Source organism: Falco punctatus (genome assembly GCF_963210335.1).
Source record: "Falco punctatus genome assembly, chromosome: 14".
In the NCBI taxonomy this organism is placed as follows: domain Eukaryota; kingdom Metazoa; phylum Chordata; class Aves; order Falconiformes; family Falconidae; genus Falco; species Falco punctatus.
Window position 1 is genome coordinate 13,214,190 of NC_137594.1, and position 60,000 is coordinate 13,274,189.

The window sequence follows — 60,000 nt, forward strand, 5'->3', positions numbered from 1 at the left end:
AAAAGCTTAAAATATAATACTAGACAGATACAGGATAGAACCATTACATACTTTTGAGGTACTGCAGATGAGAGACTTGATAGTACTTGACTGAGAAGGATTATATCGAATTATATATTATATAATGTGGCATTTTGTTTCAAGTATTTAGTATTTTAGAGTTTCCTTGCTGTTATGGAACTTGCTCTTCAGCTCTATCATAGTATTTCCTTTTATGTTTGCTGATGTCCAGTTTTATTTCATAGAAATAGCTTATTGAGTAAAGCATAATTGTGCTTTGTAAAATACTCATCTTGTATCACTTCTTTTAGAGATCAGACATTTCCTTTTCCCATAAGGTCTAAAGATCTGTAAGTTGACATAATTCTGCACAAATCACTCTGGTAGTGTAACTTAGACTGTCCAAATTCCCCTTGGACTGTGGCCTCTGTAACTGTGCCATCACTCACTTAACTTCACCTTATCTTTAAATAAGTTTAACCAGAAGGGACTTGTTCAACTCACCACCTCTTGAGTAATGTGAATTATTTATATGATCTTCATATGTGTTTGTTAAGCTATATACAGTAAGCCTAAGTGTAACTGTTTATTCTGTTCATCCATAAGTGTGCTACCCCAAGCTTTGAACTCAGGCTAACCACAATAAAAATCTCTTGATTATTTTGCTGTTCTTTGATGGAAATCGACATAATTTTTTCATGTTGTACAATGGCAGCAGTGTTGTCTCAGAAGGGCACATTACCACGGGAATGCATAAAGAAACATTTTGCGTGCTCAGTGTTGTTGTGTTGCTGCTTTCCAGACTACCTTCCCCTAGTGCTTTGCAGAGCTGAATGTACAGGAACCTGTATACTGCCGCGTCTCACAATGTAAATGTGCCACTGTGATGGCTACTGTGGAAGTGATGGTGAGAATAGTTTCTTTTTATCAGTTCACTACTTTGCTTTAGCAGTTATTAAGTGCTCTTTGCCTGTAGAGGAATGTTTAACATTGTGAAATAAGAATTTTGTAAAGCAGTCCTGTTAGCTACTTAAAAGGACCTCAGTTAAAATGGAGATAACCTAAAACACACACACTGAAATGCATTACTAAAATGGATTCTCCAAAAAAGACCAACTAGTGAAAACTGCATTGAAGGCGCCGCATATTTATAGGTGATGCTAGAGAGCTATACATGTGGTCTGTTTAGAGGCAATATTTTTGGTGGAAGACAATTGTGTCAGTACTAATCTAAAATCTTTAAAAGGGGATGGAAACAGTATTTTTTCTAACTTATACTAGTAAGCTTTGGGTTTCATTCGTACCTCTGCTTTTTATTTGAAATTTGTCCAGAATGGCAGTGTTTACACATGTCCTGTTAGAAGTAATGCCAGAGGAACCTCAAAGGCATGAGTCTTGTTCCATTCTTCTTTGGTTGATCGTCCTCAAACATACAATATTTTAACACCTCCATAGATCATAGGTTGAATACAGTCTACAGAATCAAACATTGTACCTCTTTCGGTATTAAGTGTGCTCAGCTCAGAACTTGCTTAATTCATAGCTTTGAGGCAGCCACGAAACTAGGTAGGCACATTGTTAGAACAGCTTTCATTTTTCCAAAATAAGAAAATTTTATTCTGTTGGGGGTTTTTTTTCAGAATTGAAAGATTTTTTTTTCTGTTCTCTGTTGGGGTTTTTTTGTTTGGGGTTTTTTTTTTTGGTGGTTTTGTTTTGTTTTGTTTTGTTTTTAAATTTTACCAGAACTAAGGGTTGGAGTTGTTTTTTTCTTGGGATTTTCCCTCTTGCCCTGCTTTCTCTGTAATGCTTGTACCTTCTTATGTATGGTAGGTCTCCTCCTTGGCAAAGCAGCTTTATATGTTTCATGGTTTTCTGCTCTTCTGAACTCTTCTTGTGTGCTGCGAAGGGCACATAGCTTTGGAGGATCTGCAAAAGACATGGAGTTTCATGCATCCCTCTCTGAGGTCTATTTCTGACAGTCCCTTGAAACCGATACAAAACTCTCCTTAATTATAATGGGACAGGTTTCTGTCTGCTTTCAGTCAATAAAGCTTTGTTCTGCCTCAGGGATTTTACTTGTACCTGATTATATAATGGAGGATAGAAGAAGCAGGCAATAGTAATTTTAATCCCTGACTATCTTTCATTCAAATAAAAGGTGCAGAGACTGACTGAAAGGAAGAAATGTTAATATGGTACTACTAAAGGAAACATTCTAAACTGAGAAGTTCTGTTGGGTGGGACACTGAGCTCCCCCTCTGTTTTCCCTTTTTCAGATGTTTTGGGGTCTGATATCGGACAAAAAGACAGTGTGTTTTAAATGGTAGCCCCCCTCTATTCAGAAAGCTGCAGTAACGCCTGGGGTGCCGCTCTGAGGTGGAGGCTGTCAGTTCCCACAGCGAGTACTGCTCGCACCAGCTCAGCCCTCCTGGTGCACGGACCAGGCATCCTGAAAGCTGGGAAATGTAAAGGTCAAGCAAACAGCTGTTTACTGAGCTGAGTGATATGTGGAAGTGGAGAAGGTTTGGATCAGACTGGACTTTCTACCTTTTCAGGCTCCGGAAAAGGATCGCTTTTGGTAATTCAAACACTGCCTCCGTAGTGAATGATACAGCAAATGGCTCGTGATGGGAATTCAATCAGGTGAAACAGAGGGGAGGGTATGACTGGCCCAAACTGGAAAACTGGTTAAAAAAGCCCACAAAACAAAACCACTCAATACTATATTGAAGCAAGGCTGGGTTTTGTGATCCCTATTTTTCACTTTATAGCTTTCCTGGGGTATTTAGTTCTAGACTTGGAAGCTTGAGGTTTCCTTCTCATGTACGGTAGGTCTCCTCCTTGACCTTGGCAGTGTTGAAAAGCTGAGAGATGTATATATAAAGTTTTAAACACAGCATGGTAATTTTTCTGTTGTTAACACAGAGTATATCTTTTAAATTTTTGATAGTCCTAAAAATAATGAAAATTAGGAAACATTCTAGATTTTAAAAAGACCAAACCAACAAGCAAAAAACCAACTGTTCCAGAAGCCAGTGTCTGGAGAAAACAATTCTAGCTCTGCATTCTGTGATGGTTGACCCATTGTCAGATCTGAGTCTAAAAAATGAGATAAAAAGGGGTATAACAGAGTGGAAGGGGAACTACATTAAAATATCAATGTTTATATTTTTATTGTACAGCTCTAAAAAGAAGTTTTTATTGCTTACAGAGAAATTAATTTCTCAAGGTACCCAACTCACAAACTGATAACAACAGATCAGCTTTACAGTGCTCCTCAAGACTCAATTCTGCAACCCCTAGCTCAGAGCAGAGAGTGGGAAACCAGGAGCAATAAAGTGGCAAAAGCATTATCCTTATGTTTTGTATCTGGGTCATCTTAATTGATCCCAGCAGACTTTGTCATTTCTGGACTACCTTAATCAACCCACCTACATCCTCACCTGGAGGAACTTGTCTCTTTTCCTAGCAGCTGAGGCAATACCTTTGGGGAATAAAAGGTTTCCTCTATTACTCCAGGGAAGATTTTTAACCTCATCATTGCCATATACATTGCTGGGCAGTCACCATCACAAACAAATGACAAACCAATACTTATACCTTCCAACCCACCATATGTTGATTTTTACTTCCAGAAAGGAAGTTGTGTATTCTACAGCTGGAATAGACATTTTCAATAGCTATATATTTAATTGGTTTCCTTACTGTTTCATGCACTTAGCTTAGTCTTTACTGTCTTTTGGAAAAATTTGGTTAGCAAGAGCAATAACTACGATGCCTTTAAAATATGTACAGTTTTAGAATATGGACCACTGGTCTGAATTGATTGAACTTTTGCTGAAACAGACAAAGAATCACTCTTAACCTGAATAGTAAATGTTGAGATGAGGCAAAATTTTGTCAAGTTGTTGCTGTAGAACTTGTTTGTGTGTGAAGTTATGTATTTCCAGGTGGCAGAAATACTGCAAAAAATTCTAAAGCCTTTTAAAAAGTATAGTATCTTCTGCAGCAATTTAGCTAAGTACCTGAAACCAGGAATCATTAAAACGTCTTTAAGAAAGACCACTTGTGTATAATTTTTACCTTCAGGTCTGGATGTTTAAGTAAAATTCAGATGAGTTGTATCTAAACTTGTAGGTGCTTACACACTTTCCCAAACATTTTTAGTTTTCTTATTTGAAAATGCCTTACCATTTTCTTTTCATAATAATCCGTATTGTTTAGTGGCTCCAAATGGCCATGAAAAATTTATTTATTTGCTTTGCACAGCTGTACTTTTCTTTTGTATTTCACATTACGTAACAATCTTATAAGATTTTTTACATCTGTGTATATACCTAGATGACATGATGACAATATCCTTTTTAGGTGAAAAGGGATAACTGTATAAACTGGTAACTCTCTTAACTTTGTTTTCCTCTCAGACTAATTTGGAAATGCCAAAAAGGGATTACCACCCAAAAAAAATTTGCTGCTCTAAATGTGAGCCTTGTTTCACCCCTTTCTGTTGTCTTTCCTTACCTATTGCATCTATTCTTCAAATATCAGAATACAAATGCATTAACATTCAGATTACATCGTGCTGAAGTCAGAGCATTTGAATAATTCCAAATTAAAGATAGTGACTTATCATGTCCTTAGTCTAGTGGTCCTCAAATACTAACTTGTTCAACTGTCATGATATAACACATACTACAGGCTGGACTTAAATACTAAATATTTTAAAAGTCTATAGTGGTAGTGGTCTGAGTATTACACTGTTCTTGCGTTCATCTTTTTTTTTGTTTTGTTTTGTTTTTTTAATCAGTGGAGCTAGCAGTGAAACCAAAGACCAAGAAAAGCAGTATCTCACATGCAACATGCAAAAGTGTGATACACTTTCCACTAAAACCAGTCTTACTCTTTGGGGCTTTTTTGTTTTTTCCTTCAGGTGTTCACTTATCTCCAGAGGACTCCTGTACAAGCTGTTATAGAATCATAGAATCATTTAGGTTGGAAAAGACCTTTAAAATCATCTACTCCAGCCGTTAACCTAGCACTGCCGAGTTCACCAATAAACTGCGTCCCTGAATGCCACATCTACAGGTCTTTTAAATACCTCCAGGGATGGTGACTTGAGACTTCAGCAGCAGATCTGCATTATTCCATCAAGTTACTTAGACAGTTGGGTTAGTTTATATCGTATTAAATTGTGTTTGTATAGCTGATTAACAGAGGACAGTATAGAAGGTAGTCTGTTCTAGCAAATGGTCTCAGAGCCTGTTTAGAACTATAAAATCTCTACAGCCCAATGAGGAAAAAAGGGATTGGTTTAGAGCATTTAAGAGAAGTATGTTCATGATTATTCTGTGTCCGTCATAGAATAGCAAGATGCTCTTGTTTGCTTTCTCCTAATGTCCACCAATAGAGTAGGTCTTCAAACCTCTTCATTCAAGTCCTATCCATGCTAACACTGGGAATATGTGCCAAACTGTAAATGCTGCTTGCCCTACTTTTTTTTTTTTTTTTTCATTTTTTAATGGCAATTGATAAGCAATTCTTACGGGAAGATACTATATTTTACTCCAGATTTAACTTTCTAAAGGGTTTTCCATTTCCTTTTCTTTTCAACATATGTTTAAAATATCCCATCCAGAAATTATCTGGTACTGCTGGTATTTCATTCTACTGAACTACTGTTTTCATTTTGAGGGTCGTCTTTTCCTTTCTCTTGAAATAAGACCTAGACTAAATACCAAAATTCTTTCTCTGCATATTAGGGCTGAGTGCACTAAAATATAAAAACCTTGATTTAAGTATTTTTGTATTCAGAGATCATAGGCAAGTGTTCATTTGAAGGTTCAGTGGCATTTTGAAATGAGAACATCATATATAAAGATGTTGGAGATGCAGCCTCCCACAGTGAGGTTGAAAGATGAAGAATGGAATGAATAGAAGAGTTTCTAGGTTCCAAGGAATTTTAACATTTCACTACTTTAGATTACTTTACATATAATTTTCCAATATTTTGTATTATAAACTTTGAATGTATTGGTTAAAATTACTTCATGCCTGATATCAATTTAGTCTTATTCATTATCTCCTTTAAATAAAAGCTTAAAAATAGCTGGTTGCAGTAAGTGAGCAATTTTCTCATAGATGCAGATTCTTCAACATTTCTGAAGTGAACTTGCTGTAAATGAAAACAGAAAGACTAGGAGGTAGCAGTCCCTCAGCATATCTTGAGTAATCTAGTATTATATGAATAAAAGCAGTTACAGTTTTTACTATGCTTTGTTGCAATTTATACTGTATTTATTGTGCTCAAGATTTTCATAACCCTACAATTAAAGCTCTTGCTTGCTAACCAAGCAATTCTGACTTCCTTTGTCTAATGACAATGATCGTGGTATTATTTGGTATATATAGTCAGTCCTCTGATCAGTGTTCATATGTCTTCAGTAATCTAATAAAACTGTGTGATAGAACTGTGGTTGCCTGAGGTAGGACTGGATTTGGAGCACAGGTGGAAGTATCTCTATATTTGTTCTGGTAGCTATCTTGAGCTATACCCAACGGTGAAACTGAGGTCACCAGTGACCTCATGAGCCACATCTCTTCTTAAAATTTGTGTCCATTTCCATTTCTCACTTCTGTGACACAGTTGTAACCTGGCTGTAAGCAAATGAGACATGAAATTAATATCTCAAGTTTTTAAAAACATCCTATTAAAACACATACCACATTTTCTACCTTTGTACTAGTGTTTTAAAATTGTAATACCTATGATCTTTAAAAGTTAGAAAGCAACTTCCATGTTTTTTCTAGATATCTAAATTAAGTAAATATTAAGTAAATATATGAATTCTTAGAGCTAATTATCATATAATCATATATCCAAAATAGAAATATATCCTATTGAAAATACCATGTAAATAACTACCTGCATTTATTTAAGACAAATACATCCATTGTTTACTATGTAACCCTTTTTGTATTTGAAAAAGCTTGTAAAAAAATTAGTTACCCCCACAGGTGCATCCCTTCTGACAGTGGAATTAAATATTGCAGTTGATTTATATCACTATTCCTATTTCTCAGGCTATTTCAGGTTGTTTCCTAATGCTTGAGAGAAACTTTCTGTTCTAGATACACCAGAATACCACCCCTTGTCTATTGCAAGAGAGGGCTTGGAGCTGAATGGAGGAGCAAAAGGGGGGTAGGAGGTCTCAGAGGACAGAACTGCCTTCCACTTTCTTTCACACCTGCTGGGGAAAAAATGAGCTATCCTGTGAAGGATATCAGGCAGAGCTTCCTTCTGTTAATACGGTGAAGCACTGGAAGAGGGCCCCTAGAAAGCACTTACGTTTGTCTCATTCCAAAGAGATTTTAAGAACAGGTTCAGTAACGTCTGTCTCAGTAAGGAGTAGAGGTGAGATCCTCCCCACAGTGCAGATGGCTGAATAGAGAGGAGCCCCTTAGAAATAATGGTCCTTTTGACGCAGTGAGGAATTTGGTGTCTGGTAATACATGAGAAAGTTTGGAAGTTTATATTAATCCATCAGTTCAAAAATGTTTGGGAAGCCTTGCTCGAGATTGTCCTTCCAACTTACCTTTCCAGCCACCTTTTGACCCCTGCCTGGCCTGCTTCAGATTTACAGTGGCACTAGTGTGAGACACCAGCCATGCTCATGCAGAGAGCGCTGATCCTTTCCTTTACTCTTAAAGAGCAGACTTATTTTCTTGGTGGAAGCAGAGTCTGGATAGACGGACTCTGCTTTCCCAGATAGAAGGTGGGTGAGAAATAGAGGAGCTTTCCAGCTCACTGGGAAACGCACCACCTGACTGGCTTTTGAGGGAATGCTTCCTCTTCAGGGGACTTTCCATGCCTTGGGGAGAGATGAATCCCAGCAAAAGCAGGCGCCTGGGCAGGCCTGAAGGGTCCCCCCCCACCAGCACACCGGCTGCCCCCCTCTGCCTGCCACCTGGGAGTGTCCGTGCTCTGGACTCAAAGGATGTGTTGTGGGACATCTTGGTAGCTCAGCAGTACCCAGACCAGAGGGAAGAAGGGAGGGAATGAACTGTTTAAAAGGAAACTTGCTGAAAAAGCCTGACAGAGGAAAAAAATCAGCTGCAAAAGAGAAAGATAAATACAATCTGAAAGACAGAATGGACTGAAATTGCTAGTGAGTAGTGTAGTCTCAGAGTCCCACAAAAAACTTATGCCTCGGCACCTGAAAGCTGAGATAGTCACTTACAACAGTGCAAACCTAATGCAGCCTTTCCAAACTGGTAATATTTCAGAACCTTCTCCTGACTTGTATAGCCCTTTATTCCTCCTCTTCTTCTACTGCCTTCTGAACAGAGTTTTGTTTGCTTATTATAGGCAGTGCTGCCAGTACTTACAATTTTATCATGAACTTCAAGGTATTTGATGCTTTATTTAAACCCTTAGCTCTTGCAAATGCAAAAAGAATTTTTTTAAAGATAACCCAAAACTTTCTATGTCTCATGATTATGTAGGAATCTTGAAAATGTGATCCCAAAAATATACCTTAAGACTTAATCCGTCAACATTCAGAAGTCACCATCTGAATATAAAGAAACCAAGTGTGCTGGGGATTTCTATTTCTTGTTTCTGGGTTTTTTTCTGTTAAGAAAAAAACAGTTTTTAACAGGCACAGTTAAAATGCCTGTTTTCAGGATTTGGGGAAATCCAGTTGATGATCTGTCAAGGTTTGGAGCAGCGCATATACCGAATGAAGGTTGTACTATGCCTACTACAGCTTCAAGCGCTAGTGAAAAAAGAGGACAGGGACTTCTCCCTGTAAACCAGTGGTAAGACATTTGGCATCTCCTGGCTAATGTTCTCCGGTATATCAAGCAAAGGAAAAACAGAAAATAAACTAAAAATCATAGAGCAATTACTTCTTAAAACTTGCCATTTTCTTTAGATGCTTACAGTATTTTCCACTTAGACCACTTGGTAGCATCTCCTGTGTTTGGTAGAAACTTTAAAAAGTTTGATGTTTTAAAATCTTTGGCTTATTTGATAAATGCAAAACATGCAGACTTTTGCAGAAGTGTGAAAATGAGTAATAGAATTATTTGTCCTGATTGCATTTCCATACCAATTCTGGTGAAAAATCATCTGCTTTTATTGTACCTCTCTTCCCCAACTTGCCTTTGTAACCAGGCCCATGACTGAAAATTGTTCCTATGTATGGAGAGGGCAGGAACAGAACTCAGATTTCACATTTCCTTTAAGCAAGTTACTTCTCTACCCCTTTTCCTCATGAAAATAACTTTGAATATCCTTACTAAAACTAACTGAGAGGGTTGAAAGCTTGCCTTAGGTTTACCCTGCCCTAAAGCTTATTCGGAATGATACAGAAGCCTCCTAGGATGGGGCTTTGGGGTCTGCACGCCAAATCTTCAGAGATGCTGAGCAGCTCCAGCTCCAGATTTGTCTCCTTGTTAGTAATGGCTTCCAGCAACATCTGCAGCTCCTACAGGGATCAGGACTTAGTGGCTCTTTGCAGCTCCCAACAGGTATTTGTTCAGGGGTGATGCGTTTTTGTACTTAAGTTTCACTTGCAATAGGATGTTTTCAAAAGACTGGTGTGCAATAGCTGAGATCCTTTACAAATTACTAAAGATCCTTTATCTGTAGTGAAATGTTATAAAGAATCACGATCTTACACAGTTGGCTAAAGCACCCTGATTCTGTTTGCAATCTCGACAGTTTGCTTGCTTGGGAAGGAATGTATTTTGGGGAACCCTAAGGCTAAATTATTTCTCAGTTTGATGTCTCCTCTCCAGTGGTAAACACAGTTTCACTTGAAGTGGTTGACTGTATGATCCTGCAGCCCTCCTCCACTCCTGTCCTTGTCACAATCACCTCTCTAAATGCTTTATTCATTACATTTTCATTGTCTTGAATTTATGCACTAAGTGGGCTCCTAGCATTATGAATGTTGCTTTCAGTCTGCTTAGCATGTCATTTTGCTGCCACAGACAGAACTTTCCTCTCTCCCTCAGCTATGTTCTGCTGAGAAGCTTGATTCCAGTTTCTGTTCTCTGTTCCACACCCAAATACTTTCCACTTTATGTCCCTGTCTTTTAGTGATTTCTATAAAAGGTTGTTAAAGGGCAAGGATTAAATGTTGTAACACACACAGCCATGACAAACCTGTGGTATCTGGTTCTGGTCACACACTGGTATAAACTGGCAATAACTGGTGATATTAATAATTACCCAAAATTATATAATGCAGGCTGGAGAAGGACATGCCACTTGTTACATGGAAGCTTACACTGCCTACACATACATGTAATATGTGTGTTCGTGTGTGTAGGCAGACATTAGTAACTGCAATTCGAGAAGTTTATGAGAATACCAAATTTTCAATAAAAGCCTGTTCCTGAAAAATCATGTCCTATGAATGCAAAAGTAAAGGTGATCCAAATAATAATAGAATATATTGGCTTTATATTGTGATTTTGGTGAACATATCTCAAAGTTTTCTAAGCTGAATCATTAACTCTGTTTTACAGATGAAGACATAAAGTTGACGTGAGCTGCCCAGGTTCATGCTGCAGGTAAGTGGTACAGCTCAGAACAGCCCAGTGAACTTTCTGGAGAACTCTTTTGGCTCCCTTGTATTTATCAGAGAAGTCTTCAAACAGTAAAATGAAAGAGAAGGGGACATGAGAGGAAATTAAACCATATAAAGATAACTAGTCAGCCAACTCTTCCTTCTCAAAAACACAAAATAAAAGTTTCATTCAAGCCCAACAAACCCAGATGTCATCAATTAAGAGCAAAAGTAGGAACAGACAATTCAGGCCTTTTGTTGTTGTTTTTTAAAGTAGCTTTTCTATTGAAGCCATATACATACATATTACGCAGATCAGACTAATAATATACATTTCCAACTTCTAGTCTTTCTTTGTGATAACACTCTGTTCTGTGTTTGCCAAACAAAAACTTAACTACAAATAAAAAACAGAATTCCAAATGACAAATTCCAGCACTAAGAAACTGAATAAACCAGCAATCATATCCCGTGTCACAGTTTCCAATAATGGTGCTGTACGTAAAGAAATAAACAAACTATGAAGAATTTCCACTTTTTTCCCAATGATACTTGACACTCAAGTGTTTTCCTCTTTTCAAAAAACTAAGTGAGAGGGGCCATTTTTTGGTGTAAAATGTTCATACGGCTATTTCATTTACCTCCTTAAAAAATCTGGGTTCTCTACTGTGTGACAGAAAAGCTGTATGCGTAAGGCTTTTTAGCTACCTAGCTTTCTCTGGAGGGAGTGGGTCCTGAATGCAAAAAGCAACTTAAAATATGGCGATGTTGGCTATTGCTGTGCATAATTTGTCAGCTTGGGCTCTGGAATGGAAATTGAACTTTTGTTGTAGACATGTAGCCTCCATGAAGACATGAAGAAAGAAGATGCTTTATAGGAGCTGCAGAAATTCCCTGGCTGGCTGGAATCACCTGGAGGAGTCTGAGGCTAAGTCCTAAGAAAGTGCTGAGGTGAGGGATATGTGGCAATGTCCTTTTGCCAGGCTGGTGATCCAAAGGAAAATGTAAGGGTTGAGGTTCTATGTGCTATTCTGCTGTCAAGTTTGTCCCATGGCATAGCAGGACCACAAGGCTTTGGTTGGGGAAACCAAACCTCGCTTCACAGTAACAGCCTGTAACTTACTTTAGGCTTCAGTGTGTTGTGAAACCCTACCCTTCTGCTTCAAAAACCTCATTCTCTTATAGCATGGAGCTCCATTAGAGTAAATTATGTAAATCCGGTCTTGGGGATGGGAGACTAGTTCCCGGCATTCAAACATAATGAAACACACACATACCACATGTGTGTGCTGGCATTAAACATCCATTCACAGATTCTACCCTTTGACTGGCTTTATGGAAATGTTCATTCAGGTTCATCCCTCCTTTCCAAAAATAAACCTGGGACTGATTAGAGTTTTGCATGGAAATCATGTGAAACTCGTGGGTTTGCGTCCGGAGGAAATGTGGGAGTTTCTTGTCGAGATTTTAAGTTCACTTGAATTTGAAACTCAGAATAAAACTTGGGGAGGGAGAGAGTGAACACACACAGGAAAGAATATGTTCAAACAAACCCTCATGAAATGCAGCTGCCAACAGCTTTAGAAGAAATCCTTACTCAAAAAATGAAAACAAATCAAAACACATTCCTCTCTCTTAAAAGTCTGACTCAACGCTACCAAAAATCCCTCTCTCCACTCTAGGCAATGCCGTTTGTCAAAAAAAAAAAGAAAATACATAATGTTTTGCCCAACAAAATAGCCCTATAGCAGCTCTAAAAGCAGCGGGAAAAGTATGTTTTAATTAATTTATAAACAAAAGATTATTTCCTGCACTGCCAGCAAAAATCCTGTTTGCAGACGAGGTTCTGGCTTCAAACTATCAGCAACTGGCAGGATGAGTCCTTTTATGTAAATGAACTCATTATTATTAATTTCTGCTGGTGCTGAACGATTTATGAACTGCTTTTCGAATATGGAAAAGTGGTTCATGAATCAGAGGGAAAAAAATGTTCAAAAAGTCCTGGGTCGATAAATAACAGTAGTCATTCATGAATCCCGCCCATGGTGTCTTTTATCTTCAGTAAGGAGAAGATCAAAATGATAAAATAGTAATGTGCCAACAAAAAAGGATTGAATGGGCAGAGACTAGTAACATTGTCTTCTTCAAGCCTTAATGGGCAGGGATGAATGGTGACAGACTATCCTTCACTAACGGGCAGCTATATACCATGATTCTCCCAAGGTGAAAATGTTCTTTTTTCATATGCATGCCACACAGAGCCAGAATAGGAGGGTGCTGCCGAGCAGAATCCCACTTGTCCCCCTGCCTCCACAAACATACATAGGCTACGGCTGAGGGACGGTGCTTTTCCATTGTAGCTGCTTTTTCAAGGAATACAAGCCTACTACGCACAGGCAGTGTAATTGCAAACCTCCCCAGCAACCTCATGCTTCCCCCATGTCTTTTACACCTCATTACTGCTAGTCTTCCTGGAACTGGCATGTTACCTAGTTCTTCTCTACAAGGGAGTGCAAAACTGGTTTGATTTTAAAGGGGGTTTTTGATATTTGAAGATGAACAGAGATGAAAAGTACTTCATAAAAAGTGAGAAATCTGGCAGCAGTTCACCTTACCCCTGCTTTTTGAGCAGACCACTAGCCCTGCACCGGTCAGAGTCTTCAGAATAGTACAGTGTACACAACTGTTTACGTTGGCCTTGTTTAATGAAGGCACAGTTTTTCATCTGTATTTGAAGGAATCGGGCTGAAACACAAAGTATTGCATGTACCAGGAGTGAATTGTGGTCATAGAGGTAGTATTTGCTCCTTTAGGAAATTCTCTGATGTGCAAGTGGTCACAAAGAACTGGGTCAAATTTATCCCCACTGTAAGAACTGGGTCAAATTTATTCCCAATGTAATTTCATTAAAATCACAGAAGTTGTGCCCAGAATGAGTTTAGCCCATTATTATTGCAATGCTAAATATAGGACAACTCTATAAAAATGAAGTAGAGACAGTGATAAAAAAATCTGTTCTCTAATTAGTTTTCCTTTCTACAGTTTTGATATAGGAGGAAACTACAACTGCATATCATGATTATTTGCTCTTAAATAACATTGCTCATCTAAGAACTTCACTTTTCAGGTATTAGTCAATTAGGATCTCACAACACCCTGTGAGGTATGAGGAATCCTATTAGTGCTAAAGGTGAGGAAAATGAAGCACAGAAAAGTTACATGCACAAGGCCTGGGAAAGATTTTGGCAGACTTGGTAGTCAAACTAGAAGAACTGATGACTTTTCCTGCTGCAACCAACAGTCAAAAGTATCTTCCAGCAGAGGAAAACAAAATGACAGACTACTAGCTGTTTTTTAACCTTATTCTTATTTCAAGCCAATATCTTACCCATTTTCTTTATTTCATATTGGCACAGGACAAAATCCTATGCTTCAGAGCTCAGCAATGAAGTTTTAATCACCTCAATATACATCTTTCCATAACATATATTCTTCTCTCTACCAAAGACATAATGGCTGCTCCTTTTATGGGAAACTAGATTTTAATCCAGTAAGTCTGTGAGAATCAATATTCTTGTGAAATGACACCATGTTGAAGTTATTTTATGTTATGTTGATGGTTAGCTAATTTTGTAATGGAGACATTTCTTCTAGAAGCAGACATAGTATAATTTAGTGGTAAAAACGTCAATCACAAGGGGTTGAACACTTATGTCAGGGCAGGAAGAGGGCAGATTTATTGATGGAAATGTATCTATATACTCTTTGTGGCACTTTGACCTGAAATATCCATTTTGGTTATAATTTTGTTTTGTGAAAATGACATCAACTGCAATCACTAATGTAAAAATGACACTAGAATGCTTTGTTCCACAGGCCTGATTTAAAAGTCTTGCTGCTGTTTGTAACAGCTTCTCAATAGCAAGTGAATTAAGGTACTCATGTAACCACTCCTTTTTTCTGTTTGTCGGATTTCATAATAGACAACAACCTCAGAAAAACACAGTGTTCTTTTTTCTACCATTTAATATTGTTTAAACAATAAATATGTAGCATGTTTCATGATGATATTGCGGCAATCAAGAGAAAGAGGCATGGTGCTCTGGATAATACTGTATGTGGATATATTCCTGTATGGCTTTTCTCCCTAATGCCAGTTAACCACCCAAAGCCACAAAAAATTACAATAGGAATGGGTAGGAGAGGTTGGAATGCAACAAGGACAGAGGCTGAGAAAGAGTAAGTGACAAGGAAGGAGACAAAGAAACAGCACAGTGCAAAACACAGGGAATATAGGAATGCATCAGCTATGACCAGCTTTTTTTTTTTTTTTTTTTTTTTACAAAATTATAAAATCCTCATCAACTCAAAGGACTTTTGTATTATTATTCCAGATTTACAATGCTGTAACTAAAAACAGAATCTGGCCGGCCCTCAGCTTAAGGAATACGAAAAAGACCATTAGGAACAACGTGAATTTTATGGAGGACCTGTGCTATAATGTGAAGTATTGGTTATTGTCTATTTTCTGCTGCACTATCATTCTCCAAAAGAGTGCCTTTTACCAAACAATATCATGACTCTCTAATTATTAAAGGCTTAATTAACCTCTAGGCTAGTCCTGAGAAATCTGCACTTTAACATAGAGTGATTCTTGCACAATTGAAAGTTTAATTTAGTACAAATGATTATGGGGTGTTTTGCCACCTAGCACAAAATCCATTCAAGATTTTCTATTTTCTGCCCTTCCATTTACACCCTTTGCATGACTATCATGCAAAACTAATGGCTCGCTTTAATCTAACAATCACCTTTTTTCACTATACAAAATTCATAATCTGCTTTGTAAATATTAATTCTTGGCTCCTTTTCAGGCAAACAAAGTGACAGAATCAGAGACCATCCAATGTCCAGTTCTGTGGTGAGTAACAATCATTTTCTTACTTAAATATAGAAACCATTTCAATTCTGGGTAGGTCACAGCTTTCCAGCAGGACTAAAAATGGGAATTTGTCCTGTGTTTTAAGGCAATGATTGCCAAAGGTGTTTGTTTTGAGTGGTATTCTAGGCTTTCTATAAACTTGATTCACTGGAAACAGTCCTCAAACAACTAAAGGCTGCTCATTAGAGAACAGAGAGCACTGCTCATAACATCCCTACGACTGATGGTATGATAAATCAATAGGGCACTAATACAACAGCATATTTGTTGGCAAGCACAACTAGACAGGTTGTTCACAGGTTGTCTGTCACGCATCTCCACGTAGACTGGGAGAAGGTAGGTCGGGAAAGCATCCAATCCTCCCAAAAGTTAGGACTGTTCATTAAGAGCAGTCATGGTGTGGTCACTGATCCACAAACTGGAGAAGAATCAAAATAGTAATAAGACTGAAAGAGACTGAAATAAGACTTTCACATTTTGCCAGTCAGGTCATGGGTTGTTAGTAAATGCTGACTGGCTTGAAGATTAGAAGAAATTAATTATTAAAATAAGAAACAAGTAGCTAATATTTTGGATGTTTGGGATTTTTTTTGAAGCAGAACTTTATTGTTTTCCTCTTAACCCTAGTCATTTTGGTTCTGCCCATTTGCATAGGTAATATTGCTATCGTATTTATTCACACTGCTCATAAAAGAGCACATCACAAAAGTGCCTGGAAAATAAAACTCCAATGAGAAGGGACCCATCAAGTTTAAATGGAGGTTTATATTGCAGCGTTATGAGATGGGCTTGCACATTTGCAGCTCCCATGGCAGAAAGTGAAACTCTGAACAATTAAAGCAGCGCAGACATCCTGCCCTAAAGGACTGTAAGAATTTAAAAAAGCAGCCATGACCTCTCTTTACTGGGCCTGTTTTCTATTTAATTTACAGTCTTTATTAACCAACAAAATCTTGGCTGGATCTTAGTCAGTGTGATGAGTATACAAGCATTTTGATCTACAATTTGGGGCACTTCAAAGTATTCTTAACTTTATGATCATTTGTAATCAAGTTCAGAGCTCTGGCAGTAATTTAGATACCACCTAAACATATTTATAATATATAAATTGCTTTGCAGTAGCATGCATACTGTCCTTTCTATTTTTGTGCACGCTGAGATTGGACTTGCAAATGTTCAGGCTCTCAAAAAGTTACTTCTACAAGTATGTGCAAGCAGCTCTATACCCAAGTTTCTCTTACTCATTTCCCACAATGGCAGGCAAAAATGGGTCATACTTGTATGGCAAACAGAAATGTTTATTTTCATTGGTTTATTTATTGAAATATGAGCTAGGAAGAGTACTAATACAAAGGGAGGGGGGAGAAAAAAAAAAAAAAGCCCTTAAAACCTTTAAAGAGTAAGTTTTGTTCTTTTTGTTATCTGTTTTTCTCACTTTTCCATATACTTTGCTCATGCACCAAAAGAGCTTTCTGCTTTGTCAGCTATAAGCAAATTCAGAAATGCTTCTCTTTTCAAGTACAGAAACTCTTTTTTCATGCCAGCAGCACCTTGCAAAACAAAAACTAAAGGTGTGACCACTGTATTAGCACCATCATCTCAGGTTCTAGGTCCAGTTCTTTCTAGACATTACGTCTTTCTACATCTTTCTCTCCAGATTCGTGTTGGCTAGGACAAACCTGCTGACTCTTGTACTTCACCTCTACAGTCTGACCTTTTGACCAGCACAACTCAAACATTCATTTGAACCCTAGCGCTGAGTCTGTTACTTCGGCCCTGGCAGACAGATACCTTGCCCATTCACTCTGACAGTGCTGCAGGGGTGCATTTAAAAATCTAATATTGTAACATCTCCCTCTTCCACCATGCACCCTTCTTTTCCCCTGCAGCTAAAAATGCCCTACGGATGTTTTAAGGCCCACATAGGCTCTCCCCGGACTCTTTGTCCCTATCACAGCCATGAGGTACTGACAGATCAATATGTATCCACTATTCGCAACAGATTTCGTCACCAATGTCTCGAATTTTGAACTGCACGCATTTTGTTTTCTCCTGTGAGGGTCCGTGTCTATAAAAATCTGCCAAGCTACTACACTTGCCCTTATTCACATCCTCCCTTAAAACTCTCTTCTGCCGTGACACCTTAAAAAAAATTATAGTGGTTAAGCAGCTGATGTGCTGTGACTGCATAGTGATCATAATTATCTCCCAGTTACCTTGTCGTTTCTGCCCCTCTCCCCATCTGTTTGCTGTCTCTTGTCTTTTGCTTAGATTAAAGACACTTTGGGGTAGGGACCATGCTTGTATTCTGTTTGCGTTTGGATACTGTCCTGCACGAAGAATCTTGGGTTCTAGGCACTACTGCAGTGCACATAAATAAGAATTACTGTTTCTAAAGTAAAATCCTCTGCATTTTTGTATGCATAAATTACAGCCACATCCTGTAATCCATTTTTCAGGCTAAACAATTGACTTCAATGGGAGTTGAGCCAGGGCAGGAGTTGGCCTATGGTCTTTATTCAAAACAAGCAACATAACATATTATTAATCACCTTAAATAGAGACTATCACATTCAGTGATGCAATCCTACCTGAAGATAAAATAAATACCTTTCCAGAAACCTTATGACTTCTCGCATTTACATGAGACCAGGCTGCTTTTAAGAAAACTATTGTTCTGCCAGGGATAACAAGATTGTAGTGACTCCGTGGCTGTATTTTCTTCATGTTGTTTGCTTGGAGGTTGTCAAAAGGGTGGTGAATAACAAGCAAAGTGAGTTGTATGCCTCCCTGTCTTTGCCCAAGAGGTCTAAAGGTAGCTGTTACTTCCCATTCAGAGCTTTTATCTCCCACTAGAGCAACACAAAGCAGTATTTTGGGGGCTGTAGCTTTGAATTGTATTCTGAATTTTGTTAATAACTTGAAGTATAGCTTTATCCATATTGCAACCATAGCCCGAAGCTGCTAGTTATAATTCGCCAAAGTCCTGGGGAAACAATCAGTTTGGCCAAGAATGCAGCTTGGGAAGAATCTCAAGCTATTTGTACATGCCTGCATCACAACTGTTGGTGGGAGAGGTGGTTATGGAGGCCACTGTCTCCTGTGCTGTTCTTGAGGAATGACAGCTGTGTGCTTCCTCCCATATAACTTGGAAGAGCTGCAAAGGAGAGGAAAGCCAAAGCCAAAAATAAAAACATGCGCAAAAGCAATGAGTAAAATCTGCCAGATTCAAGGAGCTGTTGTACTACTGGAGATGAGCCAAAAATCTGTGGAAGTCCCCTATTAATGCAATGGCTTGGTTGTAATTGCTTCCCCCCACACCGCACCCCTTCCTTCCCCAGGTGAATCTTGTCTTGCACGTATAAGACAGACTACAAAAAGCACGCACATTTTTTCCAGAGTTATGTTTGTTTTACAGGCTTTTGGCCTGGAAGTGTATTTTTTCCTCTTCTTTTGCAGATTGTGGGGCTTTTTAACCTGATGTGTGAAAGTAAGACAAGACCTTAATATACTCAGTAAATACAGTCTTTATATGCTTACTTTCTGCTCAAATTGATTATTATTTTAGCTAAGGGTTAATCTTAAATAAATGTTCATAGATCAGGTTGCTTTCCACTTTCTGCCAATGTTTAGGTCATTAGATGCTGGTCTGTAAATGAACCATGCAGATAAGACCTAATGTTAAATATCTAGGACTTCCTTATACAGGGAACAAGGCAGGAAGGGTAAGAATCTCCTTGCTTCAGACCATAAGACAGCTATTGACTTGCTAGGACTAGGAAGAAACCTTCTGAAGCATTTTGTTTGCCACCATCAGGAACAAGATGCTGAATTAGAAGCACAGTTGATCCTGGTCTGATTCAAAACCCACTATGTTTCCATTGGCATAATGAAAGTGCTTATAGCTGTGCAGCAAAATTGTTCCAGTGGAATAAAACATGTATATGGAAACAGAAGTAAATTCCAGGTTCTTTCATATCCTTTTACAAAAGAACATAGCATGTTTATCTAGAAAAAGGGGTTTGGTTTGGATTTTTTTCTCCTCAAAGGACACAGGAATTGTATAGCTCTATGCTGCATTCAGTGCTTACTGTATTCTCATTAATGTGCCTCTATAGCCATATATGTGGGGTCTTCTTCGGTCAGCTATTTCTGTGTTATTGGGGAGAAATTTCTCTAAATATTTTGAGTGGAATACTATGGTGTATCTCAAAATTGACTATTCTTTCCTTTCTGAGAAAAAGCATGCAGTACTGAGTAGATAAAGAAAAACTTCATATTTATTTTAGATAATTTAGTCTCCAATTAAACAAAAGTGATGTGAGAGAAATACACAGAATCTGACCCAGAACTGTGACTGGAAAATAATAACATTATCCTAATTAAAAACCATATAAGAGTTTGTTATCCAGCCTCAAATCCCTGACAGACTTGAATGGCTCAAATAATCGCAGGATTTGCAAGCTAAAGATTTAGCAAAAGTTTCATGGAAAAAAAAGATCCCTAATGAATTCTCAGTGTTTTTTAATACTGAGCCTCTTCTATGACAATGATGGCTTTTGGGGACTCTTGCTCACTGATGGGACATGTGGGTCATTCAAAAGCTTGAATATTCATTATGAGATGAGCTAGAACTGCATGTGCAATATATTTGGTTGAAAACTAAATTTTATGTAAATTCTACAGTGATGTTTTCTGGCTCAGTTAGAATCCATTCTACTGTTTATCTTTATACTAATAATGGTCTCTTGAGCTTCTTTTTAAGCCTCTCTGTATACTTCTTTTTCTTTTAAAATGAAAGATGAAGATCCGAAGAAAACAATTTTTAAAGATAGAAGCAGAAACATTAGGTAAAAGGAATTAGCAATGCAATCTCTGCATATATTATGTGGAAATCTTCTGCAAAATTGCAGCTTGGAATTTTATTTCTAGGACATTAACCATTTCATGTTTGAACAGTGCTGTTGCTCTGGTTTCCCATATGTCAAAAAACGTTTGGATCTGCTTTTGATTTCTATTTCTGGATATTTTTGTAATAGTTATTAAAATATTCCTTCTCCAGAGTCATAAATCCAGTTCTCTGGAAGAAATAAAATCGGTGGCTTAGCTCTGAAATGAGAATTAACCTTGATTACTACAGTAATTTACTAATCAAAACTGGAGACCTGCTAATCAAGCCTGAATTACCAGCTGCTTGATTTTTATAGTGGCATAACCAAAACTGAACATTTGGTAAACAAGAGTCTTATTTATGAGGGTAAAAAATTGGCATATGGCCATATTCATCTTAATATATTTATCACTATATTGTCGTGATTTCCTTATCTGCTGGTGTAGGCATTCTCCTTCCAACTTAACCCATCCACCTTACCCCAGAAAGGTGAACACCAAAATTTAGATTACCCTAGAACTGGAGTCAGAGTAGACAACCTCACATTTCAAGAAAGGTTTTCTGAGCTACCCATTTTTTTTGGACCCAGGGAGGAGACCGACTAATATATCACAACAGACTTGTATTATAATGCTGGTTAGAAAGCACCTCGGATTAAAGGAAGCAGAAAACTGAAAACAGAAAGGAAAGGAATGGAGAACTGCCAGTAAGCAGACAGCTGGGAAAAGCTGCAGGAGGAAATGGCAAAGAGCATCCATGCAGCACTCGTGAGCCGGGGCCGGAGGGGGTGTGGACAGCTCTGGAGAAACAGGAGAGCAGGAAGAAGACCCGGGGGAGATGGTGAAAGTGAATCACTGAGGGCCTGATGGAGGAAGCCACCGACCACTCCTGTGAGTAAGTGCATCACTCATATAAATGGACAATGTGCCAATTATTATAGTCTATCTGATGGGCCTGGGATTTTTAAAGTATTTGTCTGGTTTCCGTAAGTGCAACTAATTTCATGTTTTTCATCTTTTTTTTTTTTTTTGGTCTGATTTCTGTTCATTTTTTCAGCTCCCAGACGGCATCCTGTATCCACTGACACAGAAAATGATTTCCCAGTATTTTCTTTAATGAATGACCTATTATGAACAAGCAGGAAAAACCCATATTGTACAGTTCTTCCATAAAAAAACTGATAATTAATATAAATGGAGAGAAGACCCCAAAATGGGAATCTTTTTTATTGTTTGAACTGTGGATGGTATTTCATTAAGGTGGCTCATGCACTTTTTGTAAAAATCCTGTTCAAATGATATTGTTATGGATAATTGTGCTGTTAAAAAGGTAAAGAACAGAAATACAGAAAGATTATTTCTAAAATAACATTTACAGCACAAAACTCTCAGCTAGTCAAGCTCTTTCCCATTCTCTGGCTGTTACTTTAGACCTAATCCTTCCTTCTCTCAATTCTTAGCATAGAAAATATATACTAAAGCTAGTGCTGCTTCAATTTTTTCACCATCTTATCTCACAAACAAATACTGTTTTCCCCCTTTTAAATCTTGAATGTACTTGCACCTAACAGAAATGAAGAAGCAAAGGGATGAATTAAAATGCATTGAATGGTTTATAGCATATTTAGACCTTGAAGAACATGTGTGTGTAGTGACTGTATATTTAAACACGACCCTGCAAAGCTGCAAGGAACTGCAGCTTAGCCCGAGCCAGCCTTGCATGCAGCCTGCACAGCCTTATGGCTCTCCTGCAGCAAGTGCAGTCCAATCACGTCATGCAGCAATTAGAGCAGCACACTTAGCTACTTGGATCAACTGACATTTCTTCACAGTGGTTTTAAGTATCAGGAAAATGTGAGCAACTATAAGCTAAACCAGAAACTGCTATTCCTAATACTGTATACTCTTGGCAGGAGGGACATCCATGAGGATAAAGATTCCAGATTTTAGGGATGGATCTTTTAAGCACACTCAGGATGACTGAGCAGTGACTTAGAACATTTGGAAGGCCAAAGGAATAGGAGCAAAGTAAGTGGGTTAGAGTTAAGCAAGAGGGGATAGTTCCCCCTGGCAAGTGGAATAGGACTCCGCTCCACTCCATTTCATGTCCCTGATTCTCCCTGAAGCCATGTCTGTGCATCCAGAAACTTTCCACCAGAAGTGCTCAGTATTGCCTTACATGTTTAGGATGACATTTACACCCCATCAAAACTTCAGAAGCCTGACAAATCCACCTGGAAATGTGGATCATTTCAGACTGCGCTGGGAGATAACAGGAGCCCTGCAGAGAGAAGGAGCGTATGAAGTCACGGAGGAGGGACTACTTGCAAGGAGGGAGTGATTGCTATGGAGGAAGGCCAGAAAAAAGGTAGAAAACAACAAAAGTAATGGCAGAAAAACTGGGATGAGGAAGCAAAAAATGGTAAAGTGGCACCATAATGCTTTACTGGCTCTAAAGCAAGAAAAAATTATGAAAGCATTCATTTATTCATTTTCAGCCAAAGAAAAAAAAAAAACCTAGGGCATAAAAAGAGGTAAAAAAAAAAAAAAAAAAGAAAAAGAACAGAAAGTAGAACATGTGAAGTAAAAGGGCAGCAAAGGAAGAGGAAATTAAGGGAGAGGAGAAACAAGTGCTGTAAGTAAAGGAGTGGATGGTGGGGGAGGAGGCAGCACAAAGAGATCTGACGTACGGGGCTTTTAGGTAAGTGAATTTTATTTGTATATGTCATTTCCTACTTTTTATTGCATTTCTCTGGCAAACATCCCACAGTTCCATAACCTATGGGTGGGTGGGAGGAGGTGGCTAAGAGGGCAAAATGGTAGTTTTTGGCAGAATATTGACATGACTTGAGTCAGGTCATTACTTGTGGTTACCATTAGACAAATAGTGAAACTGGGTTAATGGGTCAGGCGTTTATGAATCCTACAGGCTAGAGGAGGCTCAGTTTTCAAAACCTGACTCACACAGAAAGGGAGAGGCCAAACAATTCAATGCAGTGAAAGAGATGGCAAGCAGTGGTTTCAGCACTGCAGGGGCCACAAGGATTATTTTAGATTTAAAAGACCATTCTCAGCAGTCAGGTATGCTTCAGTCTCTTAGCAGACTTGGGAAGGTAGACACTGCATAGGTTTCTGTATTGTTAACTTCCTTTTTTGCAACCATGGGATGGAAATACTTTTTTTCTGGTGCAAAATGAGATCCTGAAGCACAACTGTATGGCAAAACATGACTTTCAAGGAAAATGTTTTGCACTGTGAGTCTCCATCTTTTCTGGGTACCTTTGTTTCTTTTTGTCCACTGTTTGACTCTCTACGGGCTTTTTTCCAATTATCTTGAATTTAAAATGGATCTTTTAAAACAACATAGTGTCAAAATGAGTTAGGATTCTTGGAAACTTTAGAACACATGAGGTAGCTGCCACCCTGAGTCAGACAAGATGTCCATGTAGACCAGTGTCTTCTCTTTTAGAGGGAGAAGGAGCAAATGCCTAGGGAAAAAGTGTATGAACTCTGGTATATCGTTCCTATAGAGCAATCCTTCTTCCCCTGTGTGCTTATGCCCTCTGAGGATCAGTATCTTAGTAATTTTGATTTGGAGGCTGGATCTTGATCATCTTGTTTAGTAGCTAGTAATGGATTTCATTTGCATGATTTCATGTAATCCTTTTTATGGTCCATTTACACTTTCAACCTCCACACCATCCTGTGGCCATGAGTTCCATAATTTCATTATGCACTGTGAGGATAACATACTTCTTTTGTTTGTTTTAAGACTGATGCCTTTAATTGGGGCTCCTAGTCCTTGCATTTGTGGGAACTGTTGAATAATGGCTTTACATGTTAGAAACAAGGCTTTTGAAATAAAAAAGCTCTCTTGCAATTTTAAAGTCTTATGATCAGGCAAGCTCCTCCTTCTCCTCCTCTTGTGAATCCTTCCATGAAAAAAGGAAAAATTCCCAACTCTGACTGAAGCCTGATGAAATTAGAATTAATTAAATCAAAAGTAGTTTTATAGTGTTCATACTGCACAGATAAGTAGCCTTAGTCTTATTTTATATCTGGTATATGGTTCCCTTCTCATGTCCCATCACAGTGCTATTGTCAGTTCCATGGGACGTGAAATAGTCTATTTGTAATGCCATGATCTGTGGCACAACTGTTAAATCGTAAGTATGGTAAAGGGAGAGTGTATTTATTGAGCTTTCTGCAACAGGAGGAAGGGGAAAGGCCTGGGAAGTCAACTAGAAAAAGTAGGGCTTGACTTTGAACAAGACGTGAGCATGGACAGACAGCAATGTACAGTGGGGTAGACTAGGGTGTGAATTTACAGTTTCTCAGAAACTTTGGTAATCACCACATTCACATGCCAACTCCCCAGTATCCGATGTAAAGATTATTGTTTCTTTTCCACTTGCATCTAAGCTATCTTGCATTTGCTGCTGAGCAAAAGCATGTACCCGGACGCTTGCCATGGGGCAGCTGACATGCTGCTACCGTGCACCCTGCTTTGACCTGCGGCAATCCACTCACACGCCTGCACCTTTCGTTTCTCGGCTTCTTTGGTCTCTGCCCAGGTAGAGAAGCATAAATTTGTCAGCTTGTACGGCACAGCAACAGGACAGGTGGCCCTGAGGGAGCTGGTGGACCAGTCCTGTGTGCAGAAAGTGGTGTGGGAGGATCTGTTCTTCTCTCCCATCTACCGTACTTCAAGCTGCGCGGGGCAGGAGGGGGTAAGAGAGACGATGTGAGGCAGAACCAGCGTTTCTGTTTTCCTGCAGGTGGTAGTTATCCACATGTCCTCTTTGCAGCATCTTCCAGTTCTGTGTTATTTTGTATCATTCCAGTCAGATTGCTTTACAGAGAGACAAAGAACAGATTCCAGGATAAAATCACAACTGCTCTGAAAATGCAGGGTGTGTAGCACTATTTGGAGCAGTGGTGAAAGGTTAAAAAAAGAGTTTGACCCTAACCCAAGAATCCAAATGAATGTAAGAGGATTTAATGCGACACAAGGTGTGGTGGAACAAAGACTACTGGGAGGTAGTTATATTCAGTTATGACAATCACTATTCAGCACTTTAAAAGAAATGACAGTGTAATGATTTTCACTGAACTGTATGAAGAAACGGGATAACTTGAACAATATCACAAAACATGTCACAAATCAATTGTACTGAAAATATATTAGGTTTCATTTAAAAAAAAAGATCGGAAAAGGAAACAGCACAAGCGGGAGGAGAGACAGCACACAAAGATTTACTTCTGAGTGCTACAAAATATTGAACTAAAAATAACATTAAAGATGAAATTTGCAATGAATCTCAAGCTGCTAAATTCCCAAAGGCTGGGTCTGCCAAAGGCTCGGTTGGTTTCCTCTGTTCTTTTCTGTCTTTATTTAAATATTTTATACAGTTGTCTATGTTCATGTGTAGTGCGAACTGTCATTTATATTTCAGTCCACTCTAAAATGGATCTTAGACTATCTCAAGCTGTGCACTGCAGTGAGTAGTTTTGAACTGAGAGGTAAGTTGAAGTGGTAGGGACAAATGAAGACTGATATTTAATGTAGTTTTTGTGTACTCATATTTTGCTGTCATGTATTTTGCCTTAAAACTGATTTGTAATTTTATGCATTTTGTGACATTATGATAAGATGTGATGTGAGTATGGTTTCCATTTAGCAAATACATTGATGTATTTTTGAGTCGGAGCGGTTGACTGCGGGAATTCTGAATTCTGACCTTAGGGTTTAATGTTTAGCAATAACAACACGCAAGTTTAGATCTGCAGCCTTAAATGCTCTTCCTTGTGCTTTGGACTTGCCAAGGTAAACTTTTCAAAACAAGTCAGTCTTAAGCTTGTTGCAGATTCACTTCTACGATAGGCCCACAGGGTGCTAAACATCCTCGTGTCTCTGTTGTCTTAGGAATACAGGGCACACCTTACCCAGAAAAATTGGGACTCACTGTGGAGCTGGGTCTGTCACCCCGGGATAAATTCTTCCACCCATCTGGTGCTGGAGGAGGAAGCAGAGAGACCTTTTATATCCCCTATAAAGACAAATTGCAGCCATCGTGGTGGCTAGAGCAGGGCGAAAGCTTCTTAATTGCTCCCCACAGGGTGGAAGAGACATGAGCTGAGGCTGGAGGGGGCACCGCAGGCAGAGCCGTGCCTCCAGCCCAGCACTGTCAGCAGTGGGCAGGGAGATGGTACTGATGGCAGAAGCATGTGCAGTGCTCGGATCCCCAAAGAAGAAAGTGTTCCCTTAAGGCGTGGTGCTGCTATATCCTGACCTTAAGACAGTCCTGCTGCTGATACACAGTGCTATCTATATAGATTAGGTAAGAAATGGTAAGATACATTAAGGTGGGATTCTGCACTGTTTTTACACCAGCATGAGGAAGAACAAAATTCGTAGCATTGGACTCCGTTTCATCAGTTCTTATAAAAGAGAGAATTCCTAAGAAATTATGTTCCTTTCTTGCTTCTGAACAATAAGTCATACAAAAGAAAAATTTAAAATAATGGCTATTAGATTAGGAAGTCTAAGAAGCTTTTACTACTTGGGAGCTTTGACTATTAAAGAATTGATAGATTGCCATTGAAATGCAAGCAGCTCTGCAATATGATAGATCTAAGTTCTTTTTTTTTTTTTCCCTAACGCAGAGTTAAGATGAGCAGGTTTACTTTTTGCCCATCTTTGCAGATCAAAAATATTCCTTTCTTTTTATTTGTGATCAATTTACTAGATGAGCTCAATGTATATGTCGTGACCGTAGTAAAATTCTTTTTCACAAGCCTGTAAGTAGTAATACAGCATGTTGGCATTATGCAAACCTCAATACATCTCAGCATTGCTGTCCAAAGTGTATATAGTATGTCTCCTCCACCTAATAGAGATGCAAAAGTAATTAATTATATTTCATGAAGTGATATGTCTCAAAATATTTTGACCACATTATTAAAAAGTTAACTCTTCTAAGTAATGCTTCTACACTAAGTTAGCAGAAAGACTTCAGTAGGTTGTGTTTCAGTGGACTCTATTCCATAGAAAGGACTCAAATGGCTGAAACGTAAACCTTGGAAAGACACTTCTAGCTCATGGCTTTTTAAAAATACATTAATTGCATGACAATGTAGTTAAAAGAGTTTTTCTTTTTTGTATAGGATTTTCGTGTATTAAATACCTATTATTATTTTATAAGCATGTCTAAAGCCACTCTGGATTTTCTAAAAACCCTTTAAATTAAGTAATACTAAAATATGTCATGAACATGCAACATTAAACACTTTTAAGGGCAGAAAATATGGTCCTGTCCTTCAGAAAATGTTTCTGAAATGTGTGATTTCCAACCAACTAACTTACAAGCAAGTTGTGTAAAAGCTACAAGGTCTTGCACTTCTGGATCTCTGGGTAAATACGGTCTGCCAGTATAGCTGGAGGAGAGAAACATTTCCATTTTTAAGATCAGTTCTGTAAAGAAAATCCTGTGAGTGGCCACAACTTGGCTGCTGATCTTAGGTCAGACACAATGTGTACACACTGTCACAGAACACTTTCTTCAAAGAGGAGGAAAATCCTGGACATGGTCCTGTGAAGGTTCAATCCTGCAAAATGCTCTGCAGGCCAATCCAGCAAGACCCTTAAGTGCATACTTAGTTTTAAACTCAAGGGACAGTATATATGTTAGATATATACTTTTCTAAAAGATGCAGGATCAAATACATGTATTCCTGAAGGATGTATGTAATGTGTGAAAACAAATTTTATGGGAAAACATGTAGATAGTTGGATAGGTAATTAAGGAAGCCTTCGATTTCAGTTCAAGGAACACTTACATTTACAGTATTTTGTTTCACATTAATCCTTCAGTAGTCTACCACAGTTTGTATCTGGCCACGGAATTTTCATCTATATAGTCTCTTTCTTTGGAACATAAAGATTCACAGTCTCTGAACATGGTTTGGCTCATCTTGTTAAGGACAGAAACCCCAGTTTTGCTCTCAAAGAGCATGACTGGACCAGTTAACATTTATTTCAGCCTTGCAGAAGGACATACTGCTTATTTTATATATAAAGTATGCCAAAATAAGATTCGGAGACCTTATGAACATTGCCCAGTAAGTCAGTGGCACGTAGTCATAGAACTAAGGATTCCTTCCTTCCTGACTCTCACTTCCTTGCTTCATACTGTACTTTTGATAATGTGTCTGCATTCCCATGGAAATATTATTCTGGCACAAGATAATGCAATAGTTTTGAAATATGCTTTTCATGTGGTGTGTGAAAACATAAAATCTATAGATGTGCAGTATACATAGATAGAAGAATTCACATTACAATATGTAGCTACAAGCATAATAAATGGAAATTGATGAAAAGGGAGTCTTTCAACTGCTGGGATTTTAAAGAATTAGACAAATGTGCATAGTTCAAATAAGGCAGAATATTCTGCTTCTTGTCATAGAAAGAGCGATGAATATGTATCAGAAGAGAAAATCAGCTGCTGCTTGGTAAGTACCCTATGATTTTTCTTGACTGCTGCCATTTGGGCCCTACCAAGTCCAGCACTTACTGCACAGATCAGGGATGTGAGCTCCTTTTTTTGTTGTTGTCTTTTGAAAGGACAGACTTTCTTAGAAAAACTAAAACTATATCAGTACAATACCATCTCTTCAGAAATATTTTTATTAATTCATTTGCTTTGCAAGCTGGAGCTAAATCAGTACAATTGTGAAGTTAATTCTTGGTCCAGTCTTTTCACCTTGAAGGCAGAAGAGAATCCCAGAAAAGTGACACTGATTGCTATTTTTCTCTGATTTTTTATAGGCAGTCTGCATAGTACAATATTAGGTCGAGCAAGTCTTTGTAATTTATACATTTGTACTAGGGGTTTTTAATTCTTATTATTGTTGTTATTGTTTTAGTAGTAATAGCAGGAAGTAGCAGTTTTATTGGAAGTTCTTCAGTAAGGTTCTGCACCAAGAGATCACTAAAAGATAGTATTCTGGAGATGATGCTCTATCTAAGTGGAATCAGCAGGACATAGGAACTATGTCCTGTACGATGAATAACAAAAGAAAGGGTAGTTTACATTCTTTGATGCATTTCTGCTCGATTAACCCCCAGTAGGATTTTACCCCTCCAGTCACATTTTTTTGTTCCTCTGATCTTCTTTTGTATTTGCTCACTGACCCCGAGCATGTATTTGACTTGTGACCCTATTTCTGTTAATAAAATACAGGCCATCTGACCAGCATTCATGCCAATGAACTACAAGGTGCTGATTACCTCATTGTAAATTCTAGGAGTTAGAAACATGAAGCAGTGTAAGGCTGGTGGATGGGTGGGCTGAAGAGAAGCAGTGAAGGCAGCATGAGCAATTCAGAACTGTGATTTCAAAACCAAACTAAAGATAATAAACTCCTTCAAAATATGCAATACTATCCATAGAAGACCTGTATATCTCCTTATGTATTGTTCAGCTATTAATTAGTTGATAATGTTTAGGGGATTATGGCATGACAAAAAACAATTATAGCTATAATGTGGAAATTTTCACTATCTGTAAGGGTGGCAGTTTATAAAATCAAAATTACCCTATTTACATTTTGGGTTATCAATTATAATTATATGCCTTGTGAAAAAATACATCAGCACTCAGTGGCAATAATTTCAGTATAGTGTTTTGAGGCTAAATTAACACTGGAAAGCATAGGTGAGCTCTTTCTAAGCAAAGTATTATTTGTTTTTATGGCACCAGCAGAAATGTAGGGGAAAAAATTAAGAAAATGTATAGTAATGAACTTATTAATGCTTTTACCAAATCCTTAAATCATGAATTTTATGGAAAGCACTATTAATTGTGTGTTACATGAAAAAATCATGCCAAAGCCATGGAAAGCACTATTAATTGTGTGTTACATGAAAAAATCATGCCAAAGCCATTTATCAGATATGTAATCTGTGGCTCTGTTTTGTGACAGGAAGCCATTATTTCCACTGAAAAAAACAAATCCGTTAAATTTGAACTATTAGATTACAGCAGGGTTAAGGCTGCTTCTGTGCTGTAGAGTCACATCAGGGTCACAGCCCAGTTCTAGAGATGTACTGCAAGAGCTTCATATCTGATTAAGACAAAAAACTGATAAAAATGTAATGCAGACTAACAATATGGAATTATCTGATGCAGTTTGGGGGGATAGGGGCAGGGGGTATAACATCATTCAGTTTATTTGCATATGTTTGTTCTTTCTACTGAAATCAATCTCTTTGAAGGAAGCAAGAAAACTTTAGAAAAAGAAAATATTATTAATGCTGGTAAGAGAACACAGAAGAAAATCTTTTGTAAACATTTCTTTTCCAGTGTTGATTATCATTCTGTCTAATGTTTATTTTCATAATTTTCTTTGATCCAAACACAAATAACAATAAAGTTAGTTCCACTTCTTTGAACTAACAAAACTATACTCTAGCCAAATTTGGGGCAAATTTTTAAGTGGCTTTTTGTTTTTCTCCCAAGTCACATAACAGATTTATAGAGTAGATATTTGCATAACTCACACCCTCTCCTATATAGGAATGTTTCTATGGCTAACAGTAATTTACCTGCTCTGGGCCTCTTGCTGACTTTGTTGAAAAGGCTGAGGGCTGTAAGCATCTGGGCATGTACTCGACAGCAGTCAAGGGAGCACCAGCGGTTCAGGGCTTGAGGTCAGGGCTCACTCCGCTGGGTTATGAGAATTGCTGCAGTTTGTAGGGATTGACTGTGGCCCTGCTGGGCTGGCTGGTGGGTTGTAAACCCAGAAAATAGTCAGTCCACCCTCACCGCATTTCCTACCCAAACCTCCATCACAGGCGACCAGCTGAGAGGCGGGGCAGGGGTGGCAGAGGACCAGGTCCATGCTGATCAGGATCCCTGCACAAGGGGAGCTGAAAAGGCGGTGTTACTGCTTCTCACTCCTGGACCAGAACCAAGCAGCTAGAGCACACGTTGTATCCTCACTGTCGTCTTCTGTCAGAAATCTGACAGGCAAATACGTACTATAGACTTAGAAACAAACACATTCCTAACAGAAATATTACACAATTGTAAAATATGTACTACAGTATTTACCATAATGCTTAAAATTAGGTCTGCATTGCTGGAGGTGTTTTAGTCTGTACATACTTAAAAGCTCTGCCAAAGCACAGATCTGCTCAGGAGACCAAAACCACAAGATCACCTCAGGTAAAGCCATTGACCATGTCTCAGAAAGCTGTCCTCTTGTGTGCCTGGCAGCTCCGGCTGGGGCGATAGTCAAGAGTGCACATCTATGATGGAAAGCACGTACCTCAGCCTCAGATTACAGCTAGCATGTATTCTGGCTGTTCTGTTCAGTCTCCCTGCATGCAAATATTGTCTCTGAAACTGATGAAAGTTATAAATAAAGGCCACAATGTCCAACCTCAGTCAATCAGCTTCACAAGAGCCACATGCTGGATAAAATCACTGCTTTTTTAAATTATTTTGAGGATATGATACAGAGACATGAGAGATTCTCAGGTTCTGTAAAACTTAACTGGCTTTTTGCTCTCCCATCACATTCCTGCCCCACTGCTTAGCCTAGCTGAACAAGGGCATCCAGCCTCTGTGTACAGGTCCAAATTTCATTCTTACATCAGCCAGCATGTGGCTGATGACAGGGACAAAGTCCTAAGCAAATCATCTTCCTCTTTACTGTACACTTCGACCAAATTATGGTTATGATTTTACCATTGAAATAAACGTCAAAATTTCCACCAGCTTCAGATGGATTGGGATGTGGCCATTGGCTTCTAAGTGCAGATAGCCTGTTAGAGGGCTTATTTTTAAATCAGGAGGTGTGTTAAGTGCTTTGAGAGATTATAAATATAGAAACTAATACAAATAACTTGAGGTCAGGTATTGCTAAAAAGCATCACTAGAAAATGGACATGTTTACAGATAAGTCGGAACTAATCCTAGTGACAGCAGGTGACTCACACTTGAGCAGGAATGAGAATTTGGGTTCTGAACCATGTAGAACAGTTTTGGCTGAACCTTTTTACATTTTCTTTATTTAAAATACATATAAAAATGCCAAATATAAAACAGCTGTTAACTTCTGTAGTTTGTTCTGGTCGAAATAGGGTACTTCTGGTCCTCTATCAGGGAGTCCCCAAACGGTAACTAAAGGCCTCTGCATAAATGTGCGAAAGCCCTTCCCTTTAGCAAAAGATCATCACAACGACAAATACAATCAAAAAACGCTGCTTATTCAGTTTCTTTTTTAGCTTTTTAACATTATGAAAACAGGAATACCAAAATTGACATTGTAATTATTGTGCGGTTCACTTTCATATAAATATAATTAGGAATATGGGACTAGAAAAAAATCACATGCCTCTAGGCTCTGTTTCCTACGTTGCTGGCAACCGTCGCATAGGTACAAAGCCCAGAATGAGCACGCAGCACTCTCCACCGAAGTTGTCCCAAGGAACAAAGCCATTAGTTACAGAGCTACAGTATACTCATTTCTTGACAGGAGAGTGTGAACCAGTGCACTTCCAAAACTTATGACTTTTACATTCTTACATAATTTGAAGTAAAAATACATAGAAGTGCTCATGTGCTAGAAAAAGCTCTCCCTATTTCTTGTTGCTGAAAGAGACGGGACTTTGGCATGTAAAAGCAGAGTCCCTTGTATTTCCTAGTCCCCAAGACTGCATGGTTTGCTGGATAATTCAGAGCTAAACACAGAATTGTGCTCAGCACTCTTCCCTCCTCCCTTTTTGAATAAATGTTTCTACTCTGTACTTCTGCAAAGACAAGCAGAAAGCCTTGTAGACAGGTGTGGTAGCATCTGCCTGAGTCTGCAAAAGCCTGAAACAGCAGCAATGAGAGATACAGTGCTTGAAAACTAAAAATGATAGCCTATGCCATGCTGAAAGCTCAGCATGTGCCACAGCTCAAAATAAATGGGGACCCATGTAAAAATAAATAGTATATGGCTTACTGTAGTGATGCCTCCATTTTGGGGTGGGTGTGTGTTTGCTTTTATTAGTATTCAGTTAAATAATATTCAATTATTTTAATATTCAATTAAAATAAAATATTTGCAGTCATTTTGATAACATGCTTTGCCAGTGATGGTCCAGACCTCAGTGGGTGTAAAGTTGTTTTGGTGCCTGGTAAAGGACGCAGCTGATGTCCTAGCCTAGCTACCATGTTGTAGAGTAAGGCTGTCTTGAAAATTCCTCTTCAAAATGGCTCTCTAGCAGGATCACTGTGCTTTTCACATCTAGGGATTGAAACACGAGTTGTGTCTCAAAAACCTTATGTTGTATAGTCCCACGGTAATTCTTCTTCCTTTATCTCCAGTAATTTTCCTGTGCTGGATCTGGACTGTTCCCTTCTGCTCAGCAGGGGTGTTTTTGTTCTTTTTCTTTGTCGCTATTAATTTTCTTGTAACTACTATCTACTGTGTTCACATAGCATCCACTATCAAGCTATTAAAACAGTGTTCAAGTATATTAAATCCCCCATTTTAAAATAGTAATAAAAGATTTTTACTAAATAAATACATAAAGCCTCTCTCTCAGATCATGCAATAAGGAAACTGAATATAGAGCTAAAGTTCCCAGAACTTGAGAGGACAAAGGAGCAGTTTACTGAAGAGCCTTTTCCCAACACTCAGAGCTTTGATAGTCCTTAGAGGAAATAATAAATCTTTCTCTTTGTCACTCTTCCCTAGGTTTCTTTTGTTGCTTAGGATTAAAAAAGAGAGAGAGAGAGAAAAAAGGAGTGTAGGTACTACTTACAAGGCAGCTTCCTTGATGTTTCTGGTAGTCCAACCAAGGGACAAGATTGTGTGTATAGGAAGGGGAGATGAACAATTCATCCTGCAAAGGAATTAAAAACAAAAGTGGAAATCCTTTGTAAGAAGAAGAGTGGTTGGGATTATAGCTGCATGCTTTCACTAATGACTTTGCAAACATTTAGCCAGAGATAACCTAGAAATCCAGTTGCACTTTATTTAATATTCAGATAAGGACCATTCACCTGCTGTTAAGCTACAACATCTACAATCATTCTTTGAATACTGATAATTATACGAAGCAGACTCCCCTAGAGGCTGGTAGTCTAGTCTGGATTCACCTGGAATACAAAGATGAATAATATTGCATATTACATGCACCCAAGTAGTTGCAATTTATAGAAATGTCCATTTACGCTCCTGAAAAAAAGATGTGTATTTCCCTAGGGGTATAGTATATGGTGATAAAAACCTGTGTGGGGGACTATTTGGATTGTAACTCCTAGTGTGCCTCTTGTTGATTAATTAGTAAACAAATAAATCGTTATATTTAGCCAGATATCTCACTACATGACCATAAAAAAGAAAATGTTAAAAAAGAATCTCGTGTGCTTCGCCATAAGGAAGGGTTACTCAGAGACACAAGAAATGAGGACCAGAAGTGGCATCCAAACAGCTCAGAGTAGATATGTGTATACATTTTAAAAAGATGAGTAGCATTATGAATATGCTCTCTTTGCCTCCTCTTTTCCTCCTCTTTCTCCCATCAGGTGCCTTGTCCTTGCTCTCCCCTCTCGTTTGCTGATGGCTGGTAACACCTTATCTCCACCAGGGAAGCAACCGGGAAGTTTGCTCCTTCCTCACAAGACTGAGGGTATAATTAGAACAACGCACCTGCTCAGTCCTCCGGTGACTCAGTTAGTCTACATCCATGTCAAAATCCATGCTGTGAGGGTAATTTGATCATCTCACTTATTTTTTTTCATATACTTTATATGAATAAACCACCAGAACAAGCCTCCATTGAGTTGGTTCAGTTTAATCTCACAAATTTGTGTCAACTCTTTGTTGCCAGAAGAATTTTATCATTTGATCTCATGGTTACAATTTAGTAGACTTTAGTACATATTTTATTTCACTCTCCAGAATATAAAATTCCATTTTGTGTCAAAATCATCTTTTTATTATTATCTATTTATATTTCAGTGATACTTACAGGCTTCAGCTGAGATCAGGGCCTTGTTGTACGGAGACGATACAGAAACACACAATAAAAGAATTCTAGTCCCAGGAGCCTTGTAAGCTAAATAAAGGCTGGGAGAAGGGAAATATTACCCCCATTGTACAGATGGGAAACTGAAGCCCTGACAGTCTTTCCATGCAATGCAGCACAGTGTCACACAGAGGTACTGAAGAGAGAGTTCTGGAAAAGCAGCAAAGTCCAGAATCCATGCAAAATAAAGGTGGATTTAAACCCTGTTCTACCAGCAGGCATCCATGTAAGTTCAAATACGTTATAGATGTATACTGGTATCATTTGCACTCTGAGCATCCCAAGGTTCCCTTGGCCTTCTCCATGTTTGTTTGTCTCCCAGCCCCTGAGTCAAAGGCAGAAGATGCTATTTTTTTGATGCTGCCGCCTTAGGCTCATAAAAGTTAGCCTACACTGTTTCCCCTAGCACTTAACAAAAATTTACCTCTAGCCCTGCGATGCCACAGTGGTGTCAAATCTCTCTGACTGCAGCAGCTTCCAGGCTCAGCAGAGATACATCAAGGGTCTGTTAGGTTCTCCTTCCCGACACCCAAAGGGTAATGTAATTGTTTTGTCCTTGAACAGAGCCTGGAATCTCCTGCATTAGAATACTTTTTCTCATTTAACCTGCTTCTCCCGGGAGACCCTGGAAAATCATGGGGAAGCGGTAGCTAGCAGAGGACATTCACTCAAGACCAAGCCCAGAGAAGCACTTTGAGATTCCCTGAAGACATAGCAGAAACAAGCAGAGATGGTAAGCTCGCCGTCTGCCTTTCAAAGATGGCTAAAGATAGGAGGGGAGGCTGCCAGGAATGAGGGTGGGGGTAGCAGTTTGCACAGAGGTGCTGGTGTCCCCCTCGAATCTGCTGCTCTACCACATTTAGAAGCCAGCCTGGTGAATTTGGTTTGCAGAACTCTGTGAGCTAAACTCTTCACCATTCGAACTGCACCGCTGTAACATTGCCTTTTGACTAAAAACCAGTTCAGACTAATTGTCAAGGATCAGATAACAGGAAAATATTTCTATTTGACAGTCTACTATTTTTCAATTGTTCCTCTGTTACATATCTAAGTAAACATTTGTTCCACTTATCATTTCTGAGCAAAAGACATGAATCATTTGACTAGTAAAACCACAACGACAGCTGTTGCTTATTAGAAACAGTCATCTTGTTCAAGGGCCTGCTACGGAGGAGTTCTTCAGGAAACTGTTTCTGCTTTTAGTGCTTTATAGTGCAATGAAAGCAAAGTTGCAGAAATTAGGGCACTTTTATTTCACTTAGGTGATTGGCAAAACGCACAGGCAGGCGTGAGCACACACACAGAGCAATTGTCACAGCTCAGCTAGAAACCCCCAAGAAATAGGAAAATACTCATGTAAGGATACTACTAATGTTATAACCCTTACATTCTTTAACTTCGTGATGTTTATGTGGTTCCCGATGATACAGGTCAAACAAAAACTGGATTTAAGGGTCCCTTTCTAAATAGGTTATAGTATTTGGGATTTTGCTGTTGGATACAAATTTAAACCAGTAACTATGTGTGCCAGAAATATTTTTCACCATTCATGGTTTCTCCAGGTCTCAGGAACAAATTAATTCTCGATTGATAAAATCCTTAGAAGCCAGTCATCAGTAGTCACTACTACTATATTACTTTCAGATAAAGCTTCTCCAGCCAGTGGTAAAAGAAGGGGGGGGTGGGGGGGTGGTGGTGGTGCAGAAATCAGTTTTAAAAGTCTGATCAACATAGGAAAACCAGGGAGGCCAACTGTTCTTAATTGCAAGAAAATACTTCTTACATTAGTGGAAACAAAACAGGGAATGAAAACTGGACCACAAGGCATTCAAGAACAAATAAGTGAAACTGAGTCAGATTAGACATAAAGATTTTTTTTTCCTTTCTAGATTGCCAGTTCCAAGGCATTACAGAGCATAAGGGCCAAAATCTGATTGTTTCTGTGACCAGTATGAAACAAAATTATATTAAACAGAGGCCTAACAGTTAGGCATTTTATCAGACAAAACCGCTGGAATGGTATATGCTGTATGATGCCCTTTTTGTCAGCTTTGAAGGGAGAAGCCAAAGACTAAATGAGCGTAGAGACTGCGCTGATCCCAGCAGAGCGGAGAGGAGGAACATTGGCAGGGCAATGTGGAGATGCTACCAGGCATTCTGCTCTGCAGTCAAATAGGAGCATTTGTGGCTTTGTGCCTGTTGCTTAAATACCTTTCAAAAACACAACATTTGTTTGCAAACATTAAAGAGGAAGGTAAAAAAAAAAAAAAAAAAAAAGCTTTAAAAAAAAAGGATTGTTGGATTATGGTAAAAGGAAAGGAAAGCAGAACAGACAGTGGAGAGGAGCGTGTCACTGAGGAGGCAAAGCTGAGGTTTATTACAGGTTAGAAATCTGCAAAATTGTCACCAATTCAATAACAGTATTCAGCGAGGTTTCTAAAGATCATATCCTGCCCTTCATTCACCCTCACAACACTCACTGATGGGAGTCAGCACTTTGCTGCAGCTGGATATTTATAAGTCATTTGTTCTGTGTAACATGCCTGTTCTTACTAATCTTAGTCAAGTAAGTAGTCCATTCTCATGTGTCATCCCACGGAAGTCAAATGTGCTATTAGCATAAGTGATGATTACTTATCTGTGTGAGGTCTTGTGAGGTTGGGTCTTTCAGCATCAGCATACTTGACATGGCAGTCTTTCTATTATAATTTAATAAAATGGGGCCCAATTCAGTTCAGAGGTGCCTTGAGGAATAAGCTGGGCTTAAATGGTGCTTAGGCCTTTGACTGGACCTCTGCAAACCCTGAATTTCATTGAGTGAATACTAATTACTCAGAGGGGGGTTATTAAATTATAGACTCAGTTCTTTACTGTTGCTCAGAGCACAGTATCTTTGCAAGTTCTTGAGCAAGGTAATTTAAATCTGAACCCACCTGGAAGAAAGTTGTGGTAAGACTGCTTTTCCTTGGTAAAAACAGGAGCTGTGGAAACGTCATTAGTAAATGGTTCAGAGAATTTGTTGATGGGTAAATTTGACTAAAAAAATACTACACACTAAAAACGGACAGCATAAGGCATTGGAGAGAACTGCGTCTCACAGCAGCACCGAAATGGAGCTGTCTCTCCCAATGAGGCAGATGGAAGCGGCCTCATCCAGAACCCTGTGCAGTCAGCGGAGATCTCTCTGGTTTGATGAGCTCTGAATTAGGCCCTTACTGAGCAAGCACGCTTAGGCACCCCTGATGCATCTTAGTCTTGGATGAGTGTGTACAGCAGCACTCTTCAACATCTGTAAAACGAATCGGTTACCCATAATCAGCTGCTTGGTGCAAGAAGGAATCGACCAGTTAGTTTTCTGTGCCACACACCACTCCTAAGGAAGAACTCGTAACTGGTGCATGGATAAATCGGCAAAAGACATCACCCGTACTAACCGCATGATTTTAAAGGGTTACATGTATTTCTAACAGCTGGTACTCTCTTTTTAAATTTTTCATATCTTTTTGTTCTTCACCGTATTTCTTTGCAGCTACTAGCCTCAGAGTGGCTCCTGTATTCTCTCTGAACCTTCACTCTGAGATCCTACAGCTCTGACAGTGTTTACATCTTTTGTGAATACTGCAGCATTTCCTTGTGACCTTTGTGACTGTCTCCTTAATTCATAGTTCTCCTGATTCCCAAAGTGTAATGGACAAAGAGTAGGAAAATTTTGGATTATAATTTCCCGACCAACTAGCAGGTTGCTCAGCTCTTTGTTACATGTGACCTGCTCTAGTGACAGCGTGCATGAGTCGCCTTCCATGTAACTGGCGGTTTAGCCAGCAGAACCCTTTTATTCCTCCCACTGGAGTAGCACAGAGAAATTCATTTGATTCCAGTGGATATTAGTTGATTTCATTATCATATTCTAGAAAATAAAGATTATGATTCCAAATTATTTTGCCTGCAGTCCACACACTAACCATGTAAATGGCAATCTGTGGAAAAGTTGACTGCATCATAAAAGATTAACTTCCTGCAAGGATTTTCTTGAATTGGTTTCAAAAGAATCTGCTGTTTGGCATCCTTCCTGTACTGAATTTCTGGAGGGTAACTGCATTATGTGCATGTGTAACATGCAAAAGGAACCCTTCACCGAACTCTTTCTGCTACCAAAGGTAACTGTAGCACATTGTTTGTTTTTAAAAGTTGCTCAAAAGCGAAACTCTATATGCGTATAAGCTTATAGATGTGTGCATTGTAAGGTAATCACTAACGGAAGGTAAAATACTACTCTCTTTCACTTGCTGTTGAGTGACAAAGTTGCATCTAATGATAATTTGAATATTCTGCCAACAGTTGGTGATATTTTGCCCCTGCCAAAATAAAGAAATAAATAAATGCTTCCATCTCCCACAGCAAATGCCCTGTAAGTCTATAGAAAACAAATTAGGAATGCGTTATTCTCAATGAAAAAAGTCTCCATGAAAGCTATAATTTTATTTTTTTTTAGTGCCCAGAATAACATAAATCAAAAGAAGCAATAGTCTACCTTCTGTTTTGACTACTTTGTGTACTTTGACCCTCTTCAACCCCTGCCAATTTTTATCTCATTTTTGTTTAACTTTGTACATCAGAGTTTAATTTTAAACCTGGTCCTGAAGACAGTGATGTATAGGGTACATCAAGTATAGCTTAAATTACCCTCTCCCCAGTGATTTGAAGTTGAGGGGAGGGTCTTGCTCCGCAGCAGGGTGGGAAAGAGAAATGGTCAGATGTTGCCCTTTGAACCTGACCACCCTCAGCTACAGAAACATTTATGCCAGAACATCATTTATTGATTTTATTATATTTTAGGATCTCTTAAAACTGTTGGTGAAGTTTGCCATATATTAATTTTTGACGCATGCATATAAAAACAGAAATATGGGTTGAGCAGAAACTATAAATATAGACAACACTGCCCAATAAACTTACATCCTTTTACTTACAGGTTTCTATTTCAGCTGATCATTCTGAGCAGCCTGTCTTGGAGAATAAATGTTACCCCTCTGATAAGCTAACCAATTTGAAGATTAAAGCTACATTTGAGGATTAAAGTTTTTCTTATTTGATTATTGTCGTGTCTTGCAGCAGTAGAAGATAAATATTAATAAAATGTTAAAGTCCAATTCTGCTCACTTTACTCACGTGAGCATTTTATACCATGAGACTGAACAAGTTATGCAGGATTTGGCCCTTAAACTCCGCACAGACTGCTCTGTTTTCTCAGTCCACTAAGAATAAGTCTCCCGTGAAATGTTACATATACCCAGCAAACTCATGAACCCACTGCTGCCACAGAAAACTCACGCTGACGGGTAGCTCTGAAAACTCACCATCCAATTATATACCACAGAGCTATGTATGTGTTTTTATTGAGGAGAATAAAAACCACAAGCAGCGCTCTACAACAGACCACAAAATGGGTTTGGCACCTGTGTCTCCTCGGAGCCGAAGTTTCAGAGTTGTGTTATCACGTGGCCCGCTGACCCCGGGAGAGCAACGCTGACCTTGTCTTACACGCAGAAGTCTATTGCTATGACTCCCCTGAGAGCACAAACCAGCTGCAAACTGCTGCAATGATTAACCCTTATGTGTTGTAGATGTAACATCAAGTCATGGTAATAAAGCTTTCACTGCATAACAGATCTCTTGCTTTGTAAATTGTTGCTCTTATCAGCTGCACTCTAGGATGTTATCCCTTTTCTGTGAAGCATGACTATTGTTCACTGGAAAGGCTACCAGATCTATAAAGCCTGTGATATTTATTCAATTGCTTTGCAGAATAATACGGAGAATACACTTTGTTTAAACTAAAAATGCAGTGTGTGAAAACAAACAAACAAAAAAACCCCAACCATGAAATACTCATACATATGAAACAATATATTAATTAAAATCCAGAACGCCTGTAGCAGATTTGAAGCTGGGAACACCAGATTTGCTGTAACAGACAACTGTGTTGTTCCACTGAGTCCAGGCTCCTGTTTGTGGGAGTAATTTACACCTAACGTTTTGTAAAAATGGAAATGTTTGAGCCTCTGATGTACCTGGACAATTACAGAGTTTTGCTGTTCGTGGGAGACAGAATGTTTGTAGCCATCGGCACTCACCTCCCCGAAACATAAGCAGTATAAGACTTATTTTGTCACACACTTCAGACACCAGCCCTAACTCTGTGCTTTCCTATTTGCATAGAAGCCAACGGGAGCTTTGCGCGTGTGCCAGCCCATAACGCAAATTGCAGGGCTGCAAACAGGGCCCTGGCTCCCTCAGAAACACGGATGCTTCCGACCCTCCAGCCCTTCCCTTGCCAAATCTATGGCCACATCAAAGCTGTGAAAGACAAGGTGACGGACACTTAAGCCCCAAGAGCTAGGAATGGCACCTCCAGGCGATGGAAGGTGCAGTGGGTATCACCATGGCTGTCGCTGCCCACAGTCACCCTTTCAGAGGGACTTTCCAACATCCCCCAGCCAAGCAGAGCGGAAAGGATCTGTTCAACGTACCTACCTGTCGAAGCAGCAACCCCATGTGCTTTAGGGGCACCGCACTGCTGTCGCTCCTGTCTCTCTGCATCCCAGAGGTTGCGTAGCCAAAAAGCATTCCAGGGTGATGGGTTTTATACACGACCCCTTTCAAACGATAAAACCAGCTTCCCAGTTCAGGAAATAAGGAGAAAACAAACAAACAAACAAACAAACCCCCTTTGATATAAACAGTGGAAAAGTAAATTCAATTTAAGGAAACAAAAAATGGTTTCCCTACACAACCCTGAGGTGTTAGGGGGTTTGGGAGGGGCATTCAGATACTGTAAAATGTGACTGAAAGGCCTTGCACTGCTTGGGAATGTAGGAGGCTAACGGCACCTGCCGAGTGCAGGTTGAGAAAGGTACCTGGGAAAGCTTTCAGCTCAGGAGGGAGAATGAGGAGGGAGGCTGCAGGGAACACGGGTTTAAGATTCCCTGGTTTTCAGAGGGAGCGGGTTAGTGCCCTTCAATGAGAAGTAAAGTTACACCACTCTGTGGGCCATGACTCACCCCCTTCTCCACCTCTTTTATCACATTAATTCGGCTTGCCCTTAACGAAATAGAGGCCAACCTGCAGGAGCCGTGCTTGGGCTGGCCTTGCCAGGGGCTGCAGGAGATATTCTTTATTCCTCACCAAGGAAGAAGCTGCTCTGGACTAATGCTGCTTTGCAGCTTGGTATCCAGATTCATCTGCTTGAAAAACACTGCAGATAGTTTTATTGCATAAGTTAGGCTAGACAGGATTGTTCCTCACGCGTTGGCACAGGGAGCATTTTCCTACAGGAACTGCAGATGAAATCAAGCAGTATATTCCTCTCCTTTCCCACCTCTCCCTCCGCAGGCACTAAGTGTTATTTTAACACCAACAGCTGTAGTTAAAAAAACAAAACAAAAACAACTAAAAAACAACAAACAAACAACAAAAAAACTCTGTGAGTCCTGCTATAGCAAACATAGGTAGAAAGGCAGTGACAAAACAGTTGACAACTCCAAAACTGGCAGAACAGGGAGCGGCAGTAACTTCACTTACTCCCTTATCAGCTCCAGCAGCTCCTGTTTTTCTCTGAGCAGCTTCTGTGGTTTCCCAGGTGGGGACCATTGGCCTCTGAAGGGAGCAGAAGTTGTCTGTTCCCTCTCCAGGAGGATGGGGAAGGGTCTCTGGGTGATGGCTCTTTGTGTCCTGCCTGGCCTGTACAGCTGTGAGCAGGAGGAGGTGGTGGGCTCCAGCTGCTGTGGGGCTGCATCCTTTCCTTCCCTGCAGGCCTGCACTTGGAAGTTGGGGAGCCCTGGTGTACCTTCCACATCTTATCCCATCTCTGGCTGTCGCTCCTGCTTCCAAGGTACTGTTACTGTGATATTTGATTACCCAAAGGGGAGAAAGAAGCGATAAATTTACTGAAATTCTCTTGAGATTATTTTGTTCTCTTATGGGGTTTCTGTGTGAAGGGGGTACCTAGTCTATTAACTCCCATTAATATCAAACCTCTACTATTAATAGGATTTGCATATGGGAAGGAAGAGGATTGACCTTTAAATTCATTAAATAAAGTAATTTAAAAAAAAAACAACTTAAAAGCATTAGTGTGATGAAAAATACAAGAACAAATACATAGGCATCAATATCTGGGCTTTCGTTAACACTAACGAGCAAATTATTGCAAGGGAAGATTTGCATCATTGGAATACATATTCCAGCCTCCATACTGATATATGTGATGTGGGGTTATCTTTGTCTGGCTCCCCTTTCAGAATATATTTTCTTCTTATAAAATAGCCGCTTTTTAACTCCCATTGGGGACTTCCTTATAAATGAGGAACTGGTCCTCAAGGGACTGGCCTGGCTAGAAAAGTGTGTTATTAAAAAAAAAAAAAAAGCCATATTAGAATACTAAGCAATATAATTAGATGATTTCTTTGTTTTCTAGAAAACCTTAAAAAAATGTATAGCCAAGTTTTAATTAAACATATTCTCTGCATGTTTGAATTGAGTAAGAATTAGAAAATCCTGTTGCATTTTAGAGGGATTAATTGCATTCATTTAAGGTTCCTGCTCTGATCTCCGACGCACAGTCAGGTATCACCACTCTTCTTGCAAAGCGGCTACGTTGTCATGAGTAAGATATGTTTGCCAACATCGCGGGGGCCATGAGCTGACCCTCGGAGGGACGTTCTCAGCCCATGAGTGGCAGCGAGTCTCCTCATCCCCTAATCTTTCACATGGGAACAAACACAGGTTCTTTGTACCAAAACTAGCTAAAGACGAAGATTCAAAATATTATTGCGCCTAATAAGAAATATTGATTTACACATCCTGAAAAGCTTCTGTTGCCTTCACAGTAAGTAGTCTAAAATATGGTTAGATTAGTAACCTTAATCACCATACTGCTTTTCGTGGCCGATTCTTGTGACGCCCATGTCCAATGGCCTCTGGATCTCTGGCATCACTCTGCTCTTGCGTCTTAACCCATCTGCATCTCAGCTTTCTGACACAGCCCTTTGCAAAGTACTTTGAGACACTCGGCTCAAATTTGCCGCCGGTTCAAAGCAGTATTATTCAGTATTTTGTGCTATTTTGTTAGGCGGCTTGGGCTATAACTTCAGCTATTTATTCTGTGCCGGTCCCACCTCAGGGCCCCACAAGTGGGAAGAGGTGAAACCGTTCAGGTTATTCTCCTCAGAGCTCAGCTAACATCATCTGCTGAATACAGCTCTAAACATCTGAAGTTGGTGAAATTAAATAAAGTGCAAGCATCCTTTGGTCTATAAGTCTTTGCCTTTAAAGCAATTACTCATGGTAACCTTAACAATAGTATATTAAGAAAAAAAAAAAAAAAGTCCTCGTAAGAGAATGTGGTGTTAGGATGGAGCTCTGCCTGATATTAGAACAATTATGGAGCAGATGCATCCACTCTGAACAAAGTGACCTTTTCATCAAGTTACAAAATATTAAAGGTTAAAGAATGTTTGAAAGGAAGTTAATACTTTTAAAAGTTAGGGGGGAAAAAATTGCCATTCTTTCAAGACCTGACCAAAATCGGTGGGAAGCTAGAAGATGACTGTTTAGGCACATCCAGTCATAATTTAAGCAACTCTTATGACAGAAGGGTATAAGGTACTTTACATCACCTGTTTTATTTTAAAATTAGAAGTGCTTTTTCGGGCAAGAAATGAGACTTGCTAGGAATAAATACCCCACGAAGGAAACCTGCTCTAAAGCTGGTTAATTGCAATTTTAAAGTCACATTTCTCTCCCTCCATTGTGCGCAGATGACACGAGAACAAAGAGAGGGGATCAATGACGGTGTCACATTTTCTAAGATTCCGCGTTTCAGCTGACCTGGCCGGTGCAGACCCCGGGCACTAGCGAGGGGCCGGAGCTGCCGCTGCCGCCCCGGCCGGGCTCCCCCTCGCCCCCCGGGGCACCGGCGCGGTCCCGCCCGCCGCCCGCCCGCCGCGCCGGGGCCGCGGGAGCCACCGCGGGGGCGCGGACGGCGCTGCCCAGCGCAAGGCCCGGCCGATGCGCCCTGCCCGGCTGCCGAGCCCCGGCGCAGCCCCGACGGCCGCCCGCGGAGGGGTGCGGGGGCCCGGCCCGCTCGGCCTCCTGGGGTGCGAGGCCTGCTGGCTGCCCTGGCGGGGCGGCTGCGCCCGAACGGCGGGTTTATGTTGTTAAAATTTATTAATTTCTCAGGCAGGAGGACGGGGAGGGGGGGATGCCGGGTGCCGGCCGGGTCCCGCCGCGGCGGGGCCGAGCCCAGCGCTCCGCCCGCGTCCCCCCGCGTGTGCGGAGCCGGCGAGGGCACAGCTGGGATCCCGCCCGCGGGCCGCGCCGTCCGGGCCCTGCGCGCTCGTACGTCATAAATGTAAGCGAGCCCCTCTGAACAGTAGTGCCTGGGCGCGCCGGGGAGCCAGGATTTACGGCCCGGCAGACCCTCTGTGGCTTTTTTTTTTTTTTTTTTTGCTTTATTTATTTTTTTTAAGCCCGCTGGCCTCCTGCCACGCCGTGGCCTACCGGCCTGCACAGCTCCGTCCCGGGATCGGCCCCGGGGGCGCGAGGCAGCCCCGCACCCGCAGCGCTGTGCGCGCAGGCAGCGCGCCTGGGGCGCGGCCTCAGCCCCCCCGCCCTGCGGAGCCCGCAGCGTGCCCGCAGCCGTGGGGCTGCGCCGCTGGTGCACCGGTAACTTTGCTGAGAGGAACTTGTGTGTGCTGGTGCGGGCACTGTGCGCAAATCAGTGAAAAAAACCCGTCTGGGAAATAAGTTACTGTGACGAGGAAGAAGGATTTCGCTCGGGCTTCGGCTTTATCCGCTTCCCACCTCGTGTAGTTCTTCCCGGTCGGTGTTCTCTGGTTTGGGTTTGGTTGGTGTTTTTTTTCCCCTCTCAAAAAAAGCGTATCTGTGCACAACAAAATCTTTATTGCGTTAAATCGCAGGCGGTCAGCAAAGGAACAGCTGCGTTAGCGGTGCAATGAAAACTTTCAGGTGATGGGAGCAATAAGGGGGGAATCCCATTCCCTTCGAGATCCTCCAAACGCCTTTCAAATTAGCCAGCTCTGCGGATCGCTGCCAGTCTCCACAAAGGCGTTCCCAAAGCCTGCAGCTAGTAAAACTTTGTATAGGTAAAATTAGCTAAACCCCTTCTGCTAACACAATAGCTTTTGTTGCCACATATGGTGGAGTTCCAGGATCTGTAACTATTTTTCATAAAAGATTTTCCTACTGCCCGAGTGAATACATTCCGCTACAGTAGCTCTGAATGGCACCGCTTATTTCCTCCAAAGCAGAGCCCGATTGTTTCTTCAGAGACCCTAAGTCCTTTCGGGGAGGGGGGGAAGTGATAATTCGGCGGGGCTGAACCGCGACGATAGATCTTCTCTCAGCACGCAGCAGCTCCACGAAGTGCAGCCGCTGGAGAGCGGCAAGTGCCGGGGTCGCGGGCCGGGCCGAGCGGGGCTGGGCGCCCCCGGGCTCTGCCGGGGCGGTGGGGAGCCCGGCCCACGGCGGGCCGTAGCCCTCCCCCGGCCCCGAGGTACCCCAAGAGCGACAGAGCCTCTCCCCGTCCCCCCTCGGCGGGGACGCGGCCGGGGCCCGGCGCTCCGCGGGGGGAGCAGCAGCTGCCGCCCGGCGGGGCCGGGAGCCGCTCTCGCCGCCCGGGTTCAGCTCGCGAACTTGTTGGCAGCGGGCGGGCGCAGCGGGGCCGGGGGCTTCCCCTCCGCGGGGGCCGCCGGGGAGCGCCACTGCCGCCCGGCGCCGCGGGGGGCACGGACCGGGCACCGCCACCGCCCGGCGGGCACCTGGCGGCGCGGCCGGCTGCGGAGCGCCGCGCGTGCGGTGCGGTGCGGTGCGGCTGGCGCTGCCCCGCCCCGCGGCTGCCCGCGTCCCCCGGCGCGGTGGCGGCCCGGGCTCTGTTTGTGGAGGGGGGTGCGTTCCTGGCAGCGGGGTTGGGGGGGGATTGCTGCGAGGCGCGGGCGGAAGCGAATCGATTCGGCCAAGTCTCCGCAGCTTGAGAGCAACGCCGCAAACCCCGGCGGCTGGGCGGCCCCTGCGCCCCGGGCTGTGCCCGGAACGGCTGCTCCTGCGCGGGGAGGCTGCGGCTCCAGCTCCCATTTTCTGGGGCTCGTTACATGTCAGGACTGTGGAAGTCCTCTGGACAATTTACAGACAAAACATCTGGTTCGTTAAAGCAAAGCTACTGGACTAAGACAAACAAACTTTGCTGCTGTGTAAATTCACTTACCCAAACAATTTACATTCAGGCAAAGATTTTAGCCCGAAGAAAAACTTTTATTCATTTGTGTTCGGAGGTTTGGGAATTCGTAGGCATTTTGAAATAATTTTGCTCTACTAAAGTTACGTAGATATTGCAAAAGGCTTTTGCTCGCTCCTCGGATTGTCACTCTGGCACAGTGGTTACTGACAACGCCGTTTCACGGAAGCGGCCGGTCGCTCTCGGCCGGGGGTAGCGGCGGCGCAGAACGAACTTGTCAGACCCGCACGGGTCTGGTCCGGCTCGGGGCAAACCGCGGCTCCTTTGTTCTGCCCGGCGGAACCGGCAGCACTTGTCGCGCAGTTCCCGCGGGCCGCCGGGCCGTTTGGCCGGGGCGGAGGCGTCTCCCCGGGCCGGGAGGCAGCGGCGGCCGCCGCGCCCGGTCCCGGCCGCTGCCTGCGGGGCTGCCCGGAGCCCGCGGGGCTGCTGGGGCCGCGCTGCCGGCAGGTGGGGCGGCCCTGCCGCCCTGCCCCGCTCCTGCCGCCGGGGCTGCCCGCCCCCCCCCGGCCCGGACTCGACCCCCGTGGACGCGCCGCCTGCTCCCCCGGCAGCCCGCTGCCCGGCCGGCGGGGCCGCCGCTGCCTCCGAAGGCCCCGGCCCCTGGGTGCCCACCCGTGGGTGCCCAGCCCTTCCCGCGCGGCCGGGGCACGCCCGGCGGGTCGGGGCCCCCGGGAAGCCGCCGGCCGGTGCGGAGGAGCGAGCCCCTGCGAGCCGCCCCCTGCGGGCCCCGCCGCCCCCCGCCCGGCTCGCAGGGAACAAGTGGCGGAACACCAGCGCGCTGCTCGGCAGGGAGAGAGGTTAAAGCCCCAAGCGCGCTGCTTTCCAGGAGGCGGCTGTTCCAAGTTTAATAAACTTTACTGAGCCTCCCTGGCTATTCCCATAACTGGCGGTTAATTTCAATGGTGCTTTTATCAGCTCAGCCCGCTGCCCCCGCTCGGAGCTGGGAGCCGGGCGGGGGTGTGGGGGCTGTGTGTGTTCTTGGGAAACGGCTGGAGTTTTCACGTAGGGGAATGAAATGAGCGGTGGAGATATACAACAAAGAAGGGCACTAAACGGTGCACGCTGTTGAAATATAAAACATTCTTAGCTGATGGAAAGTTCGGGAGTGATGTTTATCTAATTATGTGACTTATAAATAATTGGTACCTTGGTTTAAAACTGCCGGGAAGAGCGAGCTTAGAGCTGAGTCTCATGTGATGGAGTCTGTACACTCATCGATTTTATCCATTATATTTGTAAATGTTACGCTTAATAAAATTACGGGTTCTGGCGCTCTGAAATAGACTGTGACCCCCAAAGAAGCTGATGCACACGGTGGAATCTGCAGTTCCCTCTGCAACTCGTCCGATAGAAAGTTCAATAGGTTTTTGGTTTTCTTCCTTGAAAAACTGGATATACTTAACAACCAAATTATTCTACAACTTCCTGAGCGTTTTGGCACTAAGTTGTCAATGTGTAAGTGCAGCGCATGTGTCTGTGTGCACGTATGTCTGCTGCCTTTCTCTCACGCACACAGGCGAGAGTTATCATTTCTGATTGAACTGAGAAAGTTCCTCCTATTACTGTTTACGGAAAGTTTAACCCTTTTCCATTCATCCCCCCACCCCAGTCCCAGATGGGTGAACTGTTACAAGCCCTCTGCCCTCCGCTGCCGGCGCCTGTGGCCCGCCCTGTGAAGAGCAAGGTAAGTGGTGTGAGACAAGCCTCGCCATGCAGCAGGGCTGGCCATTTCCTCGCCAATGTTTGTTTTAGTGACACCGTTCAGCTGCTGAGGTTGCAACCTGCCAGCATCTTCCCCGCAGGCTGTGCTTCTACGGGAGGCAGAGCTCTGCTAGGGAATCTGTTCAAATACACATGCCGCTAAATTCGTCAACACACATGCATGCGTGTAGGTGAGTGTCACAGCCAGGGCAGGACTGCGCGCCCGGGGGGCTGAGCCGAGCCCCACAGGCTGGCGGAGGCGGAGGGCGCACCCGCCGTGCTGAGCCCCGGCCCCGCCGCCCAGCCCGGTGCGCGGCCAGCGGCGCTCGGCGCCGGGCTGCCAGCTTGCGTGGCGTCGGGCGGCTTGCGGGCAGCGTCAGGCTAGCGAAAGCGGGGAGATTTGGGGAGAGGGAGGTGGAAGGAGAAAAAAATTCTCGCAACTTGCAACCCCCCCCCCCCCCAAAATCAGCGGCTGGCCGCTGCAGCGTGTTCCTGGGGGTGAGGCTCTGCAGCTGGCTAGCGAAGGCTCAGGAGTAATTCCTGGCTTCGGGGAGGACTCCCGCACGTTGAAGAACAGCCTTTACACGACTGAAGTGACTAAACGCGCCTTAGCACTTGTGCTTTGCTGCAGTTTCCAGGGCGCTGTGTCAGCGCCCGGAGCCAGGCTGACCTCCCCCGCGGCCGGCCGGGCTCCCGGCGGAGGCTCCCAAAGTTTGTTTCATCCTCTCCCGCTCCCGAGCTCGGAGAAATCCTCCATGTTGCGCAGCGCCCGCCGGCTCGGCCAGCAGCCTCCCAAAGCCCCAAGTTCACCTATCATCCCCCGGGCTCCGCGGCTAAGCCGGCCCCGGCCCCGGTCCCGGTCCCGGTCCCGGCCCCGGTCCCGGCCCCGGCCCCGACCCCGCCGAGCCGGCCGAGCCGCCTGGCTGAGCGCGCCCCGGCCGCATCCTCCGGGGGGGCGAGGGGCATGAATTATTTAGGTTTTCCATTTCCTAATTCCTACTTCAAGGGGGAGGAGGGAGAGAGCAAGACCGAGTTATTAATCGCAGCCTAGCCCTCTCGCTTTTCCAGGGCTGTCTAACATTTGTAAATACTTATGCTGCGGCTGGTCCCCTCCTTCCTGGTTAAGTTGTTTAGTACGTCGGTTATTTGTACCGAATCCCGGTCTGTGTTGTGTCTGATGTGTTGTCGTTGCAATGTGCAGCCAGGGTGACACTGATGGATGCGCCAATGGTGAGACGGACAGATGTTAGGGCGGATCTAGCGGCATGCACCGCCACAGCGGCGCAGCCCGCCCGCACGGGGCTGCCAGCCGCCCGCGCCCCGTCCTGCCGCCGGCGCGCTCACACGCACACACGCGCTCGCACACCCGCACGCCGAGGGGCTTGCTTTTTGGGGAGGGGGGGAACGTCTCGGGGTCGTCTCTTAAGTAGATCTGATCGCTCCTTCTGTGAGCAGATACTGTAACTGTGAGGAGCAACCAGCGAGTATCAATGAGATGGAACTGAGCGAATTTGGCAGCAGAAGCGGCAATTGACAACTCACCATTTTCTTGTTTGCAAGAAATGTTTCGTTTTCCCCCAACAGTAGCAATTTCCCGGGGACTTTAGGCGACTGCGATTTTTTTTTTCTTCCTAAATATCAGCTTAAAAAAATAATCAACTCGTAAAAATAACAATCAGAAAAAAAAAATTAGCCCAAACCTTCTCCACCCTTCACGTAAAGTGTTTGAATTTCCTGCAACTTGAAAAGGAAAGCGAGAGCAAAAGCGGCACGGCGGCTTTATAAGATGTGAAGACGCAACAACATCTGCACTTAGTCAGGTATTTGGAATTATCCCAAATCTCGAAGAATGGGGGCGAGTGGAGATTTTTTTGATCTTACCGTAAAAGTGAGATCATCCTTTTTATTTTATTCCTCCCCGTGAACTTAAAAAAAAAAAAAAAATCGCTACTGGTTTTTTTTCTTGGCTTTTTTTTTCCTTTTTTTTTTTTTTTTTTTTTTTCCTTCACTTCTCCCGAGCCCAGGCGGCCTCCGGCAGCGCGGCGGGGCCGGTGCGGTGCGGGTGCTGGGCCGCCGTGCCCGGGCGCGCGGCGCGGCGGAGGCGGGAGGCCGGCATGGGCCCCGCTCGCCCCCCGCCGCCCCGGCCCTCCCCGCTGTGCGCGGCCCCGCCGCCCAGGGATGCGCAATCAAACCCGCAGCACATCGATCCGCCGGCGCTCGCTGAACTGAGCGCGGCGGCTCGCCAGTGAACTTGGACCAAAAAAAAAACCCAAACCAACACCAAACCCCTATCCCCCGCCCCCCAAAAAAAACCAAAAGAAAGCGAAAGAGAGAAAAAAAGGCCCCGAAAGAGGGAAAGAGCGGGGAAAGTGCCCGAACCCGCAGAGCCGGGCGCGGGCGGGGCGCGCAGTGCGGGGGCGCTGCCCGCTCCCCGTCCGGCCGGCGGCACCGCGGGGCAGGGCGCAGCGGCTCAGCCGGCGGAGGCGCCGCCGTTGACGGCCGCCGGCCGGGGCGGCCCTGCCAGCCCGCCCGCCCGCGGGCGCGAAGCGGAGCCCGGGCGGCTGTGGCGCCAGCCAGGTGGGAGCCGGAGGGCTGGATGAGTGCCGGCGGGCGGCCAGCTGCCCGGCGCGCCGGTGAGTGGGGCCGGGGCGGCCGGCGGAGCGAGGTGCGGAGCGAGCCGCGGAGCGAGCCGGGGGCCGGGGCTGCCGCCGCTGTCCCCTGGCGGGGCGGCCGGGCTCCGCGGGGACGGGGCTCGATCGCCGGGGGCGGGGGCCGGGCCCTCCTCGCCGGGGGGAGGGGGGCGGCGGCGGCGGGCGCAGAGGCTGCGGGGCGGGGGGGTGCCGGGAGGGTCCCGTGCCCCGGCGGGGCGGCGATGGCTGGGGGGGTGGGGGCTCCGGCGGGGAACGGGTGTGCGCGGGGGGCGGGAGGGGGAGGGCTGCCGGCGGGGAGCGGGGCGAGCGGCGCGGAGCCGTGCGGTGCGGGCTGCCCTGCCCTACGCTGCCCGGCCCGGAGGCGCCCGGCGGGCCGAGCCCCTCCGCCGCTGCGGGCTGCTGGGGCGAGCGGCCGCGGGCCGGGCTGGGCGGCGGAGGGGGCGCGGCGAGGGGGGGGCGCCCCGCTCCGCCGCCGCCGCCCCCGGGCGGACCCTGCGCCGCCGCCGTGGCCGTGGCCGGCCGGCGGCGGGCGGTCCGGCGGCGCGATGCGCAAAGAGTTAAGGTGCCGTCCGGGGCGGGAGGCGGTGGGAGCGCGGTGCCCCTCTCCCTCTTTGCGGACTAGTTTGAGTGACACTGCGATCATCTCGTTTCCCTTCAAGCTTCGCCTGTTGCCGTTGCCGCCGCCGCCGCCGCTCCAGCGCCGAGCCGGGAGCCGGGGAGTGGAGAGCGCAGGCTGAGGCTCCGCCGACTCCTGCCAAGAAATCCCCCGTCTTTATGCCGTGATCTCCCAGCCCGGCCAGGCTCCGGGGGCGCAGGGTGGGGTGGGGGGGACTGCGGGCTCTCCCCAGCCCTCCCGCCCGCACACCTCTTCGGGGGGCTTCCCCTCCTCCTTCCTCCGGGGCGATTTGTCAAACTTCCCCCCTCTTCTGCCAGCAGCAGCAGCAGCAGCAGCAGCAGGGCTGTCCTCTCCTCTGTGCCGCCTCCTCCTCCGCCGCCGCCGCCTCCTCCTCCTCCTCCTCGGCATCGTGTATGCACAGCAACAAAAAATATATCCCCAACCCAGCCCTCGAGCCGAGACTGGAGCAGCTCACCGGATCTCTGGGGCTAAAGCAACTCTTCCCACCCCCGCGCCCAGGCAGCCCCCCCCCGCCGGCGCCGGCGGCCGCAGGAGCCCAGCATGCCGAGGAGGAAGCAGCAAGCGCCCCGGCGCGCAGCAGGTACGAGCCGCCTCCCCGGCCGGCCGCCGCGCCGCCCGCTGCCGCCGGCTGCCGTAACGCGCTCGGCGGGCTGAGCCTCCGCGCTGCCTCCGCACGCTGCTGCCGCGGGGAGTGAGAGCAACTTGGGCAGGGGGCACGGCGCCGTGGCGGCCGCGGCGGCGGGGGGGGGCGATTTCAATTTTTTTTTTTTTTTTTTTTTTCTTCCCTGGGCTGGCAGGGGTGGGGACGCATGAAAGCCCTTTCCCGACTTTGGTAGCCACTTTGATTTATTCCTAACTCTGCCATCGCCAGACTCCGGTCCGGGGGCAACACTTTGAGAAAGGCAGGCGGGTATGCGCAGGCACATAGGACATGTACGCGGGTGATCCCTGTGACTCCAGGCGTGGGGGAAGGACGTGAATTTTGTTCATTTCCAGCCCGTACTTTAGATCCTACTTTGCTTCTCTCCCTCGTAGTCTTCGTTCGTCTCCATCCTTTTCCCTCACAGGCAAATGGTTTGTGAAAGCCAGTGAAAATACTCTTTCTTTAATTTTTTTTTCCCTCTCTGTAAAAAGAGATAGGATATGTATAAATACATGGCACGCTGTGAATGAAGTGGTAGGGACAAAGTGATCTGGAGGGTCCGCGGAGTTACTTGGTGATCCAAGCCCAGCACTGGTTCCTTTGCCCAACTTTTAGCTGCCTCTCTCTCCCCCCTGTTCCACGCCGGAGGAGTCTCTGCAGGACAGGCAGACCCACCTAGCTGGTCACTTTCTTTGGCAACCTCTTCTGTTAATCTTATTCATTTCTTATTTATGAGTCCAGATGAGAAACTGCAAAGGAAACCAAAGGAGGGGAAAAAAAAAAAAAAAGGAGGGGGGGTCTGTGTATTGTCAAATGACTGGCAAATGTTTCTGATAGTGCCTTTACAATTTCCTCCATATTTTTTTTTCTTTTTAGAAATACTTCACAAGGCTTTGTGCTGGTGAGGTTTTTGTTTGTTTGTTTCATTTTGCTTACGCCAGAAGTGTCAACTCCTGTTAAACTTGAGCAGTATTTTTTTGGAAAAGCCAAATTGAAAGCAAAACGGGGGGGGGGGGGGAAAGCCCCACGTAATTTTACAGTAATCCTTAGTTGGGGATATGTGGGCTGGAAAAGGTTTCCTTGGCCTGTTGCCATCCTTGATTTGATGGCTGATTGATCGCCTGTCATCTGGCTGCCTTTGATCTATTCATTCCCGATAAACATCAATAAATCACTTGCCATGGTAACGCCAGACTCGGTGACGTCACGGGTGGCCTGTCAACTCTCTGTCAGCGCAACTTCTGGGGCTCCTGGCTCGGTGTGCCACATAGCCACATGGGCCAGGGCTTCCGAGGCGTGGGGCTGGCTGGGGCGGAGGAGCAGGGTTGGGTCGGGCCAGGGGCGGATGGGGGGGCCCAGCACGGAGTGGCCACCGTTGGCCTTTCCCGAAGGAAGGCTCTGTGCCGGAGGCCGGCTGCAGGAGTTGTGCCGAGGCGCGGGTGATGGTGGTGGCGGTGTGTTTGTGGTTGTGCCTCTAACAACTTGGAGCAGGTAGCCTGGCGACTCGCTTGGGCGATGCTAGAAAACGGGCATTCAGAAACGTGCCAGGGCTTTCCCGCTGCCTGACAACTTCTCCGAGTGGTGTGGTTTGAATTTAGTAAACAGCAAGGGATTCAGGGAGTAATACAAATTGTAAATAACGTTGTCCACATTCCCTTTCTTCTCTTCTTTGACGTATACACGCATTCATCTAGGACTTTTGAGACAGAGAAACAGACTTTCTAGCAGTCTCGCTCCATGTACTAACAGCTAGAAAGTTTGGAAAGTTTTGCAGTACGGTGCTGATACGATCTAGCAAACAATATCGTAGCCAAATGCTTCACGGTAATATTTTGCATTTCTGGCCCATACCATCAAGTAACACTTTTCACATAAATGAAAAAGGTGGACTTTACCTAATACTTGGGAAATTAAGTTTCGAACATGAATTCGGTTCTGCAAAATCTAGCTCTTCGAAGTATTTGACGTACTCGACTGTGCTGTCTGCTGGGCTCTCCATAGGCTGGAAGCAAATGTTTCTGCACTAAACACACACTCTGAGGTATCTCTCTCCCTCTCTCCACCACTCTCTGTCTCTCCCTCCTTTCTCAAGTGATTCAGCCATGATGTGTGATCTATCTTTCATATTTAGCAGAAGTGTAATCTCTTTAAACTTTTAGCTTTTTGATAGCCACATTAAACATTTAGTATTGTGTATAATTGCTTCCCACTAAAATGCTGTTTTATTGGTCACATTGGAAATGTTACTTTTTCTAATAGCAGTAAAAGCAAAGACTTTTTTTTGTTGGTTTTTTTTTTCCTTTCCAAAAAAAACCCCACCTTAAAAAACAGCTAAGAAATAACAGGTTAGTTAAGAAATATTCATTACAAAAACTTGACTGCAGGACTAATAGGAGATGGAAGAATGGTTTTGCTCTATCAAAATGACCCGTCAAAACGACTTTGTTTCATATTTGATTTAATTGTCTCTCTCCTGACAGGCACATTCATCAATAGCTTAATGGTCAATCAGAAGTTGGCAGAGTGAGTGCTTTCATTCTTTCCCATACACTAGCTTTGGCTTTACTTTATCAAAATGCCTCTGCCTAATGGATATGGGGGATGTAGAATGACTGAAGGGCTACTTATTTGACAAGAGTGAAAAAACAAGAACATTTATGCTGTTGATAAGTGCATGAAGATAAATAAGTGAGCTGTATGAGGCATTTTATTTTAAGACAGAAGAAACTTACTTTCCCCCCCCACCCCCCAAGCCTTTTGGCTTCAGAGCTGCGAGTTATAAGGTTCATGACTGCTTTTGTGGCATACTGAGAGTGATGACAAATTGATTGCTTGGTACTGAGAGAGAAAAAAAGGTGGTGGTGGGGGAGAATTAAAGATGTCTGCTGATTGGTAACTCAGGAAATCCAGTCCCCAGCAACCTTGAGAATACTCGAGAATTTTTTTTCTCCAAACTGAAAGGTCCGCTCAGCCATAAAAAAAGAAAAGTTGTTTTGCCAGCTTCATTAGTGTTCACCTAATTAGCTGTAAACCTGATGGATTCCTGACAGCTTTAATGATTGGAGATGACAAGCTCCACGCAGTGTCATCCAGCAGAATTAGGTTTGCAGCTAGTTTGATGTAATCAAGTTGATATTACACAGTCCTGGTTGCCTTTAGTTGTGCATTAACTCAATTTTCTGCTGCAGGTGACAAATGGGCTTTGGTACCTGGATAATCATGTCATAGGAATTAGGGCCCTTTTAATGGTCTGGAGTAGAATAACAACAACAAAGAACTCTCAGCAGCGCAGAGCTCGCAGACATAACAGACAGGTGCACAAATTCTTTATGTCTAGCCCAAGTGTTAACACCACACTGTGGAAGACTAAAGCTGTCTCTGAGAATCAAGAATCTGTAAAAATGATAATTTCGGTTTGTTTGCTTTGAGACTCAGGTGAATGTCATAGGTAAATTCGGGAGGAAGAGCCAGGGAGCGCAGTTTTATTCCTCACCTGTTAAAGCAAGGAGGGAGGCAGAATTGCTGCTCCAAGGACTTGTGTCATTTTTGTCAGGAGGAAGAAGGTATTTACTGGTTGGAGGCTACTCTCTAGGAAAGCGAAGATACTGTATTAATAGAGGCCAGTCTTGTTCATGCAAACAGTAATTATCTGTCCTTAAATTATAGCTTTCACTTGCAGCTTTTTTAGAAACCTATTTTAAAAGATCAAGAAAATGTACTTCCTACTGACAGAAACGACTTAATACATATTTTGTATACGTGTAAAGCTCTTCTGAGGAGGGACTGGGAACTAACTAAGGATTTGTTGGAAACTAATGTATTTATTTTTTTGAACAAAACAATTACTGTTTTTTAGATTCAGACAACTGCACTGAGTTTTGAAGCCTCTAGAAGAAAAACAAACTTGGACCCGTGTTTGGGTTTTTTTTTTGTTGGTGTTCTTTTTCCCTGTGTAGGAGAGTTTAAACCCTAGAGATAGCTGCATACTTTTCAGGCTCTTCCCAACTTCCGTGCTTACATTTGAAAGATGCACATGGCCGGTGTGAATACTGAAATACGTTAAATTGATTTTTCAGGGATGCGGAGCACTTGCACTTTTCAGGGACTTCAGTGCTCTTGCTGGTTATCAGCACCTCCAGAGCCAGGCTGGGAGTGCACCACCGAGATACAGATGCAAGATGGCATGCAGGTTGTGCAGCCAGATTTCCAGGCAGCTCTGACTTCGGGAAGTTGAATGCTCGCTTTAATTTATGGGAATTGCTTGCAACTACATACATACCCCAAAAGTAAATGTAGCGATAAAGTAGACTACCTATAAAGGTACTTGCAGTGTCAGCCCTTGGTATGTTATTTGCCTCCAAACCTGCCACATATTTCTCTGTTGGACAGAGATTCTTCCTAGCAGCAAGCTGACAAAATGATTAGTTATGGCTGTCCTCTGCCTTTTTTTTTTTTTCCTTTTTTTTTTTTTTTTTTTTTTTTTTGGCAAAGTGTGAGGAACAATGCAAAAAAAAAAAAAAAAGAAAAAGGGGCATAAATATAAAAAGGCCTGATAGATTCTCCTGAATATCCGTCTGGAAAACAGAATTTTCCAGAATCAGCTGCCATTTCTCCCATTAGCTTGACAGCTGTCAATTAAGGCTTCAGTGCTCTCCTGGGCCACAGTTTATTGCGTGCGGTTGATGTTGTCATTTTGTTCTCGGTTTTGCCTTGAGCACTATCATGAGCAGGAGTGAAATAGTCAATAACTGATGTATCAGCAGTTATTTCTTAAATTGGCTTACAAGTCTGCATTTTTCCTCTTTTTACTAAAGATTGTTTTGTAAAGTGATTAGAATGAATTGTGACTGCTGCAGGGTTATGGGAAATGCAGTGAAGCTAGGGTGAGTTAGCAGGATTAGAGTGGGTCCTTTTTGTCAGCCCTGTTTCCAGGATTAGTGGAAACTACATAGAAAAGATCACCTTCAGGGTGAAGTGTGGGGTAAATTTTAAAGTGTGCGGTGTGCACGCTTATGTAGAAACACATGGTGGTACAGAGTGAGTGAAAAGAAATGATCTGCCTAGGATGTACAGTAACCTTATGTGTTATCTTTCTGAACAAACCTTGGAACTACTAGTTCTACGATGTAATAATCCATATTTTAGTCCAATGTCCTGACCGTTTCCCAGCGAATCCAAATACAGATTGTCAAATTTTAATGCAGCCCTATTTACAAGGTGCTGCTAGTAGATCAAGTATTAAGATGCCTGAAGTGTTGTATTGTCAAGTAAGAGTGTATGTGTATATATGGCTATGATACAACACTGAAAATAACATAGTTGCAGAGCGATCGTGTGTTATCTTATCTGTGAAATACTTCAGCATCATTTACTAAACAATCTACCTCAGGTGTTTGAGTCTGATTCCCCCCCCCCCCCCCCCCCCCCCCTTCTGTGTGTTTGGTGTGTGGTGGTTTTTTTTTTTTGGTTGGTTTTTTTTTTTTTTGTAAATTTAGTTACGCCCAAATTGTGGTTTATCAGCCTTAAGTTAAAAATGAAAGGTGAATACAATATATTGTATTTGGTAACAATGATATGGACTGGTACATCCAGACAGATAATATGCAGTTGTAATTAGACTGAATAGACAGGCATTCATTTTTAAATTCTTTGACACATGCATAAAATAGTCATATAATAAGATAAGATGACAATTTTATGTTAGGTTGATAAAGTGTCCCGATACATGCATTTAAATGTCTGTAAGCCTTTTTTTATCCAGACAGATTAATTCCAGTTTCCAGCATTTGCAGTTAGACATTAAATTAATTTTAAAAATCCCACTAAACAATGGATGCATTGCTTTTTTGTGTGTGTGTGTCATTACCTAAAACAGGAGGATTGAAAAAATTTATGCAATTGATTTTTCTTGATTTCAACATTTAAAAAAAAATGCATGAAAACTGGCTCAGAGGATTTAAAGCATAGTCCGCGAGAGACTGTGTTGTAGTTTTCTAAAGTATAATAATGCAGAAGAGAACATTGTCAGAGCTTGGAATTGTTTGTTACCATTTTCATAAAAAGAACTGGAAGAGTTGAAATAAGTAGGGCTTAATTTCAGAGCCTGCAAGGTTCGTCCTGCTGCATTTTCCTCATCTTGTGCCTGAAAGATATTTTGATCATCTCAGTAGAGAGCCAATCTGCAGAATTTAAACACTTCTCGTTGCAAGCATCAACTTTAAGATATTTCTCAGAAAATGTTCAAAGGTTGTTTTTTTTTCCCCTGGGGGCGGAGGGAGAGTGGGGAAGGAGTTACCAGAAGATCATAAAATATCTGAGAGCTCTTTGCCCATGCCATTACCTGGCTTGTTCGGGCAGCAAAGGTGTGACTCTTCAAGAATAATCCAAGTTCGTATTTTAGACTTAATTATAAATTATTAATTAATTCTGTCAGGACACATGTTATTAATTATGACTCTCTTTTCTTCATTCAGAACAGCTGTTGGGAATCGTGTAAGTTCACTGTGTTTGGTGGTGTGGGAGTTTGCCAGTGAAGAGCTCTCCACTCCCAGCCTG

At 42.9% G+C, this 60,000-nt stretch overlaps 2 protein-coding genes across 3 annotated transcripts in view; one reads left to right on the forward strand and one right to left on the reverse strand.

The window, feature by feature from the left end:
* Positions 1–1,705: 1,705 nt before the first annotated feature.
* On the reverse strand, positions 1,706–47,653 carry LOC308072969 (uncharacterized protein; the record flags this gene model as incomplete). Its single annotated transcript, XM_080410612.1, has 3 exons — positions 1,706–26,425; positions 31,636–46,266; positions 46,782–47,653. The coding sequence occupies 2 exons, from the start codon at positions 47,651–47,653 to the stop codon at positions 45,183–45,185; spliced, it is 1,956 nt and encodes a 651-aa protein (XP_080266738.1). The 3' UTR covers positions 1,706–26,425; positions 31,636–45,182.
* A 2,729-nt stretch (positions 47,654–50,382) lies between these two features.
* The window catches only part of TSHZ3 (teashirt zinc finger homeobox 3), a 67,189-nt gene continuing 57,571 nt past the window's right edge, over positions 50,383–60,000 (forward strand). Inside the window, exons 1-3 of one of the 2 annotated variants that reach the window (XR_013923698.1) lie at positions 50,383–52,147; positions 52,825–53,382; positions 59,919–60,000. The exon at positions 59,919–60,000 is cut by the window's right edge and continues 16,770 nt beyond it. Coding sequence is in view for 1 of the 2 variants with exons in the window: in XM_080365091.1 (XP_080221217.1) it covers positions 53,343–53,382 (40 nt within the window). In the remaining variant the exon portion in view is untranslated. The remainder of the gene's footprint in view (positions 52,148–52,824; positions 53,383–59,918) is intronic. The other variant, XM_080365091.1, reaches the window with a different exon arrangement.